The sequence below is a fragment of the Oncorhynchus keta genome, unplaced genomic scaffold (assembly GCF_023373465.1).
Source record: "Oncorhynchus keta strain PuntledgeMale-10-30-2019 unplaced genomic scaffold, Oket_V2 Un_contig_15883_pilon_pilon, whole genome shotgun sequence".
Classification (NCBI taxonomy): Eukaryota; Metazoa; Chordata; class Actinopteri; order Salmoniformes; family Salmonidae; genus Oncorhynchus; species Oncorhynchus keta.
This window is the reverse complement of record NW_026279576.1, coordinates 1-62,319: the sequence shown is the minus strand read 5'-3', so window position 1 is coordinate 62,319 and position 62,319 is coordinate 1. Positions and strand designations below refer to the sequence as shown.

General features: G+C 45.3%; 1 pseudogene; it reads left to right on the top strand.

Moving 5' to 3' along the window:
* The first annotated feature begins 18,872 nt into the window (after positions 1–18,872).
* LOC118381138 (CCR4-NOT transcription complex subunit 2-like) lies at positions 18,873–52,570 on the top strand (annotated as a pseudogene).
* The last annotated feature ends 9,749 nt before the right edge of the window (positions 52,571–62,319 follow it).

Genomic DNA, 62,319 nt, shown 5'->3' with positions numbered 1-62,319 from the left:
CCAACCATATACACCTTTACCTGATGACAGCCAACCATATACACCTTTACCTGATGACTGATGACACAACCATATACAGCTTTACCTGATGACAGCCAACCATATACATCTTACCTGATGACTGATGACAGCCAATCATATACACCTTTACCTGATGACAGCCAACCATATACAGCTTACCTGATGACAGCCAACCATATATAGTTTCTTTTACCTGACAGACGATGACAGCCACCATATGCCTTACCTGATGACTGATGACAGCCGACCATACAGCTTTACCTGATGACAGCCAACCATATACAGCTTTACCTGATGACAGCCAACCATATATACTCATCTGATGACTGATGACAGCCAACCATATACAGCTTTACCTGATGACAGCCAACCATATACACTTTACCTGATGACTGATGACAGACAGCCAACCATACAGCCAACCATGACTGATGACACCTTTATCTGATGACAGCCAACCATATACATCTTTACCTGATGACTGATGACAGCCAACCATATATAGCTTTTATCTGATGACTGATGACAGCCAATCATATACAGCTTTACCTGATGACAGCCAACCATGACGATGACAGCCAACCACAGCCAACCATATACACTTTATCTGATGACAGCCAACCATATACATCTTTACCTGATGACTGATGACAGCCAACCATATATAGCAACTGACAGCCAATCATACTTGATGACAGCCAACCATATACACCTTTACCTGATGACAGCCAACCATATACACCTTTACCTGATGACAGCCAACCATATACACCTTTACTCTGATGACTGATGACTGCCAACCATATACAGCTTTACCTGATGACAGCCAACCATATACACCTTTACCTGATGACAGCCAACCATATACAGTTTACCTTACGACTGATGACATAACCATGAGCTTTACTGATGACAGCCAACTATAAAGAGCTTTACCTGATGACAGCCAACCATATACACCTTTACCTGATGACAGCCAACCATATACACCTTTACCTGATGACTGATGACAGCCAACAGCTTTATATACACCTTTACCTGATGACTGATGACAGCCAACCATATACAGCTTTACCCTGATGACAGCCAACCATATACACCTGATGACAGCCAACCATGATGCTTTACTGATGACAGCCAACCATATACACCTTTACCTGATGACAGCCAACCATATACACCTTTACCTGATGACTATACACCTTTACCTGATGACAGCCAACCATATACACCTTTACCTGATGACTGATGACAGCCAACCATATACACCTTTACCTGATGACAGCCAACCATATACAGCTTTACCTGATGACACCCAACCATATACAGCTTTACCTGACACCAACCATATACTGATGACAGCCAACCATATACACCTTTGACTGACCTGATGACTGATGACAGCCAACCATATACACCTTTACCTGATGACTGATGACAGCCAACCATATACAGCTTTACCTGACCCAACCATATACAGCTTTACCTGATGACAGCCAACCATATACAGAGCTTTACCTGATGACAGCCAACCATATACACCTTTACCTGATGACTGATGACAGCCAACCATATACACCTTTACCTGATGACTGATGACAGCCAACCATATACACCTTTACCTGATGACTGATGACAGCCAACCATATACAGCTTTACCTGATGACAGCCAACCATATACAGCTTTACCTGATGACTGATGACAGCCAACCATATACACCATTACCTGATGACTGATGACAGCCAACCATATACACCTTTACCTGATGACTGATGACAGCCAACCATATATACTTTACTGATGACAGCCAACCATATATAGCTTTACCTGATGACTTTACCTGATGACAGCCAACCATATACACCTTTTACCTGATGACAGCCAACCATATACATCTTTACCTGATGACTGATGACAGCCAACCATATACAGCTTTACTGATGACTGATGACAGCCAACCATATACAGCTTTACCTGATGACCTGATGACAGCCAACCATATACATCTTTACCTGATGACAGCCAACCATATACAGCTTTACCTGATGACAGCCAACCATATACACCTTTACCTGATGACAGCCAACCATATACAACTTTACCTGATGACTATACACCTTTACCTGATGACAGCCAACCATATACAGCTTTACCTGATGACAGCCAACCATATACACAGCTTTACCTGATGACAAACCATATAAGCTTTACCTGATGACTGATGACAGCCATATACAGCTTTACCTGATGACAGCCAACCATATACAGCTTTTACCTGATGACTGATGACAGCCAACCATATACAGCTTTACCTGATGACAGCCAACCATATACACCTTTACCTGATGACAGCCAACCATATATCTTTACCTGATGACTGATGACAGCCAACCATATATAGCTTTACCTGATGACATGACAACCAATCATACAGCTTTACCTGATGACAGCCAACCATATACAGCTTTACCTGATGACTGATGACAGCCAACCATATACACCTTTACCTGATGACTGATGACAGCCAACCATATACAACTTTACCTGATGACAGCCAACCATATACAGCTTTACCTGATATACAGCTTTACCTGATGACAGCCAACCATATACAGCTTTACCTGATGACAGCCAACCATATACAGCCTTACCTGATGACAGCCAACCATATACACCTTTACCTGATGACTGATGACAGCCAACCATATACAGCTTTACCTGATGACAGCCAACCATGACCTGATGACAGCCAACCATATACACCTTTACCTGATGACAGCCAACCATATACACCTTTACCTGATGACTGATGACAGCCAACCATATACACCTGATGACAGCCAACCATATACAGCTTTGACTGATGACAGCCAACCATATACAGCTTTACCTGATGACAGCCAACATATACACCTTTACCTGATGACAGCCAACCATATACACCTTTACCTGATGACTGATGACAGCCACCTTTACCTGATGACTGATGACAGCCAACCATACAGCTTTATGACTGATGACAGCCAACCATATACACCTTTACCTGATGACTGATGACAGCCAACCATATACACCTTTACACTGATGACTGATGACAGCCAACCATATACACCTTTACCTGATGACAGCCAACCATATACATATATACAGCTACACCTTACCTGATGACAGCCAACCATATACAGACCTGATGACAGACAACCATATACACCTTTACCTGATGACTGATGACAACCAACCATATACACCTTTACCTGATGACAGCCAACCATATACACCTTTACCTGATGACTGATGACAGCCAACCATATACACCTTTATGACTGATGACAGCCAACCATATACAGCTTTACCTGATGACTGATGACAGCCAACCATATACAGCTTTACCTGATGACAGCCAACACATATACAGCTTTACCTGACTGATGACAGCCAACCATATACACCTGATGACTGACAGCCAACCATGACCTGACTGATGACAGCCAACCATATACAACTTTACTTTTACCTGATGACAGCCAACCATAAAGAGCTTTACCTGATGACAGCCAACCATATACACCTTTACCTGATGACAGCCAACCATATACACCTTTACCCTGATGATGACAGCCAACCATATACAGCTTTACCTGATGACAGCCAACCATATACAGCTTTACCTGATGACTGATGACAGCCAACCATATACACCTTTACCTGATGACAGCCAACCATATACAGCTTTACCTGATGACAGCCAACCATATACAGCTTTACCTGATGACAGCCAACCATATACACCTTTACCTGATGACTGATGACAGCCAACCATATACACCTTTACCTGATGACTGATGACAGCCAACCATATACAGCTTTACCTGATGACTGATGACAGCCAACCATATACAGCTTTACCTGATGACATGACAGCCAACCATATATGGCTTTACCTGATGACACAGCCAACCATATACAGCTTTACCTGAGCCAACCATATACACTTTACCTGATGACAGCCAGCCATATATACACCTTTACCTGATGACAGCCAACCATATACAGCTTTACCTGATGACTGATGACAGCAACCATATGACAGCTTTACCTGACAGCCAACCATATACAGCTTTACCTGATGACTGATGACAGCCAACCATATACAGCTTTACCTGATGACAGCCAACCATATACAGCTTTACCTGATGACAGCCAACCATATACACCTTTATTACCTGATGACATGCAGCCAACCATATACACCTTTACACTGATGACAGCCAACCATATACACCTTTACCTGATGACTGATGACAGCCAACCATATACACCTTTACCTGATGACTGATGACAGCCAACCATATACAGCTTTACCTGATGACAGCCAACCATATACAGCTTTACCTGATGACAGCCAACCATATACAGCTTTACCTGATGACATGACAGCCAACATATACATATACAGCTTTACCTGATGACTGATGACAGCCAACCACAGCCAACCTGATGACCTGATGACAGCCAACCATATATATCTTTACCTGATGACTGATGACAGCCAACCATATATAGCTTTATCTGATGACGGATGACAGCCAATCATATACAGCTTTACCTGATGACAGCCAACCATATACAGCTTTACCTGATGACAGCCAACCATATACAACTTTACCTGATGACTGATGACAGCCAACCATATACAACTTTACTTGATGACAGCCAACCATATACATCTTTACCTGATGACTGATGACAGCCAACCATATATAGCTTTATCTGATGACGGATGACAGCCAATCATATACAACTTTACCTGATGACAGCCAACCATATACACCTTTACCTGATGACAGCCAACCATATACACCTTTACCTGATGACTGATGACAGCCAACCATATACAGCTTTGACTTTACCTGATGACAGCAGCAACCATATACACCTTTACCTGATGACAGCCAACCATATACAGCTTTACCTGATGACAGCCAACCATATACACCTTTACCTGATGACAGCCAACCATATACACCTTTACCTGATGACAGACAGCCAACCATATACATACCTGATGACAGCCAACCATATAGAGCTTTACTTTGACAGCCAACCATATACACCTTTACCTGATGACAGCCAACCATATACACCTTTACCTGATGACTGATGACAGCCAACCATATACACCTTTACCTGATGACAGCCAACCATATACATCTTTACCTGATGACTGATGACAGCCAACCATATACACCTTTACCTGATGACAGCCAACCATATACACCTTTACCTGATGACTGATGACAGCCAACCATATACAGCTTTTACCTGATGACTGATGACAACCAACCTGATGATGACACCAATTTACCTTTGACTGATGACAGCCAACCATATACACCTTTACCTGATGACTGATGACAGCCAACCATATACACCTTTACCTGATGACAGCCAACCATATACCTGATGACAGCCAACCATATACAGCTTTACCTGATGACTGATGACAGCCAACCATATACAGCTTTACCTGATGACAGCCAACCATAAACAGCTTTACCCTGATGACTGATGACAGCCAACCATATACACTTTACCTGATGACAGCCAACCATATACACCTTTACCTGATGACAGCCAACCATATACACCTTTACCTGATGACAGCCAACCATATACACCCTGATGACAGCCAACCATATACAGCCAACCATATACATCTTTGATGACAGCTGATGACTGATGACCCAACCATATACAGCTTTACCTGATGACTGATGACAGCCAACCATATACACCTTTACCTGATGACTGATGACAACCATATATACAGCTTTACCTGATGACAGCCAACCATATACAGCTTTACCTGATGACTGATGACAGCCAATCATATACATACCTGATGACAGCCAACCATATTAGCTTTACCTGATGACAGCCAACCATATACAGCTTTACCTGATGACAGCCAACCATATACACCTTTACCTGATGACTGATGACAGCCAACCATATACACCTTTACCTGATGACAGCCAACCATATACAGCTTTACCTGATGACTGATGACAGCCAACCATATACAGCTTTACCTGATGACAGCCAACCATATACAGCCTTTACCCAAATGAGCTTTACCTGATGACAGCCAACCATATACACAATACCTGATGACAGCCAACCATATACAGCTTTACCTGATGACAGCCAACCATATACACCTTTACCTGATGACTGATGACAGCCAACCATATACAGCTTTACCTGATGACAGCCAACCATATACACCTTTACCTGAAGACTGATGACAGCCAACCATATACACCTTTACCTGATGACAGCCAACCATATACAGCTTTACCTGATGACTGATGACAGCCAACCATATATACCTTTATCTGATGACAGCCAACCATATACACTTACCTGATGATGACAGCCAACCATATACAGCTTTACCTGATGACTGATGACAGCCAACCATATACAGCTTTACCTGATGACAGCCAACCATATACAGCCTTTACCTGATGACAGCCAACCAGATACAGCTTTACCTGATGACAGCCAACCATATACAACTTTACCTGATGACATGACCAACCATATACACCTTTACCTGATGACAGCCAACCATAAAGAGCTTTACCTGATGACAGCCAACCATATACACCTTTACCTGATGATGACTGCCAACCATATACAGCTTTACCTGATGACTGATGACAGCCAACCATATACACCTTTACCTGATGACAGCCAACCATATACACCAATACCTGACTGATGACTGCCAACCATATACAGCTTTACCTGATGACAGCCAACCATGATGACAGCCAACCATATACAGCTTTATACACAGCACCTGATGACTGATGATGATGACAGCCAACCATATACAGCTTTACCTGATGACAGCCAACCATATACACCTTTACCTGATGACAGCCAACCATATACACCTTTACCTGATGACTGATGACAGCCAACCATATACACCTTTACCTGATGACTGACAGCCAACCATATACACCTTTACCTGATGACTGATGACAGCCAACCATATACACCTTTACCTGATGACTGATGACAGCCAACCATATACAGCTTTACCTGATGACAGCCAACCATATACAGCTTTACCTGATGACTGATGACAGCCAACCATATACACCTTTACCTGATGACTGATGACAGCCAACCATATACACCTTAACCATATACACCTTTACCTGGTGACAGCCAACCATATACAGCTTTACCTGATAACAGCCAACCATATACACCTTTACCTGATGACAGCCAACCATATACATCTTTACCTGATGACTGATGACAGCCAACCATATACACCTTTACCTGATGACAGCCAACCATATACAGCTTTACCTGATGACAGCCTGGCCATATACACCTTTACCTGATGACTGATGACAACCAACCATATACACCTTTACCAGATGACAGCCAACCATATACAGCTTTACCTGATGAACCATATACACCTTTACCTGATGACAGCCCACATATACAGCTTTATCTGATGACTGATGACAGCCAACCATATACAGCTTTACCTGATGACATGACAGCCAACCATTACACACTTTGACTGATGACAGCCGACCATATACAGCTTTACCTGATGACTGATGACAGCAACCATATACAGCTTTACCTGATGACTGATGACAGCCGACCATATACAGCTTTACCTGATGACTGATGACAGCCAACCATATACATATACAGCTTTACCTGATGACTGATGACAGCCAACCATATACAGCTTTACCTGATGACTGATGCCAACCATATACAGCTTTACCTGATGACAGCCAACCATATACAGCTTTACCTGATGACTGATGACAGCAACCACAGCCAACCATATATACACCTTTATCTGATGACAGCCAACCATATACATCTTTACCTGATGACTGATGACAGCCAACCATATATAGCTTTATCTGATGACGGATGACAGCCAATCATATACAGCTTTACCTGATGACAGCCAACCATATACAGCTTTACCTGATGACAGCCAACCATATACACCCTTTACCTGACTGATGATACAGCCAAACCATATACAACTTTACTTGATGACAGCCAACCATATACACCTTTACCTGATGACAGCCAACCATATACACCTTTACCTGATGACAGCCAACCATATACACCTTTACCTGATGACAGCCAACCATATACACCCAACCTGATGACTGATGACAGCCAACCATATACAACTTTACCTGATGACAGCCAACCATATACACCTTTACCTGATGACAGCCAACCATATACACCTTTACCTGATGACTGATGACAACCAACCATATACACCTTTACCTGATGACAGCCAACCATATACAGCTTTTCCTGATGACTGATGACAGCCAACCATATACACCTTTACCTGATGACAGCCAACCATATACACCTTTACCTGATGACACCTTTACCTGATGACAGCCAACCATATACACCTTTACCTGATGACTGATGACAGCCAACCATATACAGCTTTACCTGATGACTGAACCATGACAGCTTTACCATATACACCCATATACACCTGATGACTGATGACAGCCAACCATATACACCTTTACCTGATGACAGCCAACCATATACAGCTTTACCTGATGACTGATGACAGCCAACCATATACACCTTTACCTGATGACTGATGACAGCCAACCATATACACTTTACCTGATAACCATATACACCTTTACCTGACCTGACAGCCAACCATAAAGAGTTTACCTGATGACAGCCAACCATATACATCTTTACCTGATGACTGATGACAGCCAACCATATACACCTTTACCTGATGACTGATGACAGCCAACCATATACACCTTAACCATATACACCTTTACCTGATGACTGATGACAGCCAACCATATACAGTTTACCTGATGACAGCCAACCATATACATCTTTACCTGATGACTGATGACAGCCAACCATATACACCTTTACCTGATGACAGCCAACCATATACAGCTTTACCTGATGACAACCATATACAGCTTTACCTGATGACAACCATATACACTTTACCTGATGACTGATGACAGCCAACCATATACACCTTTACCAGATGACAGTATTTTACAACCATATACAGCTTTACCTGATGACTGATGACAGCCAACCATATACACCTTTACCTGATGACAGCCAACCATATACAGCTTTACCTGATGACAGCCAACCATATACACCTTTACCTGATGACAGCCAACCATATACATCTTTACCTGATGACAGCCAACCATATACATCTTTACCTGATGACAGCCAACCATATACATCTTTACCTGATGACAGCCAACCATATATGCACCTTTACCTGATGACAGCCAACCATATACACCTTACCTGATGACTGATGACAGCCAACCATATACACCTTCTGATGACTGATGACAGCCAACCATATACACCTGATGACTGATGACAGCCAACCATATACACCTTTACCTGATGACAGCCAACCATATACAGCTTTACCTGATGACAGACAGCCAACCATATACACTTTACCTACCTGATGACAGCCAACCATATACACCTTTACCTGATGACAGCCAACCATATACACCTTTACCTGATGACAGCCAACCATATACAGCTTTACCTGATGACAGCCAACCATATACACCTTTACCTGATGACAGCCAACCATATACACCTTTTACCTGATGACAGCCAACCATATACACCTTTACCTGATGACTGATGACAGCCAACCATATACACTTTACTTTGACAGCCAAATGATGACGAACCTGACAGCCAACCATATACACCTTTACCTGATGACTGATGACAGCCAACCATATACAGCTTTACCTGATGACAGCCAACCATATACATCTTTACCTGAAGACTGATGACAGCCAATCATATACAGCTTTACCTGATGACAGCCAACCATATACACCTTTACCTGATGACAGCAGCAACCATATATACCTTTACCTGATGACTGATGACAGCCAACCATATACATCTTTACCTGATGACAGCCAACCATATATACCTTTACCTGATGACAGACCAATCATATACAGCTTTACCTGATGACAACCAACATGACAGCCAACCATATACACCTTTACTGATGACTTATACAACTGATGATGACAGCCAACCATATACACCTTTACCTGATGACCAACCATATACACCTTTACCTGATGACAGCCAAATATATACACCTTTACCTGATGACTGATGACTGCCAACCATATACAGCTTTACCTGATGACAGCCAACCATATATTTACCTGATGACAGCCAACCATACCTGATGACTGATGACTGCCAACCATATACAGCTTTACCTGATGACAGCCAACCATATACACCTTTACCTGATGACAGCAGCAACCATATACAGCTTTTACCTGATGACAGCCAACCATATACACTTTACCTGATGACTGATGACAGCCAACCATATACACCTTTGACCTGATGACAGCCAACCATATACAGCTTTACCTGATGACTGATGACAGCCAACCATATACACCTTTACCTGATGACAGCCAACCATATACACCTTTACCTGATGACTGATGACAGCCAACCATATACACCTTTACCTGATGACTGATGACAGCCAACCATATATGACATGACCTTTACCTGATGACTGCCAACCATGACAGCAACCATATACACCTTTACCTGATGACTGATGACAGCCAACCATATACACCTTTACCTGATGACAGCCAACCATATACAGCTTTACCTGATGACTGATGACAGCCAAATTATATACACCTTTACCTGATGACTGATGACAGCCAACCATATACACCCTTAACCATATACACCTTTACCTGATGACAGCCAACCATAAAGAGCTTTACCTGATGACAGCCAAACCATATACACCTTTACCTGATGACAGCCAACCATATACACCTTACCTGATGACAGCCAACCATATACATCTTTACCTGATGACTATACACCTTTACCTGATGACAGCCAACCATATACACCTTTACCTGATGACAGCCAACCATATACACCTTTACCTGATGACAGCCAACCATATACACCTTTACCTGATGACTGATGACAGCCAACCATATACACCTTTACTTGATGACAGCCAACCATATACAGCTTTACCTGATGACAGCCAACCATATACAGCTTTACCTGATGACTGATGACAGCCAACCATATATGACAGCTTTACCTGATGACAGCCAACCATATACTTTACCTGATGACTGATGACAGCCAACCATATACAGCTTTACCTGATGACAGCCAACCATATACAGCTTTACCTGATGACTGCCAACCATATACACTTTACCTGATGACTGATGACAGCCAACCATATACTTTACCTGATGACAGCTGATGACAGCCAACCATATACAGCTTTACCTGATGACAGCCAACCATATACACCTTTGATGACTGATGACAGCCAACCATATACACCTTTTACCTGATGACAGCCAACCATATACACCTTTACCTGATGACAGCCAACCATATACACCTTTACCTGATGACAGCCAACCATATACACCTTTACCTGATGACAGACCAACCATATACAGCTTTACCTGATGACAGCCAACCATATACACACCTTTACCTGATGACTGATGACAGCCAACCATATACAGCCAACCATATTACCTTTATGACAGCCAACCATATACACCTTTACCTGATGACAGCCAACCATATACACCTTTACCTGATGACAGCCAACCATATACACCTTTACCTGATGACAGCCAACCATATACAGCTTTACCTGATGACTGATGACAGCCAACCATATACACCTTTACCTTGACAGCCAACCATATACACCTTTACCTGATGACTGCCAACCATATACACCTTTACCTGATGACTGATGACAGCCAACCATATATAGCTTTACCTGATGACTGGATGACAGCCTTTTCCTGATCATATACAGCTTTACCTGATGACAGCCAACCATATACAGCTTTACCTGATGACAGCCAACCATATACACCTTTACCTGACTGATGACAGCCAACCATATACACCTTTACCTGATGACTGACAGCCAACCATATACAACTTTACCTGATGACAGCCAACCATATACACCTTTACCTGATGACAGCCAACCATATACACCTTTACCTGATGACTATACACCTTTACCTGATGACAGCCAACCATATACACCTTTACCTGATGACTGAGACCAACCATATACACCTTTACCTGATGACAGCCAAACATATACACCTTTACCTGATGACAGCCAACCATATACAGCTTTACCTGATGACAGCCAACCATATACAGCTTTACCTGATGACAGACAGCCAACCATATACACCTTTACCTGATGACAGCCAACCATATACACCATTACCTGATGACTGATGACAGCCAACCATATACACCTTTACCTGATGACAGCCAACCATATACAGCTTTACCTGATGACTGACAGCCAATCATATACAGCTTTACCTGATGACAGCCAACCATATACACCTTTACCTGATGACAGCCAACCATATACACCTTTACCTGATGACTGATGACAGCCAACCATATACAACTTTACTTTGACACAGCTTTACCTACGACTGATGACAGCCAACCATATACAGCTTTACCTGATGACTGAACCATATACACCAACCATACACAGCCAACCATATACACCTTTACCTGATGACAGCCAACCATATACAGACAGCCAACCATATACACCTTTACCTGATGACAGCCAACCATATACACCTTTACCTGATGACAGCCAACCATATACACCTTTACCTGATGACAGCCAACCATATACACCTTTACCTGATGACAGTAACCATATACACCTTTACCTGATGACAGCCAACCATATACACCTTTACCTGATGACAGCCAACCATATACACCTTTACCTGATGACATGACCAACCATATACACCTTTACCTGATGACAGCCAACCATATACACCTTTACCTGATGACAGCCAACCATATACACCTTTACCTGATGACAGCCAACCATATACAGCTTTACCTGATGACAGCCAACCATATACACCTTTACCTGATGACTGAGCCACAGCCAACCATATACACCTTTACCTGATGACAGCCAATCTGATGACGGACAGCCAATCATTACCTGATGACAGCCAACCATATACACCTTTACCTGATGACAGCCAACCATATACACCTTTACCTGATGACTGATGACAGCCATATACACCTTTACCTGATGACAAACCATATACACCTTGATGACTGATGACAGCCAACCACACCTGATGACAGCCAACCATATACATCTTTACCTGATGACAGCCAACCATATACAGCTTTACCTGATGACTGATGACAGCCAACCCTATGACAACTTTACCTGATGACAGCCAACCATATACAGCTTTACCTGATGACAGCCAACCATATACACCTTTACCTGATATACACCTTTACTTGACAGCCAACCATATACACCTTTACCTGATGACAGCCAACCATATACACCTTTACCTGATGACTATACCTTTACCTGATGACAGCCAACCATATACACCTTTACCTGATGACAGCCAACCATATACACCTTTTACCTGATGACTGATGACTGCCAACCATATACACCTTTACCTGATGACTATACACCTGACAGCCAACCATATACACCTTTACCTGATGACAGACCCAACCATATACACCTTTACCTGATGACTGATGCCAACCATATACAGCTTTACCTGATGACTGAGCCAACCATATACACCTTTACCAGCCAACCATATACCTTTACCTGATGACTGACAACCAACCATATACACCTTTACCTGATGACTGATGACAGCCAACCATATACACCTTTACCTGATGACTGATGACAGCCAACCATATACACCTTTACCTGATGACAGCCAACCATGATTTAGCACGCTTTATCCAGAGCCAACACATATACAGCTTTACCTGATGACAGCCAACCATATACAGCTTTACCTGATGACTGATGACAGCCAACCATATACACCTTAACCATATACACCTTTACCTGATGACAGCCAACCATAAAGAGCTTTACCTGATGACAGCCAACCATATACACCTTACCTGATGACAGCCAACCATATACATCTTTACCTGATGACAGCCAACCATATACAGCCTTTACCTGATGACTGATGACAGCCAACCATATACACCTTTGACCTATACACCTTTACCCTGATGACTGATGACAGCCAACCATATACACCTTAACCATATACACCTTTACTGATGACAGCCAACCATATACAGCTTTACCTGATGACCAGCTTTACTATATACCTTTACCTGATGACAGCCAACCATATTACCTGATGACAGCCAACATATACATCTTTACCTGATGATGATGACAGCCAACCATATACACCTTTACCTGATGACATGACCAACCATATACACCTTTACCTGATGACTGAGACAAACCATATACACCTTTACCTGATGACTGATGACAGCCAACCATATACACCTTTACCAGATGACCCAGCCAACCATATACATTTACATTTACCTGATGATTTAGCTGATCCAGGAAGCGACTTACAGACAGCCAACCATATACAGCTTTACCTGATGACAGCCAACCATATACAGCTTTACCTGATGACAGCCAACCATATACATCTTTACCTGATGACAGCCAACCATATACATCTTTACCTGACAAACCATATACACCTTTACCTGATGACAGCCAACCATAAAGAGCTTTACCTGATGACAGCCAACCATATACACCTTTACCTGATGACAGCCAACCATATACACCTTTACCTGATGACAGCCAACCATATACACCTTTACCTGATGACAGCCAACCATATACACCTTTACCTGATGACAGCCAAATATACACCTTTACCTGACAGTCCTATACCTTTACCTGATGACAGCCAACCATATACACCTTTACCTGATGACAGCCAACCATACACCTTTACCTGATGACAGCCAACCATATATAGCCTTTACCTGATGATGACAGCCAACCATATACACCTTTACCTTTGACTGATGACAGCCCATACCATATACCATATACAGCTTTACCTGATGACTGATGACAGCCAACCATATACACCTTTACCTGATGACAGCCAACCATATACTTCTTTACCTGACAGCCAACCATATACATCTTTACCTGATGACAGCCAACCATATACATCTTTACCTGATGACAGCCAACCATATACACCTTTACCTGACGACAGCCAACCATATACACCTTTGCCTGATGACTGATGCCAACCATATACACCTTTACCCTGATGACAGCCAACCATATACACCTTTACCTGATGACAGCCAACCATATACACCTTTACCTGATGACAGCCAACCATATGGCACCTTTTTACCTGATGACTGAGACCAACCATATACCTTTACCTGACAGCCAACCATATACACCTTTACCTGATGACTACGAGCCAACCATATACACCTTTACCTGATGACAACCAACCATATACACCTGATGACTGACCTGATGACACCGATGACAGCCAACCATATACACCTTTACCTGATGACTATTGACAGCCAACCATATACACCTTTACCTGATGACAGCCAACCAGTATACACCTTTGACCTGATGACAGCCAACCATATACATATACACTTTACCTGTGACAGCCAACCATATAGAGCTTTACCTGATGACAGCCAACCATATACACCTTTACCTGATGACAGCCAACCATATACACCTTTACCTGATGACAGCCAACCATATACACCTTTACCTGATGACAGCCAACCATATACACCTTTACCTGATGACAGCCAACCATATACAGCCTTTACCTGATGACAGCCAACCATATACACCTTTACCTGATGACAGCCAACCATATACACCTTTACCTGATGACAGCCAACCATATACACTTTACCTGATGACAGCCAATTCATTATTCTTGTTCGATGACAGCCAACTATATATTAACTTTTATCGATGACAGCCAACTATTGTTAACCATAGGCATACCTTATCTGATGACAGCCAACCATATATAGCTTTATCTGATGACGGATAGACAGCCAATCATATACAGCTTACTCTGATGACAGCCAACCATATATCTTTGATCTTGATGATAAATAACGATATACGACTCACTGATGACAGCTGAATCACATACACCTTTACCTGATGACTGATGACAGCCAACCACAGCCAACTATATAGCTTTATCTGATGACGGATGACAGCCATCCATATACGCCGTTACCAGCTACCTATACACTTTACCTGATAACGATGACAGCCAACCATGATACAACTTTACTTGATGACAGCCAACCATATACACTCTTTACCTGATGATAATCCATATACACCTACCTGATGACTGCCAACCATACAGCTTAACTGATGACAGCCAACCATATACACTTTACCTGATGACTGATGACTGCCAACCATATACAGCTTACCTTGATGACAGCCAACCATATACACCTTATCTACGACAGCCAACCATATACGCTTACCCGATGACACCCAACCATATACACCTTTGAGATGACGATGACACCAACCATATACACCTTTACCTGATGACAGCTAACCATACGCGCTTTACCCTGATGACTGATGACAGCCAACCATATACACCTTTACCTGATGACAGCCAACCATATACACCTTTACCCGATGACAGCCAACCATATACACCTTACCGATGCACCAACCTTACCCAAGACAGCCAACCATGCCCTTATTCACTGAACAAAAATAAATGCAACATGGAACTATTTCCAAAATATTTCTGACGTTACAATTCATAATAAGGAAACCAGTCAATTGAAAATGAGTTCATCGGGTCCTAATCTATGGGTTTCACATGACTGAGAATACAGATATTCATCTGGTCATAAATACCGTAAATCATAGTTAGGGGCCTGGATCAGAGAAGCAGGCAGTATATCTGGTGTGACCAGCGCTTTCTCCATGCAGAGCAACACATCCGGCCGTTGATAGTGGCCTGTAGAATGTTGTCCCACTCCTCTTCAATGGCGGGAACTGGAGCACGCTGTCGTACATGTCGATCCAGAGCATCCCAAACATGCTGAATGGGTCACATGTCTGAGTATGCAGGCCGTTTTCAGCTTCCAGGAATTGTGTACAGGTCCTTGCGACATGGGGCCGTGCGTTATCATGCTGAAACATGAGGTGATGGAGGTGGATGAATGACACGACACTGGGCCTCAGGATCTCATCATGCTGAAACATGAGGTGATGGAGGTGGATGAATGACACGACACTGGGCCTCAGGATCTCATCATGCTGAAACATGAGGTGATGGAGGTGGATGAATGACACGACACTGGGCCTCAGGATCTCATCATGCTGAAACATGAGGTGATGGAGGTGGATGAATGACACGACACTGGGCCTCAGGATCTCATCATGCTGAAACATGAGGTGATGGAGGTGGATGAATGACACGACACTGGGCCTCAGGATCTCATCATGCTGAAACATGAGGTGATGGAGGTGGATGAATGACACGACACTGGGCCTCAGGATCTCATCATGCTGAAACATGAGGTGATGGAGGTGGATGAATGACACGACACTGGGCCTCAGGATCTCATCATGCTGAAACATGAGGTGATGGAGGTGGATGAATGACACGACACTGGGCCTCAGGATCTCATCATGCTGAAACATGAGGTGATGGAGGTGGATGAATGACACGACACTGGGCCTCAGGATCTCATCATGCTGAAACATGAGGTGATGGAGGTGGATGAATGACACGACACTGGGCCTCAGGATCTCATCATGCTGAAACATGAGGTGATGGAGGTGGATGAATGACACGACACTGGGCCTCAGGATCTCATCATGCTGAAACATGAGGTGATGGAGGTGGATGAATGACACGACACTGGGCCTCAGGATCTCATCATGCTGAAACATGAGGTGATGGAGGTGGATGAATGACACGACACTGGGCCTCAGGATCTCATCATGCTGAAACATGAGGTGATGGAGGTGGATGAATGACACGACACTGGGCCTCAGGATCTCATCATGCTGAAACATGAGGTGATGCAGGTGGATGAATGACACGACACTGGGCCTCAGGATCTCATCATGCTGAAACATGAGGTGATGGAGGTGGATGAATGACACGACACTGGGCCTCAGGATCTCATCATGCTGAAACATGAGGTGATGGAGGTGGATGAATGTCACGACACTGGGCCTCAGGATCTCATCATGCTGAAACATGAGGTGATGGAGGTGGGATGAATGACACGACACTGGGCCTCAGGATCTCATCATGCTGAAACATGAGGTGATGGAGGCGGATGAATGTCACGACAATGGACCTCAGGATCTCTTCCCGGTATCTCTGTGCATTCAAATTGCCATTGATAAAATGCTATTGTGGTCGTTGTCCTCACCATATGCCTGCTCATACCATAACACCGCCACCATGGGGCACTCTGTTCACAACGTTGACATCAGCAAATCGCTAGCCCACACAAAGCCACACACGCTGTCTTCCATCTAGTAGAGCCAATTGGTCTGGTCTGACTGAGTGTAGGTGATGTAGCCTGTACAAGAGCAGCATAAGGGAGCCCTGCTTGTTTAACATTAGATACCATTTGATCCCACAAAACAGATTACTTTCTTTGTAAAGTAAGGAAAAGATCTTTGACTTAAAACCCTACCAGTTTCCTTTGTTTGTAAGTGATCTGGAAGAGAAGTGAGTGAATCTCCACTAACATGCATTTCCTGCTTCCTGTCTTCCAGATGCTGGCATCTCCATCCCCATCGTCGTCCCAGGTCAATTGTCGCAGCTTGGTGCCAGTTTATACGGGCCACAAAGTAAGCACTGCTCGTCTGCTGTCCTTCACCATCCATGCTGGCTTTGAACACTCCACTGCTGCTTAGCATTCTGTCACTGCTTGGCCTGCATTCTGTCACTGCTTAGCCTGCATTCTGTCACTGCTTAGCCTGCATTCTGTCACTGCTTAGCCTGCATTCTGTCACTGCTTTAGCCTGCATTCTGTCACTGCTTAGCCTGCATTCTCTGTCACTGTCTAGCCTGCATTCTGTCACTGCCTAGCCTGCATTCTGCCTGCATTCTGTCACTGCTTAGCCTGCATTCTGTTACACTGCACTAGCCTGCATTCTGTTACTGCTTAGCCTGCATTCTGTCACTGCTTAGCCTGCATTCTGTTACTGCTTAGCCTGCATTCTGTTACTGCTTAGCCTGCATTCTGTCAGCCTGCTCTGTCTGCATTCTGTCACTGCTTAGCCTGCATTCTGTCACTGCTTAGCCTGCATTCTGTGTCACCTGCATTCTGTTAGCCCTGCATTCTGTCAGCCTGCTCGTCTGCATTCTGTCACTGCTTAGCCTGCATTCTGTTACTGCTTAGCCTGCATTCTGCATTCTGTTACTGCTTAGCCTGCATTCTGTCACTGCTCGTCTGCATTTCTGTCACCGCTGCATTCTGTTACTGCTTAGCCTGCATTCTGTTACTGCTTAGCCTGCATTCTGTTACATGCACTGCCTGCATCTGTTCTGTCACTGCTTAGCCTATTCTGTCACTGCATTCCTGTCACTGCCCTGTCACTGCCTGCATTCTGTCACTGGTTAGCCCATTCTGTCGCTTAGCCTGCATTCTGTCACTGCTTAGCCTGCATTCTGTCGCTGGGTTAGCCTGCATTCTGTCACTGCTTAGCCTGCATTCTGTGCCATTGCTTAGCTTAGCCTGCATTCTGTCACTGCTTAGCCTGCATTCTGTTACTGCTTAGCCTGCATTCTGTCACTGCCTAGCCTGCATTCTGTCACTGCCTAGCCTGCCTGTCGCTGCTATTCATTATGTTACTGCTTAGCCTGCATTCTGTTACTGCTTGCATTCTGTCACTGCTTAGCCTGCATTCTGTCACTGCTTAGCCTGCATTCTGTTACTGCTTAGCCTGCATTCTGTGCGCCTGCTTCTGTCACATTTTAGTCTGCATTCTGTCACTGCTTCAGCCTGTATTCTGTTGCTGCATTCTGTTAGCCTGCATTCTGTCGCTCACTGCTTAGCCTGCATTCTGTCACTGCTTAGCCTGCATTCTGTCACTGCTTAGCCTGTATTCTGTTAGCTGATTACTGCTCTACATTCTGTCACTGCTTAGCCTACATTCTGTCACTGCTAGCCTGCATTCTGTCCATGCATTCTGTCACTGCCTAGCCTGCTGTCAAATACAGCCTTCTGTCACTGCTTAGCCTGCATTCTGTCACTGTAGCCTGCATTCTGTCACTGTAGCCTGCATTCTGTCACTGCATTCTGGCCACTGCTTAGCCTGCATTCTGTCACTGCTTAGCCTGCATTCTGTTACTGCTTAGCCTGCATTCTGTCACTGCTTAGCCTGCATTCTGTCACTGCTAGCCTGCATTCTGTCACTGCTTAGCCTGCATTCTGTTACTGTAGCCTGCATTCTGTCACTGCTTAGCCTGCATTCTGTCACTGCCTAGCCTTCTGTCACTGCTTAGCCTGCATTCTGTCACTGCACTGCTTAGCCTGCATTCTGTCAGCCTGCATTCTGTTAGCCTGCATTCTGTGGCTGCTTAGCCTGCATTCTGTCACTAGCCTGCATCTCTGCCCTGCATTCTGTTACTGCTTAGCCTGCATTCTGTTACTGCTTCTGTCTGTCACTGCTTAGCCTGCATTCTGTCACTGCTTAGCCTGCATTCTGTCACTGCTTAGCCTGTACCCTAGTTCTGTCACTGCTTAGCCTATACGTTTAGCCTGCATTCTGTTACTGCTTAGCCTGCATTCTGTCACTGTAGCCTGCATTCTGTCACTGTTACTGCTTAGCCTGCATTCTGTTACTGCTTAGCCTGCATTCTGTCACTGCCTAGCCTGCATTCTGTTACTGCTCGTCTAGCCTGCATTCTGCATTCTGCTGCTTAGCCTGCATTCTGTCACTGCTTAGCCTGCATTCTGTCTTAGCCTGCATTCTGTCACTGCTAGCCTGGTCTTGAGGGACTCTGCCTAGCCTGCATTCTGTCACTGCCTAGCCTTAGCCTGCATTCTGTCACTGCATTCTAGCCTGCATTCTGTCACTGCCTAGCCTGCATTCTGTCACTGCCTAGCCTGCATTCTGTTGCTGCTTAGCCTGCATTCTGTCGCTGTTCTGTTGCTTGAGCCTGCATTCTGTCACTGCCTAGCCTGCATTCTGTCGCTGCTAGCCTGCATTCTGTCACTGCCTAGCCTGCATTCTGTCACTGCTGCTAGCCTGCATTCTGTTACTGCATTCTGTTACTTAGCCTGCATTCTGTCACTGCCTAGCCTGCATTCTGTCACTGCCTAGCCTGCATTCTGTCACTGCTCGTCTGCATTCTGTCACTGCCTAGCCTGCATTCTGTCACTGCTAGCCTGCATTATGTTACTGCTTAGCGCTGCCTAGCCTGCATTCTGTCACTGCTTAGCCTGCATTCTGTCACTGCTTAGCCTGCATTCTGTCACTGTTAGCCCCTACAAATTCTGTTACTGCTTAGCCTGCATTCTGTTACTGCCTAGCCTGCATTCTGTTACTGTAGCCTGCATTCTGTCACTACTGTTACTGCTTAGCCTGCATTCTGTCACTGCTTAGCCTGCATTCTGTCGTTGCTAGACTGCACTCTGTCACTGCCTGCATTCTGCTCGCTGCATTCTGTCACTGCCTGCATTCTGTCACTGCTTAGCCTGCATTCTGTCACTGCTTAGCCTGCATTCTGTCACTGCCTGCATTCTGTCACTGCCTCTGCATTCTGTCACTGCTTAGCCTGCATTCTGTCACTGCTTAGCCTGCATTCTGTCACTGCTTAGCCTGCATTCTGTCACTGCTTGTTACTGTCACTTAGCCTGCATTCTGTTACTGCTCGTCTGCATTCTGTCACTGCTTAGACTGCATTCTGTCACTGCCTAGCCTGCATTTGTCACTGCTCGTCTGCATTCTGTCTGCCTAGCCTGCATTTAAGCTCTGTGTACTTAATAGGGAATAAGATGCTACTTAGGATCAAACGCACGTCCTCTGGTCTGATCCCTTAGGCTGGGTTAATATGTCCTACCTATGGCATAATGCTCTAAGGGAAAGGATTGCGGTCAACTCCATATGCTGTTCAGTGCAGGAAGTGGATGAATTGGCTGAGTTGAAAAATTGAGTGTAATTGAGGTCAACCTTGGTACACAGATCAATGTAAATACAGTAGTCCTCTGGGTTTTAGGCCCCGTTCCATGTTGTCACTATCGGGCTTCTCCTGGCAGCTGTTGTCTTGAAATACTCAATCTCTGTTTCTCCCAAGTATTTTACAGGAATATAGCCTAGCGTCTTCAGAGCTTACCAGTCCAAAGCCTGTTTATCTCCGACTCTAACCCACTGCCTTTCTCCCCCGTCTTTCTGTGTATGTCTACTGAATAAAGGAATATAGCTGACCGTTTTAAAGCCTGTATTTCTCCCAACTATAACCACCTTTCTCCCCTGTGTGTCTGTGTGTGTCTACTGAATAAAGGAATATAGCTGACTGTTTTAAAGCCTGTATTTCTCCCAACTATAACCACCTTTCTCCCCTGTGTCTGTTTATGTCTACTGAATAAAGGAATATAGCTGACTGTTTTGAATGAAGCCTGTATTTCTCCCAACTATAACCACCTTTCTCCCTGTGTGTCTGTGTATGTCTACTGAATAAAGGAATATAGCTGACTGTTTTAAAGCCTGTATTTCTCCAACCACCTTTTCCCTGTGTGTCTACTGAATAAAGGAATATAGCCTGTTTTAAAGCCTGTTTTCTCCAAACTTTTCTCCTGTGTGTCTGTGTGTGTCTACTGAATAAAGGAATATAGCTGACTGTTTTAAAGCCTGTATTTCTCCCAACTATAACCACCTTTCTCCCCTGTGTGTCTACTGAATAAAGGAATATAGCTGACTGTTTTAAAGCCTGTATTTCTCCCAACTATAACCACCTTTCCCCCCTGTGTGTCTGTGTATGTCTACTGAATAAAGGAATATAGCTGACTGTTTTAAAGCCTGTATTTCTCCCAACTATAACTACCTTTCTCCCCTGTGTCTGTTTATGTCTACTGAATAAAGGAATATAGCTGACTGTTTTAAAGCCTGTATTTCTCCCAACTATAACCACCTTTCTCCCCTGTGTGTCTACTGAATAAAGGAATATAGCTGACTGTTTTAAAGCCTGTATTTCTCCCAACTATAACCACCTTTCTCCCCTGTGTCTGTTTATGTCTACTGAATAAAGGAATATAGCTGACTGTTTTAAAGCCTGTATTTCTCCCAACTATAACCACCTTTCTCCCCTGTGTGTCTACTGAATAAAGGAATATAGCTGACTGTTTTAAAGCCTGTATTTCTCCCAACTATAACCACCTTTCTCCCCTGTGTGTGTCTGTGTTGTCTGTGACGTGCAGGTGCCCTAGGGTTCCCTATGAGGGGCATGAGCAACACGGCTCAGTTGAATCGTAGCTTACCACAGGGCAACCAGCTACCGAGCCACGTTACCCTGCCTCTGGAGTCGCCCGCAATGTCCCTCCATACTCCTCCCTCGCCAAGCAGGTACACCCCTCCACTTATAGGCCATGTACTGACCATTTCCAACAGTCACCCAGTTGGCTCTGGGATTCATCTCAGCATGTCTGGTTCTACCAACCTGATTCAGCCGACTGATGCATTAGTTGCTTGGTAAAAGGAGCATGTTGTTCATGACAGAGCATCTGTCAGCCGCCCGGTGAGCTCCTCCCTATGGGGGTTAGGACTGTTGTTTTTAGTAGGTCAATATCACTCATCGTGCCTAATAAAAACAAGGTTTTGATGAATCAGCTAATCTTATTCCGTTATCTCTTTTCCCTTTTCATGTTGTCCTGATCACGCCACCCTGATCATATCCATGACTGTCTCTGTGTCTCTCTCTCTCTCTGTGTCTCCTCCACTGTAGGAGCATCCTGCCCATGAACACGCGGAACATGATGAACACCCCTCAGCAGGTGGGGCGCCAGGAGGTCATGGTGGGGGGCATGCCTAGTGGGGGCAGGACCAACAGCCTGGGCAGCTCGGGCCTGGGCAGCCCCAACCGTGCCTCTCCCAGCATCATCTGCATGCCCAAGCAACAGCAGTCACGGCAACCTTTCACCATCAACAGGTAACACTAGGATGAAGCCAGACCGTATCAATGGGTGATGTATTGAACATTGTGAAGACAGGACATAGAAACCATGAAGACCTGTTGGTCACACATAATAAAGACAGACTTTGAAACGGTGAGACAATTAACAGTATAAAACCATGGAATAGGAGCCTGTCAAACCTTTTATACCTCCCTACTACAGTATGAAACCATGGAATAGGAGCCAGTCAAACCTTTTACCTCCCTACTACAGTATAAAACCATGGAATAGAAGCCAGTCAAACCTTTACCTCCCTACTACAGTATGAAACCATGGAATAGGAGCCTGTCAAACCTTTACCTCCCTACTACAGTATAAAACCATGGAATAGGAGCCTGTCAAACCTTTTATACCTCCCTACTACAGTATGAAACCATGGAATAGGAGCCAGTCAAACCTTTTACCTCCCTACTACAGTATAAAACCATGGAATAGGAGCCTGTCAAACCTTTTACCTCCCTACTACAGTATAAAACCATGGAATAGGAGCCAGGCAAACCTTTTACCTCCCTACTACAGTATAAAACCATGGAATAGAAGCCAGTCAAACCTTTTACCTCCCTACTACAGTATAAAACCATGGAATAGAAGCCAGTCAAACCTTTTACCTCCCTACTACAGTATAAAACCATGGAATAGGAGCCAGTCAAACCTTTTACCTCCCTACTACAGTATAAAACCATGGAATAGGAGCCAGTCAAACCTTTTACCTCCCTACTACAGTATAAAACCATGGAATAGGAGCCAGTCAAACCTTTTACCTCCCTACTACAGTATGAAACCATGGAATAGGAGCCTGTCAAACCTTTTACCTGCCTGCTACAGTATAAAACCATGGAATAGGAGCCAGTCAAACCTTTTACCTCCCTACTACAGTATAAAACCATGGAATAGGAGCCAGTCAAACCTTTTACCTGCCTGCTACAGTATAAAACCATGGAATAGGAGCCTGTCAAACCTTTTACCTCCCTACTACAGTATAAAACCATGGAATAGGAGTCTGTCAAACCTTTACCTCCCTACTACAGTATAAAACCATGGAATGGGAGCCAGGCAAACCTTTTACCTCCCTACTACAGTATAAAACCATGGAATAGGAGCCAGTCAAACCTTTTACCTCCCTACTACAGTATAAAACCATGGAATGGGAGCCAGGCAAACCTTTTACCTCCCTACTACAGTATAAAACCATGGAATAGGAGCCAGTTAAACCTTTTACCTCCCTACTACAGTATAAAACCATGGAATAGGAGCCAGTCAAACCTTTTACCTCCCCACTACAGTATAAAGACATGGAATATGAGCCTGTCAAACCTTTTACCTCCCTACTACAGTATAAAACCATGGAATAGGAGCCAGTCAAACCTTTTACCTCCCTACTACAGTATAAAACCATGGAATAGGAGCCAGTCAAACCTTTTACCTCCCTACTACAGTATGAAACCATGGAATAGGAGCCTGTCAAACCTTTTACCTCCCTACTACAGTATAAAACCATGGAATAGGAGCCAGTCAAACCTTTTACCTCCCTACTACAGTATAAAACCATGGAATAGGAGCCTGTCAAACCTTTTACCTCCCTACTACAGTATAAAACCATGGAATAGGAGCCAGTCAAACCTTTTACCTCCCTACTACAGTATAAAACCATGGAATAGGAGCCAGTCAAACCTTTTACCTCCCCACTACAGTATAAAGACATGGAATATGAGCCTGTCAAACCTTTTACCTCCCTACTACAGTATAAAACCATGGAATAGGAGCCAGTCAAACCTTTTACCTCCCTACTACAGTATAAAACCATGGAATAGGAGCCTGTCAAACCTTTTACCTCCCTACTACAGTATAAAACCATGGAATAGGAGCCTGTCAAACCTTTTACCTCCTACTACAGTATAAAACCATGGAATAGGAGCCAGTCAAACCTTTTACCTCCTACTACAGTATAAAAACCATGGAATAGGAGCCAGTCAAACCTTTTACCTCCCTACTACAGTATGAAACCATGGAATAGGAGCCTGTCAAACCTTTTACCTCCCTACTACAGTATAAAACCATGGAATAGGAGCCTGTCAAACCTTTTACCTCCCTACTACAGTATAAAACCATGGAATGGGAGCCAGGCAAACCTTTTACCTCCCTACTACAGTATAAAACCATGGAATAGGAGCCTCCAAACCTTTAACTACAGTATAAACCATGGAATGGGAGCCAGGCAACCTTTTTACCTCCCTACTACAGTATAAAACCATGGAATAGGAGCCAGTTAAACCTTTTACCTCCTACTACAGTATAAAACCATGGAATAGAAGCCAGTCAAACCTTTTACCTCCCTACTACAGTATAAAACCATGGAATAGAAGCCAGTCAAACTTTTACCTCCCTACTACAGTATAAAACCATGGAATAGGAGCCAGTCAAACCTTTACAGGTGGGGTATAAAACCATGGAATAGGAGCCAGTCAAACCTTTTACCTCCCTACTACAGTATGAAACCATGGAATAGGAGCCTGTCAAACCTTTTACCTCCCTACTACAGTATAAAACCATGGAATAGGAGCCAGTCAAACCTTTACCTCCCTACTACAGTATAAAACCACGGAATAGAGCCAGTCAAACACCTCCCTACTACAGTATGAAACCATGGAATAGGAGCCTGTCAAACCTTTTACCTCCCTACTACAGTATAAAACCATGGAATAGGAGCCTGTCAAACCTTTTACCTCCCTACTACAGTATAAACCATGGAATGGAGCCAGGCAAACCTGACCTCCCTACCAGTATAAAACCATGGAATAGGAGCCTGTCAAACCTTTTACCTCCCTACTACAGTATAAAAATCCATGGAATGGGAGCCACAACCTTTTACCTCACCCAGTATAAAACCATGGAATAGGAGCCAGTTAAACTGACCTCCTACTACAGCCATGGAATAGAAGCCAGTCAAACCTTTTACCTCCCTACTACAGTATAAAACCATGGAATAGAAGCCAGTCAAACCTTTTACCTCCCTACTACAGTATAAAACCATGGAATAGGAGCCAGTCAAACCTTTTACCTCACTACTACAGTATAAAACCATGGAATAGGAGCCAGAAACCTTTACCTCCCTACTACAGTATGAAACCATGGAATAGGAGCCTGTCAAACCTTTTACCTCCCTACTACAGTATAAAACCATGGAATAGGAGCCAGTCAAACCTTTTACCTCCTACTACAGTATAAAACCATGGAATAGGCCCTGTCAAACCTTTTACCTCCCTACTACAGTATAAAACCATGGAATAGACCAGTCAAACCTTTACCTCCCTACTACAGTATAAAACCATGGAATAGAGCCAGTCAAACCTTTACCCCCTACTACAGTATAAAACCATGGAATAGAAGCCAGTCAAACCTTTTACCTCCCTACTACAGTATAAAACCATGGAATAGGAGCCAGTCAAACCTTTTACCTCCCACTACAGTATAAAGACATGGAATATGAGCCTGTCAAACCTTTTACCTCCCTACTACAGTATAAAACCATGGAATAGGAGCCAGTCAAACCTTTTACCTCCTACTACAGTATAAAACCATGGAATAGGAGCCAGTCAAACCTTTTACCTCCCTACTACAGTATGCTGGAATAGAGCCTGTCAAACCTTTTATCCCTACCCAGTATAAAACCATGGAATAGGAGCCAGTCAAACCTTTACCTCCCTACTACAGTATAAAACCATGGAATAGGAGCCTGTCAAACCTTTTACCTCCCTACTACAGTATAAAACCATGGAATAGAAGCCAGTCAAACCTTTTACCTCCCTACTACAGTATAAAACCATGGAATAGGAGCCAGTCAAACCTTTTACCTCCCACTACAGTATAAAGACATGGAATATGAGCCTGTCAAACCTTTTACCTCCCTACTACAGTATAAAACCATGGAATAGGAGCCAGTCAAACCTTTTACCTCCCTACTACAGTATAAAACCATGGAATAGGAGCCAGTCAAACCTTTTACCTCCCTACTACAGTATGAAACCATGGAATAGGAGCCTGTCAAACCTTTTACCTCCTACTACAGTATAAAACCATGGAATAGAGCCAGTCAAACCTTTTACCTCCCTACTACAGTATAAAACCATGGAATAGGAGCCTGTCAAACCTTTTACCTCCCTACTACAGTATAAAACCATGGAATAGGAGCCTGTCAAACCTTTACCTCCCTACTACAGTATAAAACCATGGAATAGGAGCCTGTCAAACCTTTTACCTCCCTACTACAGTAAAAACCATGGAATAGGAGCCAGTCAAACCTTTTACCTCCCTACTACAGTATAAAACCATGGAATAGGAGCCTGTCAAACCTTTTACCTCCCTACTACAGTATAAAACCATGGAATAGGAGCCTGTCAAACCTTTTACCTCCCTACTACAGTATAAAACCATGGAATAGGAGTCTGTCAAACCTTTTACCTCCCTGCTACAGTATAAAACCATGGAATAGGAGCCAGTCAAACCTTTTACCTCCCTACTACAGTATAACACCATGGAATAGGAGTCTGTCAAACCTTTTACCTCCCTACTACAGTATAAAACCATGGAATAGGAGTCTGTCAAACCTTTTACCTCCCTACTACAGTATAAAACCATGGAATAGGAGTCTGTCAAACCTTTTACCTCCCTACTATAGTATAAAACCATGGAATAGGAGCCAGTCAAACCTTTTACCTCCCTACTACAGTATAAAACCATGGAATAGAAGCCAGGTAAACCTTTTACCTCCCTACTACAGTATAAAACCATGGAATAGGAGACTGTCAAACCTTTTACCTCCCTACTACAGTATAAAACCATGGAATAGGAGCCAGTCAAACCTTTTACCTCCCTACTACAGTATAAAACCATGGAATAGGAGCCAGTCAAACCTTTTACCTCCCTACTACAGTATAAAACCATGGAATAGAAGCCAGTCAAACCTTTTACCTCCCTACTGCAGTATAACACCATGGAATAGGAGCCAGTCAAACCTTTTACCTCCCTACTACAGTATAAAACCATGGAATAGGAAGGAGCCTGTCAAACCTTTTACCTCCCTACTACAGTATAAAACCATGGAATAGAAGCCTGTCAAACCTTTTACCTCCCTACTACAGTATAAAACCATGGAATAGGAGCCAGTCAAACCTTTTACCTCCCTACTACAGTATAAAACCATGGAATAGAAGCCAGTCAAACCTTTTACCTCCCTACTACAGTATAAAACCATGGAATAGGAGCCAGTCAAACCTTTTACCTCCCTACTACAGTATAAAACCATGGAATAGGAGCCAGTCAAACCTTTTACCTCCCTACTACAGTATAAAAATATAAAAACATGGAATAAAAATATAAAAGTATAAAAACATGGAATAGAAGCCAGTCAGACCAACAATATCACTACCACAACAACTGGCAAGTGTCTTCACTGACATTTTCAACCTCTCCCTGACTGAGTCTGTAATACCTACAAGTTTCAAGCAGACCACCATCGTCCCTGTGCCCAAGAAAGCGAAGGTAACCTGCCTAAATGATTACCGCCACGTAGCCGAGAAATGCTTTGAAAGGCCCACATCAACACCATCATCCCAGAAACCCTAGACCCACTCCACACTGTTCTTTCCCACCTGGACAAAAGGAACCCCTATGTGAGAATGTTGTTCATTGACGACAGCTCAGCGTTCAACACCATAGTCCCCTCGCAGCTCATCACTAAGCTAAGGACCCTGGGACAGAACACCTCCCTCTGCAACGGGATCCTGGACTTCCTGATGGGCCAGCGGTAGTAGGCCTGATCACCCAGCGGTAGTAGGCCTGATCACCCAGCGGTAGTAGACCTGATCACCCAGCGGTAGTAGACCTGATCACCCAGCGGTAGTAGACCTGATCACCCAGCGGTAGTAGACCTGATCACCCAGCGGTAGTAGACCTGATCACCCAGCGGTAGTAGACCTGATCACCCAGCGGTAGTAGACCTGATCACCCAGCGGTAGTAGGCCTGATCACCCAGCGGTAGTAGGCCTGATCACCCAGCGGTAGTAGGCCCGATCACCCAGCGGTAGTAGGCCCGATCACCCAGCGGTAGTAGACCCGATCACCCAGCGGTAGTAGGCCCGATCACCCAGCGGTAGTAGGCCCGATCACCCAGCGGTAGTAGGCCCGATCACCCAGCGGTAGTCGGCCCGATCACCCAAGTCAAAGACTGTTCTCTCTGCTACCACACGGCAAGCGGTACCGGAGTGCCAAGTCTCGGTCCAAAAAGCTCCTTAACAGCTTCTATCCCCAAGCAATAAGACTCCTGAACAGTTCATCAAAAGGCCACCCGGACTATTTACATTGACACCACATTGTTTAATACACTGCTGCTACTCGCTGTTTATTATCTATGTATAGTCACTTTACCCTTACCTACATGTACAAACTACCTCGACTAACCTGTACCCCCGCACATTGACTCTGTACCAGTATCCCATGTATATAGCCTCATTACTAACCTGTACCCCCGCACATTGACTCTGAACCAGTACACCCTGTATATAGCCTCATTACTAACCGGTACCCCCTTTATATAGACTCGTTACTAACCGGTACCCCCTGTATATAGACTCGTTACTAACCGATACCCCCTGTATATAGACTCGTTACTAACCGGTACCCCCTGTATATAGACTCGTTACTAACCGGTACCCCCTGTATATAGACTCGTTATTTTATTACTCTGCTTTTATTCTTTAAACTTTTGTTTATTTAGTAAATATTTTCTTAACTCTATTTCTTGAACTGCGTTGTTGGTTAATGGCTCGTCAGGAAGCATTTCACGGCAACGTCTTCACCTGTTGTATTCTGTGACAAATACAATTAGATTTTAACAGCCCAAGAGCCCAGCTCCTCTTCCCCCAGTGTGCTCCCGACCCTGTCAGGTATAGAAAAGGATAGATGATTTATTGTTCTCATAGTTGCTAGTCTAGTGTATCAAGGAGTCTTGAGTCTCAATCAAAATGATTGTTGGACTTGTCCTGTGATGTGATTGATGGACTCTGTGGCTGAAAGGAGACGTTGTTGTACTGTAAGGACATCAACAGAGTGAGTCTGTCTGTCAGGAGCTGTTTACTGCCTTGGGTAAACACAAGCTGGGATTGAGAACTCTGCACAGAGGTGAGGGAGCGAAGAAGGGAGGGAGGGAAGAAGGGAGGGTGAGGGAGAGAAGAAGGGAGGGTGAGGGAGAGAAGAAGGGAGGGGTGAGGGAGAGAAGAAGGGAGGGTGAGGGAGAGAAGAAGGGAGGGTGAGGGAGAGAAGGGAGGGTGAGGGAGAGAAGAGGAATGAGTACGGTCAGTTAAAATGCGTAACTAGTTTTGTAGACTGTAGTGTGGCCTAGACTGAAGAGCGTCCTAGACTGTATTGCACTCTAGACTGTATTGTAGCCTAGCCTCTTGTAGCCTAGACTGTATTGTAGACTAGTGTAGCGTAGACTGTATTGTGGCCTAGAGACTGTAGAGTAGACTGTTGCGTACAGACTGTATTGTAGTCTAGACTGTATTGTAGCCTAGATTGTAGCCTAGATTGTAATGTAGACTGTATTGTAGCCTAGAGTGTAGCGTAGACTGTAATACAGACTGTATTGTAGCCTAGAGTGTAGCTTTATTGTAGACTGTATTACAGACTGTATTGTAGCATAGACTGTATTACAGACTGTATTGTAGCCTAGACTGTATTGTAGCGTAGACTGTATTACAGACTTTATTGTAGCCTAGACTGTATTGTAGCCTAGACTGTATTGTAGCCTAGAGTGTATTGTAGACTGAATTACAGACTGTATTGTAGCCTAGACTGTAGTGTAGACTGTAGTGTAGACTGTAGTGTAGCCTAGAGTGTAGCGTAGACTGTATTACAGACTATTGTAGACTGTATTGTATTGTAGCCTGTATTAGACTGTATTGTATCCTAGACTGTATTGTAGACTGTATTACAGACTGTAGCCTAGATTGTAGTCTAGACTGTAATGTAGACTGTATTAGACTGTATTGCATCCAGACTGTATTGTAGAGTGTAGCTGTAGAGTGTAGCGTAGTCTAGACTGTATTGCAGACTGTATTAGACTGTATTACAGACTGTATTGTAGCGTAGAGTGTAGTGTAGCCTAGACTGTATTAGACTGTATTGCATCCTAGAATGTATTGTAGTCTGTAGTGTAGCCTGTAGTAGACTGTATTACTGTATTGCATCAGACTGTATTGTAGCTGTATTAGTAGAAGACTGTATTGCATCCTAGACTGTATTGTAGTCTGTAGTGTAGCCTAGACTGTATTATTCACCCTCTTCTCTCTGTCTCTTAATGATGTGGAGAATGATGAGTGTGAAGACATCTCTACTACGTTATCCTGAAGGTGTGTTTAGTGGTCTGAGAATAGGTGTCAACTAAGCCGTTTCAATCTCATCTCTCTCCTCCTCCTCCTCCTCCTCCTCCTCCTCCTCCTCCTCTGCACTTCCTCTCCTTTTCTCCTCTGTCATCACTTTGATTCTTCCCCAGTGTAGCTAATTAGTCCTCACACAACAGTACAGAGGAAGTGGTCCACATCTGTCTCCATGGAGATGGTGTGTAAACCTGTTATATGTGACAACAATTGATACGTGTGTATGTGTGTGTGGTAGTTATGTATCTGTCTAGCTAACCCATTAGGATCAGTCCAGTGCATTAAAACCTCTTACGGCTGAGATCCCTTAACGGGATCGATATGAGAACAGCCAGTGAAAGTGCAGGGCGCCAAATTCAAACAACGGAAATCTCATGATTAAAATTCTCAAACATACAAGTATTTTACACCATTTTAAAGATCAACTTGTTGTTAATCCCATCACAGTGTCCGATTTTCAAAAAGGCTTTACGACGAAAGCAAACCATCTGATGATGATGATGATAGGTCAGTACCTAGTCACAGAAAAACACAGCCATCTTTCCAGCCAAAGAGAGGAGTCACAAAAAGCAGAAATATAGATACAATTAATCACTAACCTTTGATGATCTTCATCAGATGACACTCATAGGACTTCATGTTGCACAATACATGTATGTTTTGTTCGATAAAGGTCATATTGATATCCAAAAATCTCAGTTTACATTGGCGTGTTACGTTCAGTAATGTTTTTGCTTCCAAAACATCCAGTGATTTTGCAGAGAGCCACATCAATATACAGAAATACTCAAATAAACATTGATAAAAGATATGTGTTATGCATGGAACTTTAGATAAACTTCTCCTTAATGTAACCGCTGTGTCAGATTTCAAAACCGCTTTACCTAAAAGCACACCGTGCTATAATCTGAATCAAAACAAGCCATACAGATATTCGCCATGTTGTGGAGTCAACAGAAGTCAGAAATAGAGTTAGAAATATTCACTTACCTTTGATGATCTTCATCAGAATGCACTCACAGGAATCCCAGTTCCACCATAAATGTTAGTTTTGTTCGATAAAGTCCATTTATGTCCGAATAGCTCTTTTTTGTTTGCACCTTCAGTTCACAAATCCAAATTCGTGATGCGCAGGCCAGACGAGAAGTCAAATTCCATTACAGTTCGTAGAAACATGTCAAACGATGTGTATATAATCAATCTTTAGGATGTTTTTAACAAACCTTCAATAATATTTCAATCTGAGAATTCCTTTGTCTTTAGAAATGCTATGGAAAGCAGCTACCTCTCACGGAGCGCGCCTGACTGAGCTCATGGCCTTCAGGCAGACCCCTTACTCAATCAGCTCTTATTCTCTCCTCCACAGTAGAAGCCTGAAACAAGGTTCTAAAGACTGACATCTAGTGGAAGCCTTAGGAAGTGCAATCGGACCAAATTTACACCATCTTGGATAGGCAAAGAGTTGAAAACTACAAACCTCAGATTTCCCACTTCCTGGTTTGATTTTTTTCTCAGGTTTTTGACTGCCGTATGAGTTCTGTTATGCTCAGACATCATTCAAACAGTTTTAGAAACTTCAGAGTGTTTTCTATCCAAATCTACTAATAATATGCATATCTTAGCTTCTGGGCCTGAGTAGCAGGCAGTTTACTCTGGGCACCTTATTCATCCAAGCTACTCGATACCGCCCCCAGCCATAATAAGTTAATAAGGGCTTTCTATCAAGCACAAGGTCGATTGTTTTCATTGGATGAAAGGGCTGTTTTTGAAGAACCTGATTGGCCTACAGATTCCCATTTGGCGTGGGGGGGTTAAAATGCCCTCACAGCTGAGCGAACACCATTTTACTGGTTAGAAAACAGTGTAGGTTGTAATGCATCACTCCTTCCTGATGTAACACGCTAGTCATTTAGCCAGAGGAGACTTCGTTCCGTTGTTTCCCCAGTCTTTATTGTAGGATTACAGCAACCGGTGCTGATCTGGGATCAGTTTAGCCTTTTCTATCATCATTATATGGCCATGGGGGACCTGATTCTAGATCACCACCGTGAGCCTGAGAATACAGTCCTTTACAGGTCTTCACTGTGGCCCATCTGCATTCAGAGGCAAACGTGGAAGCCAACTATCCTTAGTAGTTTCTATGTCAAGCTCTACCAGACACAGCGCTATGAAATGTCTGTTTTAGGTCTCATCAATGACATGAAATTAGCCTTGAAACAGGGAGAAATGACCTTCAGCTTGGTTCAGAGTCAGATTATGTGATCACTTTGGTGCTCAGCAGTGACTGGGGTGCTCAGCAGTGACTGGGGTGCTCAGCAGTGACTGGGGTGCTCAGCAGTGACTGGGGTGCTCAGCAGTGACTGGGGTGCTCAGCAGTGACTGTGGTGCTCAGCAATGACTGTGGTGCTCAGCAGTGACTGTGGTGCTCAGCAGTGACTGTGGTGCTCAGCAGTGACTGTGGTGCTCAGCGGTGACTGGGTACGTGCTCAGCGGTGACTGGGTACCAGCTCTGTAGTGACTGGGTACCAGCTCTGTAGTGACTGGGTACCAGCTCTGTAGTGACTGGGTACCAGCTCTGTAGTGACTGGGTACCAGCTCTGTAGTGACTGGGTACCAGCTCTGTAGTGACTGGGTACCAGCTCTGTAGTGACTGGGTACCAGCTCTGTAGTGACTGGGTACCAGCTCTGTAGTGACTGGGTACCAGCTCTGTAGTGACTGGGTACCAGCTCTGTAGTGACTGGGTACCAGCTCTGTAGTGACTGGGTACCAGCTCTGTGGTGACTGGGTACCAGCTCTGTGGTGACTGGGTACCAGCTCTGTGGTGACTGGGTACCAGCTCTGTGGTGACTGGGTACCAGCTCTGTAGTGACTGGGTACCAACTCTGTAGTGACTGGGTACCAGCTCTGTGGTTACTGGGTACCAGCTCTGTAGTGACTGGGTACCAGCTCTGTAGTGACTGGGTACCAGCTCTGTGGTTACTGGGTACCAGCTCTGTGGTTACTGGGTACGTGCTCTGTGGTGACTGGGTACCAGCTCTGTGGTGACTGGGTACCAGCTCAGCGGTGACTGGGTACCAGCTCTGTGGTTACTGGGTACCAGCTCTGTGGTTACTGGGTACCAGCTCTGTGGTTACTGGGTACCAGCTCTGTGGTGACTGGGTACGTGCTCTGTGGTGACTGGGTACCAGCTCTGTGGTGACTGGGTACGTGCTCAGCGGTGACTGGGTACCAGCTCTGTGGTTACTGGGTACCAGCTCTGTGGTTACTGGGTACCAGCTCTGTGGTTACTGGGTACCAGCTCTGTGGTTACTGGGTACCAGCTCTGTAGTGACTGGGTACCAGCTCTGTGGTTACTGGGTACCAGCTCTGTGGTTACTGGGTACGTGCTCTGTGGTGACTGGGTACCAGCTCTGTGGTGACTGGGTACCAGCTCAGCGGTGACTGGGTACCAGCTCTGTGGTTACTGGGTACCAGCTCTGTGGTTACTGGGTACCAGCTCTGTGGTTACTGGGTACCAGCTCTGTGGTGACTGGGTACCAGCTCTGTGGTGACTGGGTACCAGCTCTGTGGTGACTGGGTACGTGCTCAGCGGTGACTGGGTACCAGCTCTGTGGTTACTGGGTACCAGCTCTGTGGTTACTGGGTACCAGCTCTGTGGTTACTGGGTACCAGCTCTGTGGTGACTGGGTACGTGCTCTGTAGTGACTGGGTACCAGCTCTGTGGTGACTGGGTACCAGCTCTGTAGTGACTGGGTACGTGCTCAGCGGTGACTGGGTACCAGCTCTGGAGTGACTGGGTACCAGCTCTGGAGTGACTGGGTACCAGCTCTGTAGTGACTGGGTACCAGCTCTGTAGTGACTGGGTACCAGCTCTGTAGTGACTGGGTACCAGCTCTGTGGTTACTGGGTACCAGCTCTGTAGTGACTGGGTACCAGCTCTGTGGTTACTGGGTACCAGCTCTGTGGTTACTGGGTACCAGCTCTGTGGTTACTGGGTACCAGCTCTGTGGTTACTGGGTACCAGCTCTGTGGTTACTGGGTACCAGCTCTGTGGTGACTGGGTACGTGCTCTGTAGTGACTGGGTACCAGCTCTGTTGTGACTGGGTACCAGCTCTGTAGTGACTGGGTACCAGCTCTGTAGTGACTGGGTACCAGCTCTGTGGTTACTGGGTACCAGCTCAGCGGTGACTGGGTACCAGCTCTGTAGTGACTGGGTACCAGCTCTGTTGTGACTGGGTACCAGCTCTGTGGTGACTGGGTACCAGCTCTGTGGTGACTGGGTACCAGCTCTGTGGTTACTGGGTACCAGCTCTGTGGTTACTGGGTACGTGCTCAGCGGTGACTGGGTACCAGCTCTGTAGTGACTGGGTACCAGCTCTGTAGTGACTGGGTACCAGCTCTGTGGTGACTGGGTACCAGCTCTGTGGTGACTGGGTACCAGCTCTGTGGTGACTGGGTACCAGCTCTGTGGTGACTGGGTACCAGCTCTGTGGTGACTGGGTACGTGCTCTGTGGTGACTGGGTACCAGCCCTGTAGTGACTGGGTACCAGCTCTGTAGTGACTGGGTACCAGCTCTGTAGTGACTGGGTACCAGCTCTGTAGTGACTGGGTACCAGCTCTGTAGTGACTGGGTACCAGCTCTGTAGTGACTGGGTACCAGCTCTGTAGTGACTGGGTACCAGCTCTGTGGTGACTGGGTACCAGCTCTGTGGTGACTGGGTACCAGCTCTGTGGTGACTGGGTACCAGCTCTGTGGTGACTGGGTACCAGCTCTGTGGTGACTGGGTACCAGCTCTGTGGTGACTGGGTACGTGCTCTGTGGTGACTGGGTACGTGCTCTGTGGTGACTGGGTACCAGCTCTGTGGTGACTGGGTACCAGCTCTGTAGTGACTGGGTACCAGCTCTGTAGTGACTGGGTACCAGCTCTGTAGTGACTGGGTACCAGCTCTGTAGTGACTGGGTACCAGCTCTGTAGTGACCCAGTATTACTAGGTTACCGTATGTCATATCAGCCTCTACCTATGACTGCCTTAGGGTGTTATGTGGGGTTTGGACTTTTTAGGGACTTTTTTATATTGCGTGGTTTTAAGATTTAACAACTTGAAACAGGAAATAAAGTGAAATGGTGTTTCTCTCTCCATGTTTCAGGATGACCATGTTTTGTCATTTGCCCTGGATAAGAGCATCTGCTGAATGAGTCAAATGTGAACTTGAATTCCCGACTGAAGTAGTGTCTCTGTTTCAGTATGTCGGGGTTTGGAATGAACCGAATCCATCGTTCGATGAACAACTCGTTATCCAGCAACATCTTCAACGGAACAGGTGATGTTCAAGGCATTGATTGGCTGTCTGATTGATACCCTTCATTGATGACAGAAAGTTATAGTTATAGTAGTCATTTTATCATTTCTTTTGAGGTTGTTTCTCTAACTGACTAGATGGAGGTTTGTTTCTCTCTAACTGACTAGATGGAGGTTTGTTTCTCTCTAACTGACTAGATGGAGGTTTGTTTCTCTCTAACTGACTAGATGGAGGTTTGTTTCTCTGTAACTGACTAGATGGAGGTTTGTGTCTCTAACTGACTAGATGGAGGTTTGTGTCTCTAACTGACTAGATGGAGGTTTGTGTCTCTGTAACTGACTAGATGGAGGTTTGTTTCTCTGTAACTGACTAGATGGAGGTTTGTTTCTCTAACTGACTAGATGGAGGTTTGTTTCTCTGTAACTGACTAGATGGAGGTTTGTTTCTCTCTGACTAGATGGAGGTTTGTTTCTCTCTAACTGACTAGATGGAGGTTTGTTTCTCTCTAACTGACTAGATGGAGGTTTGTTTCTCTCTAACTGACTAGATGGAGGTTTGTTTCTCTGACTAGATGGAGGTTTGTTTCTCTCTAACTGACTAGATGGAGGTTTGTTTCTCTAACTGACTAGATGGAGGTTTGTTTCTCTCTAACTGACTAGATGGAGGTTTGTGTCTCTCTAACTGACTAGATGGAGGTTTGTTTCTCTGACTAGATGGAGGTTTGTTTCTCTGACTAGATGGAGGTTTGTTTCTCTCTAACTGACTAGATGGAGGTTTGTTTCTCTCTAACTGACTAGATGGAGGTTTGTGTCTCTAACTGACTAGATGGAGGTTTGTTTCTCTCGAACTGACTAGATGGAGGTTTGTTTCTCTGGAACTGACTAGATGGAGGTTTGTTTCTCTGACTAGATGGAGGTTTGTTTCTCTGTAACTGACTAGATGGAGGTTTGTTTCTCTGACTGACTAGATGGAGGTTTGTTTCTCTCGAACTGACTAGATGGAGGTTTGTTTCTCTGAACTGACTAGATGGAGGTTTGTTTCTCTCTAACTGACTAGATGGAGGTTTGTTTCTCTCGAACTGACTAGATGGAGGTTTGTTTCTCTGACTGACTAGATGGAGGTTTGTTTCTCTGACTGACTAGATGGAGGTTTGTTTCTCTGACTAGATGGAGGTTTGTTTCTCTGACTAGATGGAGGTTTGTTTCTCTGACTAGATGGAGGTTTGTTTCTCTCTAACTGACTAGATGGAGGTTTGTTTCTCTGACTAGATGGAGGTTTGTTTCTCTGACTAGATGGAGGTTTGTTTCTCTCTAACTGACTAGATGGAGGTTTGTTTCTCTGACTAGATGGAGGTTTGTTTCTCTCTAACTGACTAGATGGAGGTTTGTTTCTCTGACTGACTAGATGGAGGTTTGTTTCTCTCTAACTGACTAGATGGAGGTTTGTTTCTCTGACTAGATGGAGGTTTGTGTCTCTGACTAGATGGAGGTTTGTTTCTCTCTAACTGACTAGATGGAGGTTTGTTTCTCTGAACTGACTAGATGGAGGTTTGTTTCTCTGACTGACTAGATGGAGGTTTGTTTCTCTCTGACTAGATGGAGGTTTGTTTCTCTCTAACTGACTAGATGGAGGTTTGTTTCTCTGACTAGATGGAGGTTTGTTTCTCTGACTAGATGGAGGTTTGTTTCTCTGACTAGATGGAGGTTTGTTTCTCTCTAACTGACTAGATGGAGGTTTGTTTCTCTGACTAGATGGAGGTTTGTTTCTCTCTAACTGACTAGATGGAGGTTTGTTTCTCTGAACTGACTAGATGGAGGTTTGTTTCTCTCTAACTGACTAGATGGAGGTTTGTTTCTCTGACTAGATGGAGGTTTGTGTCTCTGACTAGATGGAGGTTTGTTTCTCTCTAACTGACTAGATGGAGGTTTGTTTCTCTGACTGACTAGATGGAGGTTTGTTTCTCTGACTGACTAGATGGAGGTTTGTTTCTCTCTGACTAGATGGAGGTTTGTTTCTCTCGAACTGACTAGATGGAGGTTTGTTTCTCTCTAACTGACTAGATGGAGGTTTGTTTCTCTCTAACTGACTAGATGGAGGTTTGTTTCTCTCTAACTGACTAGATGGAGGTTTGTTTCTCTGACTAGATGGAGGTTTGTTTCTCTCTAACTGACTAGATGGAGGTTTGTTTCTCTGACTGACTAGATGGAGGTTTGTTTCTCTCAACTGACTAGATGGAGGTTTGTTTCTCTGACTAGATGGAGGTTTGTTTCTCTGACTAGATGGAGGTTTGTTTCTCTGACTAGATGGAGGTTTGTTTCTCTCTAACTGACTAGATGGAGGTTTGTTTCTCTCACTGACTAGATGGAGGTTTGTTTCTCTCTAACTGACTAGATGGAGGTTTGTTTCTCTCTAACTGACTAGATGGAGGTTTGTTTCTCTCTAACTGACTAGATGGAGGTTTGTTTCTCTAACTGACTAGATGGAGGTTTGTTTCTCTCTAACTGACTAGATGGAGGTTTGTTTCTCTGACTAGATGGAGGTTTGTTTCTCTGACTAGATGGAGGTTTGTTTCTCTCTAACTGACTAGATGGAGGGTTGTTTCTGTAACTGACTAGATGGAGGTTTGTTTCTCTGACTAGATGGAGGTTTGTGTCTCTGACTAGATGGAGGTTTGTTTCTCTCTAACTGACTAGATGGAGGTTTGTTTCTCTCTAACTGACTAGATGGAGGTTTGTTTCTCTGACTAGATGGAGGTTTGTTTCTCTAACTGACTAGATGGAGGTTTGTTTCTCTCTAACTGACTAGATGGAGGTTTGTTTCTCTGTAACTGACTAGATGGAGGTTTGTTTCTCTAACTGACTAGATGGAGGTTTGTTTCTCTAACTGACTAGATGGAGGTTTGTTTCTCTCTAACTGACTAGATGGAGGTTTGTTTCTCTCTAACTGACTAGATGGAGGTTTGTTTCTCTCTAACTGACTAGATGGAGGTTTGTTTCTCTGACTGACTAGATGGAGGTTTGTTTCTCTCGAACTGACTAGATGGAGGTTTGTTTCTCTGACTAGATGGAGGTTTGTTTCTCTGACTAGATGGAGGTTTGTGTCTCTCTAACTGACTAGATGGAGGTTTGTTTCTCTGACTGACTAGATGGAGGTTTGTTTCTCTCTAACTGACTAGATGGAGGTTTGTTTCTCTGACTAGATGGAGGTTTGTGTCTCTGACTAGATGGAGGTTTGTTTCTCTCTAACTGACTAGATGGAGGTTTGTTTCTCTCTAACTGACTAGATGGAGGTTTGTTTCTCTGACTAGATGGAGGTTTGTGTCTCTGACTAGATGGAGGTTTGTTTCTCTGTAACTGACTAGATGGAGGTTTGTTTCTCTCTAACTGACTAGATGGAGGTTTGTTTCTCTGACTGACTAGATGGAGGTTTGTTTCTCTGACTAGATGGAGGTTTGTTTCTCTAACTGACTAGATGGAGGTTTGTTTCTCTCCAACTGACTAGATGGAGGTTTGTGTCTCTCTAACTGACTAGATGGAGGTTTGTGTCTCTCTAACTGACTAGATGGAGGTTTGTTTCTCTCTAACTGACTAGATGGAGGTTTGTTTCTCTCTAACTGACTAGATGGAGGTTTGTTTCTCTGACTAGATGGAGGTTTGTTTCTCTAACTGACTAGATGGAGGTTTGTTTCTCTCTAACTGACTAGATGGAGGTTTGTGTCTCTGTAACTGACTAGAGGTTTGCAATGAGGCTCTGGAATAGCTTGTTTTATCTGCTGAAATGCTTTTTAAATGCATTGGGAGGTGACTTGTCCTGACTCTCTTCCTGCTATAGATGGAAGGGACTTGACTAACTGTTATCTGGTCCTGTCTCTCTTCCTGCTGTAGATAGAAGGGACTTGACTAACTGTTCTCTTGTCCTGTCTCTCTTCCTGCTGTAGACTGAGGGGACTTGACTAACTGTTCTCTGGTCCTGTCTCTCTTCCTGCTGTAGACGGAAGTGAAAACGTGACAGGTCTGGACCTGTCAGACTTCCCAGCGTTAGCAGACCGGAGTCGGAGGGAAGGCGGTGGGAACCCTACTCCTCTCCTCAACCCACTGGCTGGGAGGGCTCCTTATGGTGAGACCCCTAACTCCCCTTTCCTCAACCCACTGGTTCTCTATTGTGAGACCCCCTACCTCCTCTCCTCAACCCACTGGTTCTCTATGGTGAGACCCCCTACCTCCTCTCCTCAACCCACTGGTTCTCTATGGTGAGACCCCCTACCTCCTCTCCTCAACCCACTGGTTCTCTATGGTGAGACCCCCAACCTCCTGTCCTCAACCCACTGGTTCTCTATGGTGAGACCCCGTACCTCCTCTCCTCAACCCACTGGCTGGGAGGGCTCCTATGGTGAGACCCCCTAACCCCTGGCTTCCTCAACCCACTGGTTCTCTATGGTGAGACCCCCTACCTCCTCTCCTCAACCCACTGGCTGGGAGGGCTCCCCACTGGTTCTGGTGAGACCCCCTACCTCCTCTCCTCAACCCACTGGTTCTCTATGGTGAGACCCCCTACCTCCTCTCCTCAAACCACTGGTTCTCTATGGTGAGACCCCTACCTCCTCTCCTCAACCCACTGGTTCTCTATGGTGAGACCCCTACCTCCTCTCCTCAAACCACTGGTTCTCTATGGTGAGACCCCCTACCTCCTCTCCTCAAACCACTGGCTCTCTATGGTTAGACCCCCTACCTCCTCTCCTCAACCCACTGGCTGGGAGGGCTCTCTATGGTGAGACCTCCTCTCCTCAACCCACTGGTTCTCTATGGTGAGACCCCCTACCTCCTCTCCTCAACCCACTGGTTCTCTATGGTGAGACCCCTACCTCCTCTCCTCAACCCACTGGTTCTCTATGGTGAGACCCCCTACCTCCTCTCCTCAACCCACTGGTTCTCTATGGTGAGACCTCCTACCTCCTCTCCTCAACCCACTGGTTCTCTATGGTGAGACCCCCTAACCTCCTCTCCTCAACCCACTGGCTGGGAGGGCTCTCTATGGTTAGACCCCTACCTCCTCTCCTCAACCCACTGGTTCTCTATGGTGAGACCCCCTACCTCCTCTCCTCAACCCACTGGCTGGGAGGGCTCTCTATGGTGAGACCCCCTAACCTGGTTCCTCTCCTCAACCCACTGGTTCTCTATGGTGAGACCCCCTACCTCCTCTCCTCAACCCACTGGCTGGGAGGGCTCTCTATGGTGAGACCCCCTACCTCCTCTCCTCAACCCACTGGTTCTCTATGGTGAGACCCCTACCTCCTCTCCTCAACCCACTGGTTCTCTATGGTGAGACCCCCTACCTCCTCTCCTCAACCCACTGGCTGGGAGGGCTCTCTATGGTTAGACCCCCTACCTCCTCTCCTCAACCCACTGGTTCTCTATGGTGAGACCCCCTACCTCCTCTCCTCAACCCACTGGTTCTCTATGGTGAGACCTCCTACCTCCTCTCCTCAACCCACTGGTTCTCTATGGTGAGACCCCCTACCTCCTCTCCTCAACCCACTGGTTCTCTATGGTGAGACCCCCAACCTCCTCTCCTCAACCCACTGGCTGGGAGGGCTCTCTATGGTTAGACCCCCTACCTCCTCTCCTCAACCCACTGGTTCTCTATGGTGAGACCCCCTACCTCCTCTCCTCAACCCACTGGCTGGGAGGGCTCTCTCATGGTTAGACCCCTACCTCCTCTCCTCAACCCACTGGTTCTCTATGGTGAGACCCCCTACCTCCTCTCCTCAACCCACTGGCTGGGAGGGCTCTCTATGGTTAGACCCCTACCTCCTCTCCTCAACCCACTGGTTCTCTATGGTGAGACCCCCAACCTCCTCTCCTCAACCCACTGGTTCTCTATGGTGAGACCCCTACCTCCTCTCCTCAACCCACTGGTTCTCTATGGTGAGACCCCCTACCTCCTCTCCTCAACCCACTGGTTCTCTGGTTCTCTATGGTGAGACCCCTACCTCCTTTCTCCTCAACCCACTGGTTCTCTATGGTGAGACCCCCTACCTCCTCTCCTCAACCCACTGGCTGGGAGGGCTCTCTATGGTTAGACCCCCTACCTCCTCTCCTCAACCCACTGGTTCTCTATGGTGAGACCCCCTACCTCCTCTCCTCAACCCACTGGTTCTCTATGGTGAGACCTCCTCTCCTCAACCCACTGGTTCTCTATGGTGAGACCCCCTACCTCCTCTCCTCAACCCACTGGTTCTCTATGGTGAGACCCCTACCTCCTCTCCTCAACCCACTGGTTCTCTATGGTGAGACCTCCTAACCTCCTCTCCTCAACCCACTGGTTCTCTATGGTGAGACCCCCTACCTCCTCTCCTCAACCCACTGGCTGGGAGGGCTCTCTATGATGAGAGTGTGTCCCAGTCTGCGAGAAAATAAAACATGTTTACCTTTGCCTCTGGGTTGCTGGGATGCGATGATATTGATGGTTGTCTTCTGGAGAGATAAGATCTTCTCTGTCCCTGTATTTACCTGAGCTACAGCCTGTCCATCCTGTCCTCCTGTACTGCAGTTGGAATGGTCACCAAACCCTCAAACGAACAGTCCCAAGACTTCTCCATCCATAACGAGGACTTCCCTGCACTGCCTGGTCCCAACTACAAGGACCCCACGTCGAACAACGACGACAGCAAAACGGTGAGTCTTTCATCTCTAGGAGGAACTTAGGCGTTTGATATAAGGTCCGTTTGGTGGTGTTCCTGCTGAGTGGAGTTGATCATCGTCTGTGTGACTAATGTTGCTCAGCTCTGAAGCTTCGTCGATGGGTAGAGTGACCTGGAACTAAACTAGGGCAAACTAACTTATTATTGATTCATGTTGCAGGTACATGTCTTCTAGTAGCAGGGGGTATGAGAGCTGCTGGGGAAATCAACACGGTCACTGTCTGAAACAGCATCTCTAATGTATTGAGAGGGAGACGGATGAGGACTTGTGAGCTGCTGTTTACTATGGACGTGTCTTTTGAAATCCATTGTAGTAGGGCTGTTTAACCTCTCTGGGATATGTGGGACGCTAGCGTCCCAAAAGCCAGGGAAATGCAGAGCGCGAAATTCAAATAAATTACTATAAAAAAAATCAAACTTTCATTAAATCACACATGCAATATAGCAAATTAAAGCTACACTTGTTGTGAATCCGGCCAACATGTTAGATTTCAAAAGGCTTTTAGGCGAAAGTAAACGATGCTATTATCTGAGGATAGCATCATAGTAATGGAAGAGAGAAAGCATATTTCAACCCTGCAGGCGCGACACAAAACGCAGATATAAACATATAAATCATGCCTTACCTTTGACTAGCTTCTTCTGTTGGCACTCCAATATGTCCCATAAACATCACACATGGTCCTTTTGTTCGATGAATTCTGTCGATATATATCCAAAATGTCAATTTTTATTTGGCGCGTTTGATCCAGAAAAACACTGGTTCCAACTTGCTCAACGTCACAACAAAATATCTCAAAAGTTACCTGTAAACTTTGCCAAAACATTTCAAACTACTTTTGTAATACAACTTTAGGTATTTTTTAACATAATCGATAAAACTGAAGCTAGCTTTCTGGTCACGCGCCTCTAACAGTACACTTCAAGTGACCCTTGTTCAAGATGGCCGTACTTCTTCATTACACAAAGGAATAACCTCAACCAATTTCTAAAGACTGTTGACATCCAGTGGAAGCGATAGGAACTGCAAGAAGGTTCCTTAGAAATCTGGATTCTCAATGAAAACCCATTGACAAGAGAGTGACCTCAACAACAAAAAATCTGAATGGTTTGTCCTCGGGGTTTCGCCTGCTAAATAAGTTCTGTTATACTCACAGACATGATTCAAAGTGAGTGTTTTCTATCCAGATCTACTAATAATATGCATATTTTATTTTCTGGGGGATGAGTAGCATGCAGTTGAATTTGGGCATGCATTTCATCCGGACGTGCAAATACTGCCCCGTCACCCAGGAGTTAACGAAGCCAGTGTTAGTTTCCTGTTTTCTGTTCTGAAGTGTAGTTCTATTTATCCCACAGGAAGTAGTTCAATTTAGTGAAGACCGTTTCAGTGACGTTATTAGACTGTATCTTTAGTGTTCAGAGGAGAACCAACCACACAGGGAAAGATACTGGGACTCGAACAGGATTCTTCCTCCCTGTGTAGAATGTATTCTTTCACTATGCCTCTTCATCCCTCCCCGCTACTCTGCTTCTCTTCCTGTCTCTCTCCAGAATCTACTCTGCTTCTCTTCCTGTCTCTCCAGAATCTACTCTGCTTCTCTTCCTGTCTCTCTCTCAGAATCTACTCTGCTTCTCTTCCTGTCTCTCTCCAGAATCTACTCTGCTTCTCTTCCTGTCTCTCTCTCCAGAATCTACTCTGCTTCTCTTCCTGTCTCTCTCTCAGAATCTACTACTCTGCTTCTCTTCCTGTCTCTCTCCAGAATCTACTCTGCTTCTCTTCCTGTCTCTCTCCAGAATCTACTCTGCTTCTCTTCCTGTCTCTCTCCAGAATCTACTCTGCTTCTCTTCCTGTCTCTCTCCAGAATCTACTCTGCTTCTCTTCCTGTCTCTCTCCAGAATCTACTCTGCTTCTCTTCCTGTCTCTCTCTCCAGAATCTACTCTGCTTCTCTTCCTGTCTCTCTCTCCAGAATCTACTCTGCTTCTCTTCCTGTCTCTCTCTCCAGAATCTCTACTTCTCTTCCTGTCTCTCTCTCCAGAATCTACTCTTCTTCTGTCTCTCTCCAGAATCTACTCTGCTTCTCTTCCTGTCTCTCTCTCTCCAGAATCTACTCTGCTTCTCTTCCTGTCTCTCTCTCCAGAATCTACTCTGCTTCTCTTCCTGTCTCTCTCTCCAGAATCTACTCTGCTTCTCTTCCTGTCTCTCTCTCTCAGAATCTACTCTCTTCTCTCCTGTCTCTCTCCAGAATCTAAACCTGCTTCTCTTCCTGTCTCTCTCCAGAATCTACTCTGCTTCTCTTCCTGTCTCTCTCCAGAATCTACTCTGCTTCTCTTCCTGTCTCTCTCTCCAGAATCTACTCTGCTTCTCTTCCTGAATCTCTCTGCTTCTCTTCCTGTCTCTCTCTCTCAGAATCTACTCTGCTTCTCTTCCTGTCTCTCTCCAGAATCTACTCTGCTTCTCTTCCTGTCTCTTCCTGTTCTCTTCCTGTCTCTCTCTCCAGAATCTACTCTGCTTCTCTTCCTGTCTCTCTCTCCAGAATCTACTCTGCTTCTCTTCCTGTCCCTCTCTCCAGAATCTAAACCCTGCTTCTCTTCCTGTCTCTCTCCAGAATCTACTCTGCTTCTCTTCCTGTCTCTCTCTCAGAATCTAAGCCCTGCTTCTCTTCCTTCTCTCTCTCCAGAATCTAAACCCTCTCTGTTCTCTCTTCCTGTTCTTCCTGTCTCTCCCAGAATCTACCCTGCTTCTCTTCCTGTCTCTCTCCAGAATCTACTCTGCTTCTCTTCCTGTCTCTCTCCAGAATCTACTCTGCTTCTCTTCCTGTCTCTCTCCAGAATCTAAACCCTGCTTCTCTTCCTGTCTCTCTCCAGAATCTACTCTGCTTCTCTTCCTGTCCCTCTCCAGAATCTAAACTGCTTCTCTCTGTCTTCTCTTGCTTCCTTCCTGTCTCTCTCAGAATCTAAACCCTGCTTCTCTTCCTGTCTCTCTCTCCAGAATCTAAACCCTGCTTCTCTTCCTGTCTCTCTCCAGAATCTAAACCCTGCTTCTCTTCCTGTCTGTCTAACCTCTTCTCTTCAGAATCTAAACTAAACCTGCTTCTCTTCCTGTCTCTCTCCAGAATCTAAACCCTGCTTCTCTTCCTGTCTCTCTCTCCAGAATCTAAACCCTGCTTCTCTTCCTGTCTGAATCTTCTGCTTCTCTTCCTGTCTCTCTCCAGAATCTAAACCTGTCTCTTCCTGTCTCTCTCCAGAATCTAAACCCTGCTTCTCTTCCTCTCCAGAATCTAAACCCTCTTCTCTCCAGAATCTAAACCCTGCTTCTCTTCCTGTCTCTCTCCAGAATCTAAACAGAATCTAAACCCTGCTTCTCTTCCTGTCCTCTCTGCTCCAGAATCTAAACCCTGCTTCTCTTCCTGTCTCTCTCCAGAATCTAAACCCTGCTTCTCTTCCTGTCTCTCTCTCCAGAATCTAAACCCTGCTTCTCTTCCTGTCTCTCTCTCCAGAATCTAAACCTGCTCTCTTCCTGTCTCTCTCTCCAGAATCTAAACCCTGCTTCTCTTCCTGTCTCTCTCTCCAGAATCTAAACCCTGCTTCTCTTCCTGTCTCTCTCTCTACCTGCTTCTCTTCCTGTCTCTCTCCAGAATCTAAACCCTGCTTCTCTTCCTGTCTCTCTCTCCAGAATCTAAACCCTGCTTCTCTTCCTGTCTCTCTCCAGAATCTACAGAATCTCTTCCTGTTCCCTGCTTCTCTTCCTGTCTCTCTCCAGAATCTAAACCCTGCTTCTCTTCCTGTCTCTCTCTCCAGAATCTAAACCCTGCTTCTCTTCCTGTTTCTCTCCAGAATCTAAACCCTGCTTCTCTTCCTGTTCCTCTCTCCAGAATCTAAACCCTCCTGCTTCTCTTCCTGTCTCTTGTCTCTCTCCAGAATCTAAACCCTGCTTCTCTTCCTGTCTCTCTCCAGAATCTAAACCCTGCTTCTCTTCCTGTCTCTCTCTCCAGAATCTAAACCCTGCTTCTCTTCCTGTTCTCTCTCTCCAGAATCTACTCTGCTTCTCTTCCTGTTCCTCTCTCCAGAATCTAAACTTTCTCTTCCTGTTCCTCTCTCCAGAATCTACCCTGCTTCTCTTCCTGTCCTCTCTCCAGAATCTAAACCCTTCCTGTCTTCTCTTCCTGTTCTCTCTCTCAGAATCTAAACTCTGCTTCTCTTCCTGTCTCTTCTCTCTCAGAATCTAAACCCTGCTTCTCTTCCTGTCTCTGAATCTCTCTCTTCTCTTCCTGTTTCTCTCCAGAATCTAAACCCTGCTTCTCTTCCTGTCTCTCTCCAGAATCTAAACCATGCTTCTCTTCCTGTCTCTCTCCAGAATCTAAACCCTGCTTCTCTTCCTGTTCCTCTCTCCAGAATCTACTAGGTTCTAACCTGCTCCTCTTCCTGTCTCTCTCCAGAATCTAAACCTGCTTCTCTTCCTGTCTCTCTCCAGAATCTAAACCTGCTTCTCTTCCTGTCTCTCTCTCAGAATCTACTCTGCTTCTCTTCCTGTTCTCTCAGAATCTAAACCCTGCTTCTCTTCCTGTCTCTCTCTCCAGAATCTAAACCCTGCTTCTCTTCCTGTCTCTCTCAGAATCTAAACCCTGCTTCTCTTCCTTCCTGTTCTTCCTGTCTCTCTCAGAATCTAAACCCTGCTTCTCTTCCTGTTCCTCTCTCCAGAATCTAAACCCTGCTTCTCTTCCTGTTCCTCTCCAGAATCTAAACCCTGCTTCTCTTCCTGTCTCTCTCTCCAGAATCTAAACCCTGCTTCTCTTCCTGTCTCTCTCCAGAATCTAAACCCTGCTTCTCTTCCTGTCTCTCTCCAGAATCTAAACCCTGCTTCTCTTCCTGTCTCTCTCCAGAATCTAAACCCTGCTTCTTCCTGTCCTCTCTCCAGAATCTACCTGCTTCTCTTCCTGTCTCTCTCTCCAGAATCTAAACCCTGCTTCTCTTCCTGTTCCTCTCTCCAGAATCTAAACCCTGCTTCTCTTCCTGTTCTCTTCCCCTGCTCTCTTCCTGTCTCTCCAGAATCTAAACCCTGCTTCTCTTCCTGTCTCTCTCTCCAGAATCTAAACCCTCTGCTTCTCTTCCTGTCTCTTCCTCTCTCAGAATCTAAACCCTGCTTCTCTTCCTGTCTCTCTCCAGAATTCCCTGCTTCTCTTCCTGTCTCTCCAGAATCTCCCTGCTTCTCTCTGTCTTCTAAACCCTGCTTCTCTTCCTGTTCTCTCTCAGAATCTAAACCCTGCTTCTCTTCCTGTTCCTCTCTCAGAATCTAAACCCTGCTTCTCTTCCTGAATCTAAACCCTGCTTCTCCAGAATCTACTCTGTCTTCTCCAGAATTCCTGTTCTCTTCCTGTTCTCCTCCAGAATCTACTCTGCTTCTCTTCCTGTCTCTCTCTCCAGAATCTAAACCCTGCTTCTCTTCCTGTTCCTCTCTCCAGAATCTACTCTGCTTCTCTTCCTGTTCCTCTCTCCAGAATCTAAACCTGCTTCTCTCTAAACCCTGTCTCTCCTGTCTCCAGAATCTACCTCTGCTTCTCTTCCTGTCTCTCTCTCCAGAATCTACTCTGCTTCCAGGTTCTAAACCCTGTCTCTTCCTGTCTCTCTCCAGAATCTAAACCCTGCTTCTCTTCCTGTCTCTCTCCAGAATCTACTCTGCTTCTCTTCCTGTCTCTCTCCAGAATCTAAACCTGCTTCTCTTCCTGTCTCTCTCCAGAATCTAAACCCTGCTTCTCTTCCTGTCTCTTCCTCTCCAGAATCTAAACTCTGCTTCTCTTCCTGTCCTCTCTCCAGAATCTAGAATCTAAACCTGCTTTCTGTCTTCTGTCTAAACCCTCTTCTCCAGAATCTACTCTGCTTCTCTTCCTGTTCCTCTCTCCAGAATCTAAACCCTGCTTCCTCTTCCTGTCTCTCTCTCAGAATCTAAACCCTGCTTCTCTTCCTGTCTCTCTCCAGAAAACCTGCTCTCTTCCTGTCTCTCTCTTCCTGCTCCTCTTCCTGTCTCTCTCCAGAATCTAAACCCTGCTTCTCTTCCTGTCTTCTCTTCCTGTCTCTCTGTTTCTCTCCAGAATCTAAACCCTGCTCCTCTTCCTGTCTCTCTCTTCCTGTCTCTTCCTGTCTCTCTCCAGAATCTAAACCCTGCTTCTCTTCCTGTCTCTCTCCAGAATCTAAACTCTGCTTCTCTTCCTGTTCCTCTCTCCAGGTCTCCCTGCTCCTCTTCCTGTCTCTCTCCAGAATCTAAACCCTGCTTCTCTTCCTGTCTCTCTCCAGAATCTAAACCCTGCTTCTCTTCCTGTCTCTCTCTCCAGAATCTAAACCTGCTTCTCTTCCTGTTCCTCTCTCCAGAATCTAAACCCTGCTTCTCTTCCTGTCTCTCTCTTCCTGTTCTCTTCTCTCTCAGAATCTAAACCCTGCTTCTCTTCCTGTCTCTCTCCAGAATCTAAACCCTGCTTCTCTTCCTGTTCTCTCTCAGAATCTAAACCCTGCTTCTCTTCAGAATCTAAACCCTGCTTCTCTTCCTGTCTCCTCCAGAATCTAAACCCTGCTTCTCTTCCTGTCTCTCTCCAGAATCTAAACCCTGCTTCTCTTCCTGTCTCTCTCTCCAGAATCTAAACCCTGCTTCTCTTCCTGTCTCTCTCCAGAATCTAAACCCTGCTTCTCTTCCTGTCTCTCTCCAGAATCTACCCTGCTTCTCTTCCTGTCTCTCTCTCCAGAATCTACTCTGCTTCTCTTCCTGTTCCTCTCTCCAGAATCTAAACCCTGCTTCTCTTCCTGTTCCTCTCTCCAGAATCTACTCTGCTTCTCTTCCTGTTCTCTCTCCAGGTTCTAAACCCTGCTTCTCTTCCTGTCTCTCAGAATCTAAACCCTGCTTCTCTTCCTGTCTCTCTCCAGAATCTACCCTGCTTCTCTTCCTGTCTCTCTCAGAATCTAAACCCTGCTCCTCTTCCTGTCTTCTCTTCCTGTCTCTTCTGTCTCTCAGAATCTAAACCCTGCTTCTCTTCCTGTCTCTCTCCAGAATCTACTCTGCTTCTCTTCCTGTTTCTCTCCAGAATCTAAACCCTGCTTCTCTTCCTGTCTCTCTCCAGAATCTAAACCCTGCTTCTCTTCCTGTCTCTCTCCAGAATCTAAACCCTGCTTCTCTTCCTGTCTCTCTCTTCTACTCTGCTTCTCTTCCTGTTTCTCTCAGAATCTAAACCCTGCTTCTCTTCCTGTCTCTCTCCAGAATCTACTCTGCTCCTCTTCCTGTTTCTCTCCAGAATCTAAACCCTGCTTCTCTTCCTGTCTCTCTCCAGAATCTAAACCCTGCTCTCTTCCTGTCTCTCTCCAGAATCTAAACTCTGCTCCTCTTCCTGTCTCTCTCCAGAATCTAAACCCTGCTCTCTTCCTGTCTCTCTCCAGAATCTAAACCATGCTCCTCTTCCTGTCTCTCTCCAGAATCTAAACCCTGCTCCTCTTCCTGTCTCTCCAGAATCTAAACTCTTCAGGTAAGACTTCCAGCAGCACAGACGGGCCCAAGTTCCCCGGGGACAAGAGCTCAACATCCCAGAACAACAACCAGTTGAAGAAAGGCATACAGGTGTTACCGGACGGTGAGGCTCAATTCCTCTCACTCTGTCCTTCACTCTGTCCTTCACTCTGTCCTTCACTCTGTCCTTCCTCTGTCCTTCCTCACTCTGTCCTTCACTCTGTCCTTCACTCTGTCCTTCACTCTGTCCTTCACTCTGTCCTTCACTCTGTCCTTCACTCTGTCCTTCACTCTGTCCTTCACTCCATCCAAACTTTCACCTGTCACAGGACAGGACCTGACTAGGAAGACCTGGTATAGGTGATGACTAGGAAGACCTGGTATAGGTGATGACTAGGAAGACCTGGTATAGGTGATGACTATGAAGACCTGGTATAGGTGATGACTAGGAAGACCTGGTATAGGTGATGACTATGAAGACCTGGTATAGGTGATGACTAGGAAGACCTGGTATAGGTGATGACTAGGAAGACCTGGTATAGGTGATGACTAGGAAGACCTGGTATAGGTGATGACTAGGAAGACCTGGTGATGACTAGGAAGACCTGGTGATGACTAGGAAGACCTGGTGATGACTAGGAAGACCTGGTGATGACTAGGAAGACCTGGTGATGACTAGGAAGACCTGGTGATGACTAGGAAGACCTGGTGATGACTATGAAGACCTGGTGATGACTATGAAGACCTGGTATAGGTGATGACTATGAAGACCTGGTACTAGGACCTGGTGATGACTATGAAGACCTGGTATAGGTGATGACTATGAAGACCTGGTGTTGACTATGAAGACCTGGTATTGGTGATGACTATGAAGACCTGGTGTTGGTGATGACTAGGAAGACCTGGTGATGACTATGAAGACCTGGTGATGACTAAGAAGACCTGGTATAGGTGATGACTATGAAGACCTGGTATAGGTGATGACTATGAAGACCTGGTATAGGTGATGACTAGGAAGACCTGGTGATGACTAGGAAGACCTGGTGATGACTAGGAAGACCTGGTGATGACTAGGAAGACCTGGTATAGGTGATGACTAGGAAGACCTGGTATAGGTGATGACTAGGAAGACCTGGTATAGGTGATGACTAGGAAGACCTGGTATAGGTGATGACTATGAAGACCTGGTGATGACTAGGAAGACCTGGTGATGACTAGGAAGACCTGGTGATGACTAGGAAGACCTGGTGATGACTAGGAAGACCTGGTATAGGTGATGACTATGAAGACCTGGTGTTGGTGATGACTATGAAGACCTGGTATAGGTGATGACTATGAAGACCTGGTGTTGGTGATGACTAGGAAGACCTGGTGATGACTATGAAGACCTGGTGATGACTATGAAGACCTGGTGATGACTAAGAAGACCTGGTATAGGTGATGACTAGGAAGACCTGGTATAGGTGATGACTAGGAAGACCTGGTGATGACTATGAAGACCTGGTATAGGTGATGACTATGAAGACCTGGTGTTGGTGATGACTATGAAGACCTGGTGATGACTATGAAGACCTGGTATTGGTGATGACTATGAAGACCTGGTGTTGGTGATGACTAGGAAGACCTGGTGATGACTATGAAGACCTGGTGATGACTAAGAAGACCTGGTGTTGGTGATGACTAAGAAGACCTGGTATAGGTGATGACTATGAAGACCTGGTATAGGTGATGACTAGGAAGACCTGGTATAGGTGATGACTATGAAGACCTGGTGATGACTAGGAAGACCTGGTATAGGTGATGACTATGAAGACCTGGTATAGGTGATGACTAGGAAGACCTGGTGATGACTATGAAGACCTGGTGATGACTAAGAAGACCTGGTGTTGGTGATGACTAAGAAGACCTGGTATAGGTGATGACTAGGAAGACCTGGTGATGACTATGAAGACCTGGTGATGACTGAAGACCTGATGTTGGTGATGACTAAGAAGACCTGGTATAGGTGATGACTAAGAAGACCTGGTATAGGTGATGACTATGAAGAACTGGTATAGGTGATGACTAGGAAGACCTGGTGATGACTAGGAAGACCTGGTATAGGTGATGACTATGAAGACCTGGTGTTGGTGATGACGAAGAAGACCTGGTATAGGTGATGACTAGGAAGACCTGGTGATGACTAAGAAGACCTGGTATAGATGATGACTAAGAAGACCTGGTATTGGTGATGACTAAGAAGACCTGGTATAGGTGATGACTAGGAAGACCTGGTATAGGTGATGACGAAGAAGAACTGGTGATGACTAAGAAGACCTGGTATAGGTGATGACTAAGAAGACCTGGTATAGGTGATGACTAAGAAGACCTGGTGAGGTGATGACTAAGAAGACCTGGTGTTGGTGATGACTAAGAAGACCTGGTATAGGTGATGACTAGGAAGACCTGGTATAGGTGATGACTAGGGAGACCTGGTATAGGTGATGACTATGAAGACCTGGTGATGACTATGAAGACCTGGTATAGGTGATGACTAGGAAGACCTGGTATAGGTGATGACTAGGAAGACCTGGTGATGACTATGAAGACCTGGTATTGGTGATGACTATGAAGACCTGGTATAGGTGATGACTAGGAGACCTGGTGGTGATGACTAGAAGACCTGGTGATGACTATGAAGACCTGGTATAGGTGATGACTATGAAGACCTGGTATAGGTGATGACTAGGAAGACCTGGTATGGTGACTAGAAGACCTGGTATAGATGACTAGGAAGACCTGGTATAGGTGATGACTAGGAAGACCTGGTGATGACTAAGAAGACCTGGTGATGACTATGAAGACCTGGTATAGGTGATGACTATGAAGACCTGGTATAGGTGATGACTAGGAAGACCTGGTGATGACTAGGAAGACCTGGTATAGGTGATGACTATGAAGACCTGGTGATGACTAGAAGACCTGGTGATGACTATGAAGACCTGGTATAGGTGATGACTATGAAGAGCCTGGTATAGGTGATGACTAGGAAGACCTGGTATAGGTGATGACTAGGAAGACCTGGTATAGGTGATGACTAGAAGACCTGGTATAGGTGATGACTAGGAAGACCTGGTATAGGTGACTATGAAGACCTGGTGATGACTAAGAAGACCTGGTGATGACTATGAAGACCTGGTATAGGTGATGACTATGAAGACCTGGTATAGGTGATGACTAGGAAGACCTGGTATGATGACTAAGAAGACCTGGTATAGGTGATGACTATGAAGACCTGGTGATGACTATGAAGACCTGGTGATGACTATGAAGACCTGGTGATGACTATGAAGACCTGGTATAGGTGATGACTATGAAGACCTGGTATAGGTGATGACTAGAAGACCTGGTATAGGTGATGACTATGAAGACCTGGTGATAGGTGACTATGACCTGGTGATGACTATGAAGACCTGGTGATGACTAGGAAGACCTGGTGATGACTAGGAAGACCTGGTGTAGGTGATGACTATGAAGACCTGGTGATGACTAGGAAGACCTGGTATAGGTGATGACTAGGAAGACCTGGTATAGGTGATGACTATGAAGACCTGGTGATGACTAGGAAGACCTGGTGATGACTAGGAAGACCTGGTGGTGATGACTAGGAAGACCTGGTATAGGTGATGACTAGGAAGACCTGGTATAGGTGATGACTATGAAGACCTGGTATAGGTGATGACTAGGAAGACCTGGTGATGACTATGAAGACCTGGTGATGACTAGGAAGACCTGGTATAGATGACTAGAAGACCTGGTATAGGTGATGACTAGGAAGACCTGGTATAGGTGATGACTAGGAAGACCTGGTATAGGTGATGACTAGGAAGACCTGGTGATGACTAGGAAGACCTGGTGATGACTAGGAAGACCTGGTGATGACTAGAAGACCTGGTGATGACTAGGAAGACCTGGTGATGACTATGAAGACCTGGTATAGGTGATGACTATGAAGACCTGGTATAGGTGATGACTATGAAGACCTGGTATAGGTGATGACTATGAAGACCTGGTATAGGTGATGACTATGAAGACCTGGTATAGGTGATGACTATGAAGACCTGGTATAGGTGATGACTATGAAGACCTGGTATAGGTGATGACTATGAAGACCTGGTATAGGTGATGACTATGAAGACCTGGTATAGGTGATGACTATGAAGACCTGGTATAGGTGATGACTATGAAGACCTGGTATAGGTGATGACTATGAAGACCTGGTATAGGTGATGACTATGAAGACCTGGTATAGGTGATGACTATGAAGACCTGGTATAGGTGATGACTATGAAGACCTGGTATAGGTGATGACTATGAAGACCTGGTATAGGTGATGACTATGAAGACCTGGTATAGGTGATGACTAGGAAGACCTGGTATAGGTGATGACTATGAAGACCTGATGACTAGGAAGACCTGGTATAGGTGATGACTAGGAAGACCTGGTATAGGTGATGACTATGAAGACCTGGTATAGGTGATGACTATGAAGACCTGGTATAGGTGATGACTATGAAGACCTGGTATAGGTGATGACTATGAAGACCTGGTATAGGTGATGACTAGGAAGACCTGGTGATGACTATGATGAGACCTGGTGATGACTATGAAGACCTGGTGATGACTATGAAGACCTGGTGATCACTAGGAAGACCTGGTATAGGTGATGACTAGGAAGACCTGGTATAGGTGATGACTAGGAAGACCTGGTGATGACTAAGAAGACCTGGTGATGACTAGGAAGACCTGGTGATGACTAGGAAGACCTGGTATAGGTGATTACTAGGAAGACCTGGTGATGACTATGAAGACCTGGTGATGACTATGAAGACCTGGTGATGACTAGGAAGACCTGGTATAGGTGATTACTAGGAAGACCTGGTGATGACTATGAAGACCTGGCGATGACTATGAAGACCTGGTATAGGTGATGACTAGGAAGACCTGGTGACTAGGAAGACCTGGTGATGACTAGGAAGACCTGGTATAGGTGATGACTAAGAAGACCTGGTGATGACTAGGAAGACCTGGTATAGGTGATTACTAGAAGACCTGGTGATGACTATGAAGACCTGGTGATGACTAGGAAGACCTGGTATAGGTGATGACTAGGAAGACCTGGTGATGACTAAGAAGACCTGGTATAGGTGATTACTATGAAGACTGGTGATGACTATGAAGACCTGGTGATGACTATGAAGACCTGGTATAGGTGATGACTATGAAGACCTGGTGATGACTATGAAGAGCTGGTATAGGTGATTACTATGAAGACCTGGTATAGGTGATGACTATGAAGACCTGGTGATGACTATGAAGACCTGGTATAGGTGATTACTAGGAAGACCTGGTATAGGTGATGACTAGGAAGACCTGGTGATTACTAGGAAGACCTGATGACTAGGAAGACCTGGTGATTACTAGGAAGACCTGGTGATGACTAGGAAGACCTGGTGATGACTAGGAAGACCTGGTGATGACTAGGAAGACCTGGTGATGACTAGGAAGACCTGGTGATGACTAGGAAGACCTGGTGATGACTAGGAAGACCTGGTGGTGATGACTAGGAAGACCTGGTATAGGTGATGACTAGGAAGACCTGGTATGACTAGGAAGACCTGGTGATGACTATGAAGACCTGGTATAGGTGATGACTAGGAAGACCTGGTATAGGTGATGACTATGAAGACCTGGTATAGGTGATGACTATGAAGACCTGGTATAGATGACTATGAAGACCTGGTGATGACTAGGAAGACCTGGTGATGACTATGATAGGTGATGACCTGGTATAGGTGATGACTAGGAAGACCTGGTGTTGGTGATGACTAGGAAGACCTGATGACTAGGAAGACCTGGTATAGGTGATGACTAGGAAGACCTGGTGATGACTAGGAAGACCTGGTATAGGTGATGACTAGGAAGACCTGGTATAGGTGATGACTAGGAAGACCTGGTATTGGTGATGACTAGGAAGACCTGGTGATGACTAGGAAGACCTGGTATAGGTGATGACTAGGAAGACCTGGTATAGGTGATGACTAGGAAGACCTGGTATAGGTGATGACTAGGAAGACCTGGTATAGGTGATGACTAGGAAGACCTGGTGATGACTAGGTGGTGATGACTAGGAAGACCTGGTATAGGTGATGACTATGAAGACCTGGTATAGGTGACTATGAAGACCTGGTATAGGTGATGACTAGGAAGACCTGGTATAGGTGATGACTAGGAAGACCTGGTGATGACTACACACTAAGAAGACCTGGTGATGACTAGGAAGACCTGGTGATGACTAGAAGACCTGGTGATGACTATGAAGACCTGGTGATCACTAGGAAGACCTGGTATAGGTGATGACTAGGAAGACCTGGTATAGGTGATGACTAGGAAGACCTGGTATAGGTGATGACTAGGAAGACCTGGTGATGACTAGGAAGACCTGGTGATGACTAGGAAGACCTGGTATAGGTGATTACTAGGAAGACCTGGTGATGACTATGAAGACCTGGTGATGACTATGAAGACCTGGTGGTGATGACTAGAAGACCTGGTATAGATGACCCTGGTATAGGTGATGACTAGGAAGACCTGGTGATGACTATGAAGACCTGGTGATGACTATGAAGACCTGGTGGTGATGACTATGAAGACCTGGTATAGGTGATGACTAGGAAGACCTGGTATACATGACTATGAAGACCTGGTGATGACTATGAAGACCTGGGTGATGACTACTGAAGACCTGGTATAGGTGATGACTATAAGACCTGGTGATGACTATGAAGACCTGGTGATGACTATGAAGACCTGGTGATGACTAGGAAGACCTGGTACAGGTGATGATCTACACAAGACCTGGTGGTGATGACTAGGAGACCTGGGTATAATTACTAGGAGACCTGGTACACATGACTACACAAGACCTGGTGATGACTAGGAAGACCTGGTATAGGTGATGACTATGAAGACCTGGTCATAGGTGATGACTATGAAGACCTGGTGGTGATGACTAGGAAGACCTGGTGATGACTAGGAAGACCTGGTGATGACTATGAAGACCTGGTATACACACTATGAAGACCTGGTGATGACTAGGAAGACCTGGTGATGACTATGAAGACCTGGTGATGACACACACACACATGACTATGAAGACCTGGTGATTACTAGGAAGACCTGGTATAGGTTGATGACTAGGAAGACCTGGTGATGACTAGGAAGACCTGGTGATGACTACACAAGACCTGGTGATGACTAGGAACACCTGGTGACACAGGACAGACACTGGGTGACTAGGACTCACACTGGTGACACTAATGAAGACCACATGACACACAAGACCTGGTGATGACACAAGACCTGGTATCTGATGACTAGGAAGACCTGGTACAGGTGATGACTAGGAAGACCTGGTACAGGTGATGACTACACAAGACCTGGTGATGACTAGGAAGACCTGATGACTAGGAAGACCTGGTATAGGTGATGACAGGAAGACACCTGGTGATGACTAGGAAGACCTGGGTGATTACTAGGAAGACCTGGTGATGACTATGAAGACCTGATGACTAGGAAGACCTGGTGATGACTAGGAAGACCTGGTGATGACACACACAGGAAGACCTGGTATAGGTGACTACAAGACTGTGGAAGACCTGGTGACTAGGAAGACCTGGTATAGGTGATGACTATGAAGACCTGGTGATGACTATGAAGACTGATAGGTGACTATGAAGACCTGGTGATGACTAGGAGAGACCTGGTGATGACTATGAAGAGCTGGTATAGGTGATGACTAGGGAAGACCTGGATGACTATGAAGTGATGACTAGGAAGACCTGGTGATGACAGAAGACCTGACCTGACTAGGAAGACCTGGTGATGACTACACAAGACCTGGTGATGACTAGGAAGACCTGGTATGACTAGGAAGACCTGGTGATGACTAGGAAGACCTGGTATGACAGGAAGACCAATCAGGTGATGACTAGGAAGACCTGGTGGTGATGACTAGGAAGACCTGGTGATGACTACTCAAGACCTGGTGGGGTGATGACTAGGAAGACACTGGGTGAACTATGAAGACCTGGTGACACTATGAAGACCACATAGGTGATGACTATCAAGACCTGGTCACACTAGGAACACACTGGTGATGACACAGGGAAGACTCTCTCACACACACAACACACTGGGTACACACACTCAATCTCACACACACACACACAAGACACACACTCAATCTGACACACAAGACCTGGTACAGGTGATGACTCAATCTCAGACACACATGACTACACACACACACACACACTAGGTGACACTACAAGACACTCACACATAGGTGATGACACACAAGACCTGGTAATCTCACTACAAGACTACAAGACACTGGCATAGGTGATGACTACACAGACCTGGTGATCTATGAAGACACACAGGTTACACTACAAGACCTGGTCTCACACACTACACACACATCACATGACACACTCATAGGTGATGACTAGAAGACCTGGATGACTAGAACCTGGTATAGTGATGACTAAGAAGACCTGGTATCTGATGACTATGAAGACCTGGTACATGACTATGAAGACCTGGTACACACATGACTATGAAGACACTGGTACACACACAAGAGCTACAATCTCAAGGCACACACTAGCTGTTCACACACATTACACACACACACACACACATGACTTTCACACACACACACACACACACACACACACACACACTCAATCTCACACACACACACACACACACACTCAACTCACACACACACACACACACACAACTCACACACACACACACACACACTCAATCACACACACACACACACACACACACTCACACTCACACTCACATTCACACACACACACACACTCACACACTCACACTCACACACACACACACACACACACACACCAATCTCACACACACACACACACACACACACACACAATCACACACACACACACACACACACACTCAATCTCACACACACACACACACACACACACTCAATCTCACACACACACACACACATCACACACACACTCAATCTCACACACACACACACACTCAATCTCACACACACACACAATCTCACACACACACACACACACACACACACACTCAATCTCACACACACACACACACACACACACACACACACACACACACACACACACACACACACACACACACACACACACACACACACACAACACACACACACACACACAATCACACACACACACACAATCACACACACACTCAATCACACACACACACACACACACACACACACTCACTCAATCACACACACACACACACTCAATCACACACACACACACACACACTCAATCACACACACACACACACACACACACACACACACACACACACACACACTCAATCACACACACACACACACACACACACACTCAATCACACACACACACACTCCACATCACACTCAATCTCACACACACACACACACACACACTCAATCTCACACACACACACACACACACACACTCAATCACACACACACACGCACACACACACATCTCAATCACACACACACACACACACACACACTCAATCACACACACACACAAACACACACACACACACACTCACACACACACACACACTCAATCTCACACACACACACACACACACACACACACACACACACACACACTCACACACACACACACTCACACCACACACACAATCACACACACTCAATCACACACACACACAATCACACACTCAATCACACACACACACAATCACACACACTCAATCTCACACACACTCAATCACACACACTCAATCTCACACACACACACACACACACTCAATCTCACACACACACACACACACACACACTCAATCTCACACACACACACACACACACACACTCAATCTCACACACACACACAATCACACACACACCCAATCTCACACACACACACACTCAATCTCAATCTCACACACACACTCACACACACACACACACTCAATCTCACACA